This window comes from Amphiura filiformis, chromosome 9 (assembly GCF_039555335.1).
Source record: "Amphiura filiformis chromosome 9, Afil_fr2py, whole genome shotgun sequence".
In the NCBI taxonomy this organism is placed as follows: Eukaryota; Metazoa; Echinodermata; class Ophiuroidea; order Amphilepidida; family Amphiuridae; genus Amphiura; species Amphiura filiformis.
The window spans coordinates 62,350,214-62,422,302 of NC_092636.1; the positions used below are offsets into that span (position 1 = coordinate 62,350,214).

Below are 72,089 nucleotides of genomic sequence, written 5' to 3' on the forward strand. Positions count from 1 at the left end.
ATAGGGGCAACATGAAATTTTGATGGTTATCCCTAATCATATTGTTGAATGGGCTGTTTATAGCACGCGCCACAATATTTACACATTCCCCGTTTGACCTCGGGGTCATTGCAAATGTACGATAATGTTAGTTGGTATATAATTTGTGCGGTAACTGTGTCTCACTATAAACAGCAAGGGTATCGGTATATATACAAGGATTATCGTGTACGGTATACTCAAAATGCGGTATATTCACTATAAACACGCTCATTGAGGAGTTCATCTATGGTAAGGCCATGGAATAATTGGTAGGAAACGGCACTATCTCATTAGCATGAGCTGCACTGTTATTTAAATAGCGTATTGTTATTTAAAGGCCCATTCAGTGATTTGCTCATCCGGACGATCGTAAAAATCATCAAAATTCAGATTTTGGTACCTTTGTAATTGGCATAGATGTGCTAACATAGCCTGCTAGTGGTTCGGTCGAAAGCCGTGTATTTTAGACAAAATAAAGCATTTGCATGATTCTGGACTTTTGATACTGACAGTACAAAAGTCCGACTCGAGATCGAAAGAAGCTCACTCTCCACGTACCAACACGCGTTGCGTATTGTTTCTACTACTTATTACATCAGTAGCTACTATTTTAAACAAAATACACAATTTTAACTGTTTTTCATATTTGAATTGACCGTTAGTTTGCCTCGGTGACCTTTAATTGCTTATTTTGTTTTCTACTACAAAATTGTAGCTTAAAAGCGTCTGTTTTAAATCAATTTAGACTCTACTTCCCCGTGTTAGAAACACTGGACTAGGAAGTTTTTCCAGTCGATTGGTGGCGCACTGTACGAAAATCTCGATTTTCTCAGAGTTGAAGTAGAAAACCTTTCTAAAACTTCTGTTTTTTGACTAATTTGTCGATGTATTCAGGGGAAAAGTGGTTTAATGAAATTCTGTAGACTTATTCTTTATTTCTAAGCAACTCTGACAAATTTCCATTTTTTTTAATGTTCCTGTGAAATCACTGAAAGGGCCTTTAAATTTGGCCTCAGCTCGTATAGATGGCGCTAGTCATGGCATGCAGACGGAGCCTGTTCGAACCAGTGGAAGTGTACAGGCATGTTTAATTGATGCATAAATCACCGTTCTGTATATAGGTATAAGCTGGTATATTTTGTGCACGATTTCTTTATACAACAATGGGGGTGATATTAAATGTATTAACTTTATAAAATGTGACATTTACGTGCCTTTTTATTGTCTGTAGTGCAGAGCTCCGCCGACTGAAGCAGCTTGAAGCTATAGATGGTGCCAGCGTGGCCGTGCCTGGCTGCATGTAGAATTCAATAACCAATAATATTGAATTATATCAGATTCATTTCAAGCAAACACCATTGGTCTGCTTTTGAAAAGAAATGTTAATTCCCAAAGATTATATAATCGAGTATCACAATGTCATTATATTATGTCAAAACAGCCGTAGATCTTAAAATGTTCAAGGACATTGGTTACGTAATTTCCACAACGGCGTTTGGTGATAGACCTATGAATAAGGGATGAAGTGGTCTTCATTTCTGATCGGTCAGATGTGGTGTAAAAGATTTTGACTTGAAATACTACTTGTATTTCATACCTTCTCGAATTTCCATCGCATTATTGACAGCAAGTCCTAATTTCGACATTGCTATTGTAAAAAGTCATTCCTTCTCAAATTAGCAGACTTTCAATAAAAAACATATCTCTGGTGCCTAATGGAAATACCAGTCCGCCATTACGGGTGCAGAGGTCAGTGGTCTCAGCTCTCATAGCGGGCGCACTTTCAAGCTTGGTACTCGCATTGAACAGACAAAGTTCGCATACTGAATGGCGGCTTTATTTGTCAACCGTAATTAACATGATCAAGGGTCGAACATGAATATTCATAACCGATCAATAACTGGACTCATTTTCTACCAAGCAAACCAGCGGGATTTGTCATTGCTTTGCGTGTTTAATAGAACAACCGTGAGTTTAGTGTCACCCCCTTGGTAAGGCTTTGCACCCCCAGCCTCTTGACTTGTAATGAGTACCGCAGAGTAGTTGCGAAGCTCCCCTGGTCGGGTAGTATCCCGGGGGTTCTTGCCTAGTAGCTACTACTAATTTGCATGGACCGTTGGGCGTTTTTGGGTTGGGTAAGGATAAAGACAGATTCCCTTCTAAAAACCTAATGGCAAATACATGTACTGAGTAGACATTCAACGAAGCAGTTACTTTTTATTTATGAATAATTATTACTTCGTTATGCTAATTAAGTTTTAATTTGCATGTTTATTAATTGAGCACCAGTGGTGTTATATAAAATATTACCATAGATAAACTCCTGGATGGGGCAGCTTTAATTAGCATGAGGCTGCATTGATATGTAAATAGCGTATTGTTATTTAAATTTGTGCCCAGACGTATTGAGGGCGACAGTCATGTTATCCAGACGGAGAATGGCTGCATATGCCGGGCATGTCAATTTGCTGAGTGAAGGCTGATAATCACCTTTCTGTATAGGTAATAAGCTAGTATATTTCGTGTACCAGTTGGTTATAACAAAAAATTAGTATCATATTAAATATATTAAATGTATAAACTTTGAAATTTACATGAATTTGAAGAGCAGAGCTTCGAAATGTAGCAAAGTCAGGTGATGTGAAATTCTGCTGCGTGACCACCTCTGCGTGGTAGAATTATATTCATAAAACATTGAATTTAACAGATATCATGGGCAGCCAACCACGATTTATCAGCATTTAAAATATATGTTAATTAACAAAGATAAATAATAAAGAGTACAAATGGCAATTAACTAGTAAACAAGCCTGAAATCTTAAAATGTTGCCACGTGATTTCCCGAACACATGATATGTCAACATGTGACCACTATTCAGATTTACCGTAAATATTTGGAGTATGCTTGCACATCATGCACATACACTGTGCATTTCTTTACTTCCGTATAAAATCATTAATTCATGCTGGGAGCCAAGTAACATTGTCTGCTCAGTGCAGATTGGTATTTTATTTTACTTGAGAGCATAATAGAAATACATAAAGACGAATAAGGCGCCATGATGGAAGGTCAGGTCGGGTATCAAAGGTTATTATAACTGAAATACTACTTGTATTTCCCACCTTGCCTCTGTCACATATTTCCTTCATATTATTGACAGCAAGTCCTAATTTTGACTTTGCTATTGCAAAATGAATTATTCATAACGAGCTATAACGGATCGATAACTGGCCTCACTTTCTAGCTAGTAAACCAGCTGAATTTTTCATAGATTTTGCGTTGCTAATAGAACAACCGTGAATTTAGTGTCACCCCCTTGATATTACTGTTATACGGACTGCAGTAGCCCTCTATAATTTTCTCTTGCCATGTAACATTTGCGTATAAATCGAGCTGTAAATGCATTTGTTCCGTAAGTCTACCAAACTAACTCAGATTCTACATGTATGTTGTGATCCTTTCTATAGTGTTTCTAGAATGTCCTAGTATTCCTTTTGTTCAGCTGGCTGCCCGAGACCGTTATCTTGAGCTATTGTGTTGATAATGGTCTCTGGGCAGCCAGCCACCTCCATTACTCTAGGTAATGGTCTGGACAACGAACCTTGAACAAAAGAAATACAATGGATAATCAGTGAATAGAAAAGGGCTAGACGTATATTGTATGGTAGAGAGGCCACATCGGTCTATCTGCTCTAGTTCAAGTTTTCGTGCATCATGTTGGGTTAAAATTAATCTCATCTTTCTGATTTACCCGGCTGGCACATCTGAAAAGTGACGTGAGCCGAGATATAATATTTGGGTACATAAATGCAGTTTTTGTGATTATTTTTATATTTTTTTACCAAAAATGCCAATGATTATATAAATGCCATTTTTCAACCCAAATATCTCAGCTCCTCAGCCCAAGTCACGTTTCAGAAATGCCAGCCGGGTAAAATGAAATGATCAGAGCGTGTAGATACATTTTAACACCATAAGAAGCTTTGACCAAAAATGTTGGACAAAAACTTCAAAATCACTATGTGGCCTCTCTAAATCTTAAATCATAGGACTTGTTATTGCGGCCTTCTTGCTATAGCCTTATGTATTTACATGTCAAAAGTGAAAAAAATCCCAATAATACGTATTTCATGCTGAAATGGCCTATGGTATTCTGGAAGGCATAAGTCAAAAACTATGGGTCACAGAAATAACTTTTTCAATTCAAAGATCCAGCTCAATACATTGAAATGATAAATAAATTGTCAAATAAATCAATTTTTATTTTTATGATACAATCACAATTACTTTGACAAGTTCGACAACAATGAGTTGTACCATCAACAAGCCATTATTTACCACAACAATGCTGTTTAACAACATGAACAATATGCAGACTAGTGTTCTCATTTGGGAAACAAGGGCCTCACACAGTAATGTTACTGTGCATCCATCCACTCGGCCCTGATTTGGTAAAATGATCTAACTTGAAGTTAAAATTGCTGTTTTGAGTTTGAACACTTGACGTTTTCTTTTTGAATAAAATAAATTATCAAACAGATCTAATATCTTAGAAAATATAAAAATCTCATTATTTGGTGGCATGGTGGTGATTTGAGGATGTCACCAATGGAAAGAGCGCCCTCACATTACCCATGATATGGATTTATCTCAAAATGTCCAAATTTCAAGTTAGATCGTTTTACCAAATTAGGGCCGCACTGTTTGCTGTGTAATGGTGCATCCAACTGAAATTACTACAGAAAGATTCGAGCCAGGTATACCAACTTGGTGTGGGGGAAAAAAAGACAAAGACAAGAAAAAAACAAAGCAGTATGTAAACATACTGCAGTATTTTGACACCAAGTTGGTATACCTGGCTTGAATCTTTCTATTTTTATATATTCCAGGTATCCTCTTGTATCATCCTTTGATCCTTGCTGTGTTTTGTACCTCGTCCGTTGGAGGCATCATTACCTACTTTGAAATTACTACACCTATAGCATCACAACCCATTGCAATATCGCACAGGTAAATCGAAACATGTGTTTGTGGAATTAACATGGTTTGGAAACAAGCTCTTCATATATACCATAAAAGTAAATAAGCTAAAGCTTAACGTCCATTATTTTCTAGATTTCTGATATCCTTGCGGTATTAAGTACTAGCAGAATACTGAAATCGCGAAAAGGGTATTTTGTTTTTTAATTTGCTAATTCCACGAACCATTTGTTTGTTCTTTTAAGTTCCATTATTTAAGGGTACGGGTAACACGTAGCAAGTTTGCAATTCTTCCTCTGCTTGTCCGTCAAAATTGTTGCGTCACATTCACACTTGGCTGTTGGTTCTTTGTACTCAGGGCACTCCTCGCCATCAATACATCGGAGTATCTTAGTCGCCTCCCGTATCCCACTTTCCCAAGCATCACCAACACCACCTCTACCGCCATTTGTAACTTCTCCACCGAAAAATACACGATCTACTCGAGCTTGAAGTTTAGGAAGGTCATCTTGTTGAACTTCGGCTGGTCGGTTCGTATATGCCCCCATGTGCAAGGGATCGCGAAGCCAACTATGTATGAGAAATTCTGAAGCACGAGGAGGAGTGTCCAGTCCATACATTCTTTGTAATAGTTCTTCAATCTCTTGCTTGGTTTCTTCGTCAGATTGGTGTTCTATACGTCGTGCCTCATCTCCCACTATATGGGTTGTTAAAATATGAGTGTCTTCAGGGAAAACACGAAAGTAATCGAAGTTTATAAACGCAGGATAATAATTGTATCGCTCGTCGACATTGAGAATAGTTTCCACATTCTCCCAGAACCTCTCTGGAAAACTCAAATAAATAGCGGTATACGAAATCGATGAGATTTGGTAGATGATATCTTTCTTCCAGGCAGGCAGATCGGGTATAAATTGAACCAAGTTGTTGTGAAAGACACCAATATGGAATGTAACGAAGACATAGTCACTCGTATAAACTGAACCATCTTCACAAGTAACTGTGACAACGTCATCACCGGAGTAATCTATGGTGGTAACACGTTGATTGAGTCTAACATGTCTGTTGAATGTAGTGTCATTTTGATACAGGTATGGGGCCATGAATTCAAACATGGCTGCATAACCTCGAGGATCTATAATATAATTAAGACCGTCGTAGTTTCGGAATGCTGACGATAGAAGAGAAGTGACTGAGATTGATTCTGCTGACTCATAGTCAAAGGATAGCCATTCAATTACTCTTTCCAAAGGAGTCTGAGCTATCCAACCACCTTTTATTAAAGCAGTACGTTGAGACACATCCGGTTTCTCATTGTCTAATATATCTTGGGCAACTTTTGCTGTAGTTTCTAGAGCGGCTGTCAGTTTCTCCCACACCGGACCCGCAACGTCTTCGGGAACTTCAAGTCCAGATGATGAATTGCGATATGCTAGCGAAAAGTCTATTTCGCTGCCGCTAATATTCCACGCATTCAAAAGCTTTTCGTTGAATTCTGGGTGGGTGACGGGAGTCCATTGCGCACCGACGCCAACCGTTATTCCGTCGAATAGAGCATTCTTAACACGCCCACCAACATAGTCGGCTCCTTCTATGACAAGGAAATCAGTGAAACCATTCTCACTTAAAGTACCTGCAGCTTGAATCCCAGCAGTTCCAGCGCCCAAAATTAACACTTTTGCATGTTCACCTTTTACCGTTATAGAAAACATGAAAAGTAGAACCAATGTAAATAGCAACTTTGAGGTAGCCATGTTCGCCAGACGAGTGCAGCTCCAAACCTTCAACAGGTGATCCGACGTTATACGCTATAGTATAATATCTACTACTTTTCTGTGTGTTTGGTTTTTTTTGCTCGATTTCTGCACGGATGATCGGTCAAGAAAAGACTGACCCCATTGACTTTTGTTCAAAAGTACAGTTTTTATTCCAAATTATTCATTTGATTAATTCTACTTTTTGTAGAAGCTTCTTAAAAAATAACACAAGGTCGAAACACAGATATTGTGTTCCAATATCTGAGGTCAAAATTATATAGTGGTCGCAATTTTGGTGACACAATAAATAATGATCAGTGATTTCAACGATCTGACATTGAAAATAAGTTGATGTACGTCTTTACCATTTTCTATATTTTGATTACCTTGTACCTGCATTGTTTGTTCGATTCCATTATGGTCATTCTTCTATAGATTATTACTAGTCGCACACATATTGGTCGCCAACAAATTCAATATACCATAATTGTGACATTTTGTTTTATTCGGCATTTTTTACAATTTATTCCCTCTAATAATAGTAGGCCTGCCACGTTTGTTTTTGTTTGTGTGTTTGTGCGTTTTTGGACATAGTCACTCTTATAAACTGAACCATTTTCGCAAGTAATGGACAACATCATCCTGGAATAATCTATGATGGTAACACGTTGGTTGAGTCTAACTTGTCTGTTGAATGTAGTGTCATTTTGATACAGGTACGGGGACCATGAATTCAAACATGGCTACACAACCTCGAGGATCTGTAATATACTTAAGACCGTCGTAGTTTCGGAATGCTGACGATAGAAGAGAAGTGACTAAGAGTAAGATTGGTTCTGATGACTCAAAGTCAAAGGATAGCCATTCAATTACTCTTTCCAAAGGAGTCTGAGCTATCCAACCCCCTTTTATTAAAGCAGTACGTTCTGACACATCCGGCTTCTCATTATCTAATCTTTAGCAACTTTTAATGCTGTAGTTTGGCTGACAGTTTCTCCCACACCGGACCCACAACATCTTCGGGAACTTCCAAGTCCAGATGATGAATTGCGGTACGCTAACACATGGTGCGCACCTAGTGTGCTACCGGTCTAAAAGGCTGTTGGTCCGGATGGATTGTCACCTAGAGTGCTTAAAGAATGTTGCCATCAAGTAGCATATCCTCTATGTTATATGTTTTTCTAGCTGAGGGTAAACTCCCGAGCCAGTGGTTTGATGCTAACGTGGTCCCTCTTTTTAAAAAATCTGACAAACAGCAGGCCAGTAACTACAGACCTGTTTCACTACTATTTGTGGTAAGGTTATGGAGCGTGCCATTGTATATTATTTTTATCATCTCCAACTGTGTTTATCAAAGGAACACGCCGGCAATCTCAACACTATGCCTTATATGTTGGAAAAATAATTATGAAGCACGAATCACATGGTTTTATTTTAAACAAACTCATATTGACCATAAAAATGAATAAAAACAGTCGGCTCTCAACACGCGGTATTGAAAATTCCCGGGCACCGAAATTGTCTGTGGCAATGACGTCTCAGTAATACAATGAAGGCTGACGACAATGAGCACAAGCAACCATGACGTCATTGCCACAGACATTTTTCGCCTTATTTTCGGCGCGGGAACTTTGAATATCGCGTGTTGAGAGTCAGCTGGTTTTTTTTATTCGTGTTTATGGTCAATATGAGTTTGTTTTAAATAAAACCATGTGATTCGTGCTTCGTAATTATTTTTCTAACATATAAGGCATGATATTGTGATTGCCAGCGTGTTACTTTAAGGGCCGCTCCACAGCTACTCAGCTTATTGAGGTATTTCATGACATTAACTCTGTTCTTGACAACTCTGGGCAAGTCGACATGGTATATTTGGATTTTCCCAAAGCTTTTGACAGTGTTTCTCATAAGCTCCTTGTTCACAAACTCAGTTATTTTGGTTTCCATTCCGATCTAATTTGTTGGTTTGGAGCTTACCTGACAGGCAGACGTCAACGAGTTGTTGTCGATGGTACTAACTCTGACTGGCTGCCTGTGGTTTCCGGTGTCCCGTAGGGATCCATCTTGGTCCCCTCCTCTTTGTGTTATATATCAATGACTTGCCCAGTGTTGCCCAGAATACCAAAGTTTGCTGATGATGCCAAATGTTTTTTGAATATTGACAGTTTCGATGATTGCCAATTGCTCCAGAATGATCTCAATGCGCTTGTTGATTGGAGTAGCACCTGCGAGTTAAATTTTCATCCCTCCTAGTGGTCAAGTTATTTCGGTCACCAGGAAACGGAAACCATTTCATTTTGACTATTTCATAAACAAAATTAAACTTAGTTCTGTTAAATCCATTAAAGATCTTGGAAGATCCCCCCCCCCCCATCTTTTACACAATCCAGATTTTGGGGAACCTTAGTTAGAGCCTTAAATTGTTATTCTAAATAGTTCAGAGGGTTATATATCAAAACGGTGACCAGACTATCTGTGTAAAAAATAGCACCCCTCCCTTTGACTTGCCAAAAATGCTTGCTCCCCCTCCACCTGGCATGCCACAAAATCTTTCCCATCCTATAATTCAACACTCATAATTTTTGCACCACATTCTCAATGGTTGGATTGGAATGACCTGTCTCCTCGATCAATTATCCTCAAACAAACCCAGCCTTCATGTCTACTTTAGCGGAATATTATGCACCAAATAAATTTAACCTCGTCTCCAAAAAGAGAAAAAGAGTACTTTCTTTCTTTTCTCTTAAGAATAACAGACGCGTGATGTCTAAACTATGATGGTAAACTCGTTCAACGGAATGAATTTTTATGTGCCGTTATTTGTTAACTACAAAAGTCGGGTAATTACGTTTTTAAGAACCGCGAAAGCCGGGTAATCGACTATTACATGAAATTAAATTAACGAAAGCCGGGTAATTACGTTTTTACGAACCGCGAAAGCCGGGTAATCGTATTCGCGACATTGTCTGTCTGTTTGTTTGTTTGTTTGTTTTTTGTTTCTTTGTTTGTCTAAAAGTAAAAAGTACACTTAAAAGACATTTCTATTGATAACATTTGGATGCATGAGTAGCAATATCAAGACAAACTACCAAGAAAATTGAAAATGTTAAACATCTACTAATGTTTACTTTACGGTGCGGATTGGGTAATGCTTTACACTCCCTGGGTGACATATGAACATCCCTTGGGTAAAATATCACTCTTTTTTTGGTGATTTTAAATATTTTAACCTATTCTTTGGTAAACATTACCCAAGAAGAATAAGCAAAAATATTTAATATTACATAACAACACCATGCAGGGTAAGGTAAAGTTTTACCCAATCGTTCTAATAGTGCACTTATTTATTTTATTTTTCATTTTATTTGTTTATATCTGCTAAATAATTAGTTAAATTCACAATATCATTTTTAAATATCTAAAGAAAAGCTAAGATAGGTTGGCGTACATAATATTTTATGATCCATCCTTTTACCGGCCAAGTTAGTTGACCGTTTGTATACGCCTCAATGGAGGATCGGTATTCGACGTTCATTTGCCACCCCATGCAAGTTACTTCCTCGGCTGCTCCCTTGCGAAAGTCTAGCCGTCACTGCACTGGTACTAGAACTGTAGCCATTCCCAGCAAACATACACATTATTTTCCAAACGTTATAAACGTGTTATAAACGTGTTTTAGTTTTGATCAAAATGTTTTAATAACAATTAAATGTCTGGTTATATACAGGTCATGGAAATGTGTGTTCATAAATACTTTGGTGGGGGTTGGAAAATAAGAAAAGGGGGATCAAAAAATGTTGGGTCCAAATTGTCGAGTAAAAATGTTAAGTATTCAATCGTGTACTCTCAAGCTTCAAATCAACCAAATTTGCGCACTTTACCTGCAATTTGGATGCAACACTGTTACTCCAATGAGTAATAACTCAAAATGGTCATTTTTAGCTAATAAGTTAATAACATATATTGTTAGGTTCATTTTTAGGTCATTAAGGGGGATCACACAAAAATTTAGACCATAAAAAGGAGGATAAAAAATGATGTCGGAGGTTCCAACTTTTCCACCCCAAAGTATTTATGAACACTCACTAAAACGTTTTATATGAAAAAACACTACAACAACATTTTTAAAATGTTGTTTAAATGTTATTGTAATATATTTAACAAACATTTGTGGAAAATATTTTGTCAATATTTTGTCAAATATCTTGAACATTAACAATAACATTATGTTGGAACGTTTTGTATAGCAAGTTTTCACAAATTGTTTGAATGTTATTAACACGTTATATACCAAGATCAAAACTAAATCCCATCAGTTTGAAAAAAGACACAGTCGTAGTGTCGAAGCTCACGTATTGAAGTAAACAATTTAGTTGCGTGTATCAGTTTAAAACGTTTACCAATACGTTTTATAGCCTTTATATAACCTGGCATTTGAAAGTTTTCTGTAAAACGGTTTTTGTTAGCTGGGTTAATGATCAAAATTCATCAATCCTATAAATGTATTGCGTACATATTAAAGTATAAATATTATTACATAAGACAGATAAAAGCGCATAATCCATAAATAATTTGATACAAAAATATACACACCATTGCAATTGCACTCCCGTCAAAGACAGTGATGACGCCAGGATTTCGCGAAATAAGGGGTGTTTTCAGATGAAGAAACGCGATTCGCGAAACACACAAAAAAGGGGTGTTTTTTCAAACCAAGTGCACGTGTTCGCGAAATTGAAAAAAAGGGTATTTTCATCGAGCAGCCTACGCGTTTCTGCCAAGAAAGGGTATATTAGAAATATCGTTCGCGTTTTAGGGGTATTGACGAAGGGCAAATAATTCGCGAAATTGCTCAAAAAAGGGGTATTTTTCACCGAAAAACTTCGCGAAATGAGATGCAAAAGGGGGTGTTTTTAAAGTTCACCGACAAGCATGAATACCCGCGGATGCCCCACTCCCGTATAGCGCCGCCACTGGTCAAAGACGAACTTCCCCTGCTTCTTAATAATTTTGTCCTTATTTGCTATTTACATTCTCAATTTTTAAGCAAATTCCATCATTTTATCTTTCTATAAAGTTATCACTGGTTATATAATCATAGTAGTATACAATCTTAAAACTGCCTATTTAGAAATGGATAAACTCTATTACGAGGGACACTGTTGCTATTCAAAATGATGAAAATTTAGGAGGTCATTGGAGATTTTTAAAATTAACAAGAAATGTCTTTAAAAAAGACAACGCAGTGATTAAAGGAAACATGATGGATTTGCCTCGGTTCCGGAGCCACTGATTTAAAAGTAACAGGTTTTAAAGCCCATTCGGCGATTTGCTCATTTGGACGATCGTATCGTGAGTCATCAAAATTCAGATTTTGGTACCTTTGCATTGTCATAGATGTGCTAACATAGTAATTCAGCTGAAAGCGGCTATGTATTTAAGACAAAATTTCTTTGTACTTTCGCTGGGATCACTGAAAGCACTTAACTTAAGAGAAGTATAGAATAAATAATCTTTGAATGAAAACATGTCACATCTGAGACGAATAGTTATATTCGTCTCCGTTTAATGATTTTGTCACTGCAGGTTTGTCTTCAATGTTGTTAATGTTGTTAATTAATATTAATTGAAAGGTTTAGTATATTCATATAAAGACAAGTAATTGAAATAACAGGTTGCTGGAATGTTTTGTAACAATGTGTGATATCTGGCTTAGGGCCCAAGCCGCCAAATTTGTAATTGAGATCAAGGCAAAAATATGGTGTAGGGGCATATACAAATCATCAGAACTCTAGAACCAAGCATATTGAAGTATGGCGGTTGCCCGGTAGGGGTCACGCCCATTGTGGCATGTACACCATCCGCAATAAATAAAAACGCGTAAAACAGGTACTTTTTGTGGGTAGGCGCGATACGCGCGTTTCGTGTTTAGGGTGTAATAAACATGAAACATTGGGGGAAAAGGTAGCAAAATTGCAATTGCTAATACGCGGAAATGAAATTTAGGGTATGAAATTTGATACAAGGAATCCCTGTTTAGGGTGTGAAACAGGCGCGTGTTACCTGTTTAGGGTGTCGTTTTTGCCAAGGGTTAAATCCTTGTTTAGGGTGCTTTCAAAAGTTGATTATCGCGGATGGTGTACAGGCGACAATAGGAGTGCCCCCCTCCGGGAAATGAATTGTGAAAATGCTTCCTTTGTTCTGCATGATCAGATTGTGACATATTTAATAGGCCTACGTAACTTCTGGAATTTCACAGACTTTGTATTGGGTTCAAAGGGTTGCTTTTAAAGCAGTACTACACATAACTTAATTTCAATGGAATCACAAGAATGTGGTTTTTAGTTTTCTTTAAAACAGCATTCTTGGAGTTATGATACTTTTTATCTGAGTAACAGGTTTGTAAAATATTTGAAACTATAATACTAACATAATACTAACAGTTCACATAGATGAACGCGCTTTACAAATCATGTGTGCACTGGTAATAGAAATAGGCGATGCACATACTAAGTACAGTAATAGATTTTTGTCAACTGAAAGCATATAGACCCTGTAAAGGTCTATAATTATGCTGAAAGCAGCATACAGAGAACGTACATGTCAAGTCCACTGTGTGAGAGAACATGCACAACTTACAAGGCCATGCGAATGTTTACCTTGGTGATGCTACAAGAAGCAATTAGTGCACTTGAGCTTGGGTTCATAAAAATCTTGATAACAAACTCGCAGTATGCACTGACGTGCTGACCTGGTCAAGTCATTTCGCATGGTAACCTTCTATATTAACCCCACTACTCCTTTAACCCCATCACAAAATGTTACGCCAGCCGTTATTTGCTGGTTTCGATTACATCACAGTGATCACACGTTGTGTATAAAACGAGAAAATAAGTTTACTCCAAACCCGGAACCATGCCGATAACTCGCAATAAACAACCGGAGACAAAGACTTTTTCAATTCACGTGTCATCCATGCTGACCGTTTCACTTTATCTGAACGTTAACTTAATGTCCCGTTAAAGCAAAATATAGTCCCATGACCAACATTTCCTCATCATTCTTCATTATCTTCTTTGAATTGATTGTCAGCTTCAGTAGACCTATACAACAATTGTATACGACAATAAAACAATAAAACAATTTAACATGTCCCACAATTATTATTACTTGACATGCATAATTTATTGCACGTGTCTGCAACTCCATGTGCCTGTCCACGTGACTTTGACCATTTCACGTAAGTTACTGACCTCTATAGCTCCATGTCCCTCCGCATTAAAACCATAACAAGTAGTCCCATGACATAAATTCGTCATAAATACACGGTTATTTTCGAAATTCTACTGTCACTTTCATTGACAACAATGAATACAACAGTAAAATAAAAATGTCAGCGAAAATTTTACTTGACATGCATTATTTCTCAATCTAAAACAAATCTCTTTTCGATGACGTCATATCTCTATCCCTACCTTTATCGTGAATTAAGTTATCCAACTTTAACTATGCCTTGCGCGAAGTAAATTAGCGGGGCTAAACTTTTCGAACAAATACAATACACTAGGACATATTATTACACGTAATACAATATTTGCCATTTGCGACATGCCTGGACATTGTGCAGATTTACAAAAACAAATGCTTCAATAGTTTAAATATATACGCATTATATCATCAAACGCAATCGTGCAACTTCATTTTACTGGAACTCTACTATCACTAAGTACGCCACAGCCTTATCAACGAACTTATGCATATGCAAATGAGCCCAATTCTATACAAAATTGACACCACGCATGCGTCTAGCTCAGTGAAGAGGCCAGAGAAAGTGTGTTTCTAAAAACAGTATATTAAAATGAATGTTTTTTTCCAAATTATCGTACACAAACTCAACACATATACAACAACAATTTTACATAAGTCAATCTTGTTATACATAAAGCTACCAAACACAAAAACAATTTCCACAGTCACAATTATGTGTCAAATAAATATATTTTATCCCCAGCAAATTCCGTATTATATCCGCCTGCGGAAAAAAAAAAGGTGGAGGCGCTTTGGGTGACATGATCTGGGACTCCAACAGTCCCAGATCACGTCACCCAGTGCTCCCCACCCTTTTTCATCTCTAACGACTTCCCAAATTTTCTTCATTTTGAATAAATTCCTATCTATTATAGACGCTTAAAAGTGTCTCTCGTAATACATTCTATTCAAGGCCACATGTCATAGGGGAAGTTGCCCAAAATTGGCAAAATTCTTCCAAAACGCCTGAAATGTTGCAACATTTTATTGTGTTACGTAAAGTTCCCCAAATCTGCGCGAGATTGTCATGGAAATTTTGGACAATTTTGTGAAATCCGCGCCCACTTTATTCAGTTTGCGCGGATGGTGAAGCAATTTTGAGTAATTTTGAAAACTTTTGAGCGTCTTTTCATCAACTTAGCGCAATTTTGAAAAAATGTTAAGCAATTTTGTGAAATTTTGAATAACTTGACGCGATTTTGAAGTTTGTGAAACTTACCGCGATTTCGAGGAGGTTTTAAGCAACTTTGTGAAACTTTGAATAACTTTATACTATTTTGACAATTTTTGACCACTTTGGGCAACTTCCCATGTGACATGGGGGCTTATTCATTCCGGGAGTTCGGAGTATTGGGATATTACATTATTATTATATGCACATTATGTTCGTCACAAATTTTAGCGGGTACTCAATATAATATAGTGAATTCGGAAATAAAATAATATCAAAACTAGATTAATGAAAAATATATGAGAGAATTGTAGGAAGGGACAGCGATCCCATCTCGATCATGGCTGGCAGTAACGTATGCACTTGAAACTGACTTTGCATTGTACGGAGGACTGTAAAGGCCGCTGTGAATACGTACATTGTAGGGGCTACGAGCCGCAGGAGACGTTCTGTAAAAAATAATAATAATAATAATAATAATAATAATAATAATAATAATAATAATAATAATAATAATAATAATAATAATAATAATAATAACACTAATAATAATAATGATAATAATAATAATAATAAACAATAATAATAATAATATTAATAATAATAATAATAATAATAATAATAATAATAATAATAATAATAATAATAATAATAATAATAACACTAATAATAATAATAATAATAACAATAATAATAATAATAATAATAATAATAATAATAATAATAATAACACTAATAAGAATAATAATAATAATAATGGGTGTGCTCCTTATTTATTTCACTCACCTTCTTCAGCAGCCATCTTGTTTTCTGCTGCAGACATCTTCTTGCAAAGTGATTTCATCTGTCTCCTCTCTGATGTAAGAGCTAGTATTATTAATCAAAGAAAAGTACAGGATGAAGGAATATAATAATCGTAAATGTTCTTGATTTTACAGAAAGCAATAGCAATGAAATTTGGAGGGATATTTTTGGAATATCTTTTGCACTGTACATTACGGAAGGGTATTCCTGAAATATGCCCAAATTCTAAAATGCCAGCCATTTTCATCTTATTTAAGAAAAACGAGTAATATTTAAATTTTCTCGTTTTTGTTAGTTTTTAAAATATTAAAATACAGTGGAATCATTCTGATAAAGCATGCTCTTTAAAGTTTGCAAATCATGCACCATTCAGTTTCATGTCCACTCATGTTTACTCATGTCCACCATGTCTACACCTTGTCCACACATCCCCTCCCTTTCCCCTATGAATCAATGTTGAGAGAATAATGGTGATGATGAGCACATTGTGCATTCTAACATTGGACTGGTTCCAACATCTTTTCTGAGATTTGTAGTAAGTCATATACAATATATGCACTAAACATACACTTTTACGCACTTTGTGAAGGCCTCATCTCTTCCCTAAGATGCCCTTCTGTATTCTTATTCAGTTGCTGATGATTTTCTTAACTTTTATCACACTTTTTATTGTAGTAAAGTGATATTTTAAACCAATCCTACGTTGTCCCATATTTGCTTTTAAGATCCCAACTTCGTTTTTTTAAAATAAACAAATTGTACATTTTTAGAGTTGTTAGATTTTGTTAGTAGGTGCACTATACCTGCTTGATATTGTCTTTGCAAATCTATGATTGTTTCCTGCTGGTCTGACGAGTCTTTCCAATCGATACTCGCCGTCACATCATGCGATGATTCACTCAATTCGAAGTTCCCTCCAGTCGCCGACAAGAGGCAAAGGAAAGGTGAAATCAATCCTTCAAAGAAACCTTCAAAATCAAAAGTGGTGATCGTGAATTAGGGTTAAGCTTACTTTTGTTTAGCTTGAGAACGTTCGTGATAAAGTTGGGAATGGTAAAACAGGCAGCAAACTAATCATACATATATTAATGTCAAAGGTCACATGTTATGCATTCTAATAAATAAAGGTTCAATCTAGAACCCTTTCGTCTTTTAGTACCCTTCTGAAATAGTTCAATAAAGCCCCACAAAAGGTTCTGTAAGCTCAAAAGAACCCTTTGTGTACGAGCCCTCATAATGAAGGGAATTAATCATTTTTAGACCAGACCAAAAACGTTCTTAAATATTCTGAGATGGTTCGTTAAAGAACCATAACATGATTGTTTGGGGCTAAAAGAACCTCGAATAGAAACAATTTGTAACGCGGATTACACATAAGTCAAATGGTTTAAAGAACATTTCATGCGCGGATATACATGGGCTTATGTAGGCTATGCCGGGAGGCTATGCTCTCTAATCGGTACATGGTATCTTAATTAAAATATGACCAATCTTTTTAAAAGTTACATAACTGTTATCTCACAGGAAGTGTACAAGGGTAGGTCGGTATATATATTACTGAAAACGTTTGTTAACATATACACTTGTGCGACAGTGAATTACCAAAGGTATAAATATCCTACATATCAATTTCTAAGCGCTCTTTAAACAAAGTCATTGTTCATTGAATTTACAACAGTAGGCCTATGACAAAAGTTTTATTACTTACCACCTTCTTTGGAACGTGAACTAACATGTGTTGACCGCACCTTTCAGGGGCCAAGTTTACCCCACGAAAGAAGTTAGGATACTCGAGTTGAGCCCATTCTCTTGATTAACTTTCACATCTGAACGCGTTCTTTGTTGATTATTTACCTTGCTTATTTCTTGATTTCTCATTTTCTTCTATTTCCTTCTCGAATTCGTTTAAACGTCTCTCTATTTCGTCAGTTGCTCTCTCGAATTGTTTCGTCACTAAAACAAAATAATTATGAAGAACCATCGTCAACATTAATATTATTACAAGATAATAATCCATGTGTTCTCGGTAGAATTTAGGACCGCGACCTCAAGTGAGACCATTTCGAAGTTAGGGCTTAGGCGGGCCTATTCCTGGAAATGTAAGTGTCTTGATGTCCCAACGTCGCATTTTGAACACATTGCAAATTGCGTGCGCAACATCACGGGTCAGTTAGGGACGCACCATTAGATATTATGGGAGAGGGCGTAGGGAGTTTTTTGAAAAAAAACCCCTTCACCCACTAGTGAGACAAAAAACATTGCTGAGACGGAAAAAATTTGCCTCACTGATACGTTAAAACATTCCCTACCCAACTCTATATAAAGGTATACATTCAAATTGAAAAATCAAAACCCTAGCTCCCTAGCCCCCACCCCACCCCTGTATTCAAATTATCTACTGTGTAGCACTGTATTTATTTCCTGCTATCTACTGTTGATATATTTTGTTACAAGCCGTAATGACTCAAGGCCAAAATCACATATTTCCCAAGTTCACACGAATGCACAACAATAGTACACTGTTTGATTAAGTTAAAAGTAAAGTAAAGTATGCGATAAATAAACAATTAATGCACATACAATATAATCTTAATTATCACTGCTTAACCGGCAGTCTTCTTCTTGATGATCATAGAGTTCTGTTGCAATGTTCTTGACGGCTGGTGTATATCCTTGTTCACTTGTCCTGTGAAAATCAATGTTCAACGAAGTCCACTGTACACTTGCATTTATATATATCCTTTGCGTATAAAATCCTCGCACAGAAAGGTGCTGCTTTCTCCAAACACTCAAATCCTTGACAATCTCCAAAAATGATACTTCTTTCAACAATCACTCTTTTTCTCCAGGAAACAGGCTTCTTTCTGCACTGATCCTTTTTATTGACAGATGTATTGTTTTGTAAGCCAGACTCCAGCAAGTCGACAGAAGATCTTTCATCCTTTGGGAAGGAAGAGTACCTTCATACTCAAAATCTCCTTTGTTGCTGTATTAAAATAGCACATTATTGGCTATGCAAACTGGTCAATTTACCTCCTATTGAAGCACAACGACGACCAACACATTATAGAGAGTCTACAATATATTCTGCAAAGAGCAAACTTTCATCTTTTATACTTACAATCTATTAATAGACCATTCTGTCACATTCAGCTTATTTTAGAAATGGGAATTTCCAATTAGCATTAGGCAATGCATTTAGATGAACAATGTGGGAGTTCCCAAGATTAATTTATAAACATTAACCTTTCTCATTACATCACTTCCGGGGGTTTCCCCAACATGCTGTCATATTCACTTTACATTATCGGGGAATCCCCTAATGGTGCAATACGCTGAACTTTCTAGACAGCAGGGGATTTCCCAACAATCCAAAATTAGATATGATTCAATTTGTTTTGATCAACTTGATGAATGAGAAGGGATTCCCCACATGATGTCATCACTCATGAAATATCTCTTAATTTTGTAAACAGAGATAAATAATCAAATTTAAATTACTCAGGGCACATCACACACTGTATTCATTTCTTGCTATCTATTGTAGATAACACTGTATTAATTTCCTCCTATTTACTGTAGATAGCACTAACGTCATTTCCTGCTATCTACTGTTTGTACAGCATCGAACACTAGTACATTGCTATATCTATCGTAGATAGCACTGTATTCATCTCCGGCTTACTACTGTAAATAGCACTGCATTCGTTTCCTGCTATCTACTGTAGGAGTTTATTTGTTCTGTAGGATTTGCGACCTCAGAATTAATCACCAAAAGAAAAAACTATGACAGCAAACCTAAACTACACTAGGGTTCGAATCGAGTCCCTACAAAAACATCAACTCCTGTAGCAGACACATATTTTGACTGAGAAATTGCTCATCTAAGTACTCAAAGCCACATAGAAGGGACAAGGCTAGCTGACAAGTGTAGAAACAAAAGGAGAAATGTAACCTGCAAGAAAATTGTCACAATCTCCACCGTGAATGTGAGAACCAACAGAGAACTAAGATGCAGAGATGAACTAGTGTGCAGCTTAGTGGCGTGACAACAGACATCCTGGGATGCAGGAACATCGCATAATCTACAGAGAACCAGTCACATATGATGACATCCATGCCCACAACTTCGGCTGTCAGAAATAGAGCAGGGGCAGCAACTGGTGGACTTGACATTGTTCTATTATAATAGTTCTAATGCAAAAAGCTCATTAAACTACGGTGGTATAACACACAGACCGAATCCTGACTGCCAACTTTCAGGGTAACCCCGCAACAACAATACGTGGACAATGAAGACAACATTGAAGCACACTAGGACAACTTTTAATAAGAGCCATCGATTCCATTCCAGCTCAAAATGTCCTTGTAATAGTAGGAGACTTCAATGGTAGAATTGGAACAGGAGATGAAAATTTTACCTATCATGGCATAACCAACAGAAATGGAAAGTAGGCCCTATATGTTTTAGATTTGGCAATTGAGAAAAACCTCTTTGAGATACCCTTGCCCTCTATATGTTTGTGATAGTGCTGCCTTGAGAATGGCGATAGATGGCAATGAAGAAGCACTTGGATTCCACCTAGAAAGGATAAAGGGCAGGCGAATTGGGCCAGAAGTGGTAACGAACCTGGACTTTACTGATGACATAAAACAAGCTCAGGGACTGCTTCAAATGGCGAAACATCAGTCGGAAGCGTCGGCTTAAAGATGATTGCCACAAAGACGAGTGTCTTTTAACCAAAATCAGTATGTAAACATCGGCACAATTAATGACACAACGTTAGATGAGGTGAAAGACTTCAAATATCTCGGAACATGAATGGCTAGCACAGAGCATGATGTCAAAACACGTAAGACAGCGGCTTGGGGAGCATATAACAACCTAAGCAAGATCTGGAGATCTGCTCTACTGAAGAAATTAAACATGCGAGTGTTCAGTGCAAGAATAGAGTCTGTGTTAACGTATGTATAGGTCATTATGTGAAGCTTGGACCAAAACTCCAAAACTACAAAGAGTTGGACGGCTGTTACACTCGAATGCTTAGGGCAGTGTGCAGTATCCATTGGTGTTAAATGTTACAGTAGATAGCACTGTGTATTCGTTTTCTGCTATCTACTGTAGATAGCACTGTATTCATCTTCTGTAGGTAGCGCTGTGATCTTTTCCTGCTATCTACTGTTACAGTAGATAGCACTGTGTATTCGTTTTCTGCTATCTACTGTAGATAGCACTGTATTCATTTCCTGTTATCTTCTGTAGGTAGCGCTGTGATCTTTTCCTGCTATCTACTGTTAGATATCACTGTGTATTCGTTTTCTGCTATCTACTGTAGATAGCACTGTATTTATTTCCTGCTAAGTACTGTAATATACTAAAATATTGAGTATACCTTTTTCAACATTGCGTTTTAAATCCTCCTTCTCGTCTCGGAATTTCTTCTCCACTTTAGGCGGCAAGTGTCCTGCATAAAACGTTTATCGGAGAAAAGACAAAGATATTTGTGTATTCTGGGCACACCAAATATGAGTTTAGTTTTAAAGAAATAGCAAGTTAAATGTGTCATCTTTAGAAAAAATCCTTCAATAGCTAAGGGTGACTGTTGCCAAGTCCGGACGATATACATGTCATTTTTTTACTTGGCCTAATCACGGGTTTTATAGTCTACAATAGATTCTGAGGATACGCTCCATATTAAATGTTTAAGTAAACCTTTTGAATAGCATCACACTTGTATTTCTATTTTTGATTTCAATAATTTACTGTGCATATATGATTCGTATATAGCTTACCGGCCTCTATCTTGTTTTCATGTTTTTCGATTAGTTTTGTGAGTTCCCAGACACACTCTTCATGAGACGCTCTACCTGATGGTATCAATACCAAAGAAAATGTTGAAATTCATGATTTAGTTGTTCTAAATGATCAGAATCATGAATTATTTTTAGCCCTTCTCCTCCTCCTGGTTCATGAGCTAGCCCCTTAGAACTTTTTGCAGGGGGCGAAAAAAAAATGGTAGTCCCTCTGTTATTTTTTTCTTTCTAAGTTGGACCTTCTTGAATTTGAACACTTTCCCATTTAAAAGTCGGGGCCTTTTTTCGATATGGTGCATCGCAACTAGCACCCCGGCCCTTGCTACTATACTGGCCTGTCAATATTTTCTTCTTCGTCTACTCCTTTTGCTTCTTCTTTTCTTCCTCCTTCTTCTCCTTGTTTCTTTTTGTTTTCTTCTTCTTAGGCTTCTTCCTCCTCCTCTTCTTCTTCTTCCTCATCCTCTTCTCCCATCCTCCTCCTTCTTCTTCGTTATCGCCTTTCTCCTTCTTCTCCTCTTGCTTCTTTTCCCTGTTCTTCTCCTTCTGTGTGAGAATGAAAGTAATATTATACCTTTCTTAAGCTGCTGACGTAGGTCGTCATTTTGAAGTTTTGCTATTCGGTGACTCATCTGATCTTCTGATATATTTGCAGACATTAGGCCTACTTATCTATATTCTCTATGCAGCTGCTTTGCTGAAAAATATAGGAATTGTAAGAGCTTTGTTAGATTCCTTTGAAGAACCACAAACAGTTCTTCAACAGAACCCGAATATCATTTTTAATGGGGCCTGACTGTGGGATGTATTGAGGGTTTCACTAGAGGAACTCAGTTTTTACTTTTTACTTTTCTTTTTATTTATTGTTTTATTTCTGCCAACTGCAAATGGCAAAGCACGTATTTAGTTCAGGATGGAAATATCTATAATGTGACCCTTTTCTCAGAAATGTCAAATTGTTGACAGACATCCTACGTGACAATATTTGAAAATTGTAGTAGATCTATGATAATAGGCCATGTCGATAGTAGGCCTATTGCAGCTTTACCACTGCATTGTATTCTCATCATTATCAGCGGCTTACCATCGTGTTCGACGAATTATAACTATATATTATAATAAAATTATAAGCGGCCTACCAGTACACTTAATCCTCTTCACATACGGGCTGTGATATAACTTAAAGATGTTAATTTGGCACTCAGATTTGGCAATCACACCATCACCAGTCATTCCAGTGATTGATAAAACTACAAAACTACGACAGGCCTAATGTAAAAAGTGAAAGTGAAAGTGAACGGACTGCCTTCAATGATAGTCAGTCATTTATTTTTTCGTTATGATTATCCCCGGGTGATTATCAGGCCTGTTATCAGGTAGTTTTCGGAATCTACTAATCGACTTGGTAGTTGATTGATTTCCATTCGATTAAAATTTGGTGGTAGTACTACTAGCATTAACAAAAATGATTGGAAAATATACATACCTTTATGAACTTCAACGGGTCCGCAGCACAATTTGGCACATTATTTTACAAGTTCGGCTCATTTTCAACGGAATTTCAAGACTGACACTTTAGTTTAGGCTATCTCACAGTGTAACCAGGATGTAAGTAAACAAGCAAAGCAAATAATTATGATAATTCAACCTTGGCCCGGCAATTCATGACTTCACGTCTGACTTCACAATCGACACAATACAGTACATTGATATGTAGGCTGTGCATCAATAGGTTTCCAAAATGCAAATACATGACATGTACAATGCGGCCCCACTGTACGGAAGTAACTAAGGGCCATGCGGGTGCTTTGTAACGCAGGAAGTGAGTATCTTGTGATCACAAATCCCGCCTTCTTGTGTTCCTGACTTAGCCAGTTTGAAATAAAGAGAAAGTAAAGATATCATAATAAAGAAATAGTTAAGACAACTCAGGATCTCAAGAACTCATGAAATCTGTTCAATTTTACAGCGTTGGAATGGTATTTTGATTGTAAGCCCATCCACGTTAGTTATCTCGAGATCCTATTTTCTTGACTTAAAGTCAGGAACTCGTGAACTCAAGCCACGCTTCAGTTCCTGACTTCCTGACTTCAAGTCAGGAACACAGGATCGCGAGATCCTGACTCATGACTTTAAAGTCAGGAACTCGTGAACTCAAGCCGCGCTTCAGTTCTTGAGTTCCTGACTTCACGACTTTAAAGTCAGGAACTCGTGAACACAAGCCGCGCTTGAGATCCTGACTTCACGACTTTAAAGTCAGGAACTCGTGAACACAAGCCTCGCTTGAGTTCACGACTTCCTGACTTTGAACTCAGGAACACAAGAACTGAAGCGCCGCTTGAGTTCACGACTTCCTGACTTTGAACTGGCTAAGTCAGGAACACAAGAAGTCGGGATTTGTGATCACAAGATCCTGACTTCTTGCCTTACAAAGCGAACTCACGTGGCCCTTAGTTACTTCCGTACCACTGTGATGCGGCCCATACACGTTTAATTTATTGATCAATGGGTCAAAAGTAGCCCCCCCCCCTCCCTACTTGAAATCGAAAAATCGGCAAAAATAAAGTATCTCGAAACTACTCCTTTTTATTCATGAATCAAATCCTTCTAAGTTTCATTCTGGGAATGAAGATCAAATCTTGTGAACATTTCAGTATTTTTACATCAATTCAATAATGCCCATGTGTTTTCTATTGGTAACTTACGTTACTAAGGGTTATTCAACATGTTCGGTTTAAAAACAGAAAAAGCAATTAAATTTAAGACAATTCTTGCTGTCATATTGTAAGATACATGTCACATTTTCAAAATCACTCATTTGTCAATTCTTGATGCTTGTATTTAATATGCAAAATTCAAACAAACAAAGGGGAATCGATTGCCTCAAAAAAGAGCAAACAGAATTGAAAATTTAGATGAAACTTGCGTTACAATTAGGATTTCATTGGGCCTATTTTCTGTAGCTTTCTGTAATGTCCCTTTCCAAAGTACTTATAATGCATGGTGGCGCGCATAAGAAAACAATACACGGTTAATCGGGCTTGGTTTTAGTAAATTTTAATAGGGTGTTAAAATTAATGGTAACGTATGTTTCACGTAGGTTACCTTTTAACTTCAAAATGCCTGACAAGTATGTTGGAAATGCGTTAACGAAATATTGATCAAGTTGATCCTGTAGGTCTACTCCTGCGGCTATAATTTGCTTAACAGTTTATAGTCACTTTTTGTTTTAATCCTGCACTTTATGGTAACGTATGTTACATTTCTTAAAATACGGTCTGAACCTGATTTCTTTCTCAAATACATACATCATGTGGATCTGAAAACATTACTATCATATAACTTGCATGATAAACCGTATATTTAATTAAAGGAAGGTGACCTGAACCACCTGATATATTTGGAAAATCAAATTCTTTAAAACTTATGTATAACATAAACTGTTGTCCCTTTCAAGCATTCATGCAAAAAGATCATGTAAATGTTAATTATTAGTATAATTGCGACTAATTCTTCATGGAATTACTGACATTAAATACAGCGTAAAACTGGTAGTCTACAGTGTTTTTATTAATGATAATCATCATGATCATGTAATAAATTGATATCAAATGAAAGATCCTATATTGTTCTCATTAACATACTGGAATTAGGAGTGTAAATTAGGAGTGTATTTCCGAAGATATCATCAAAAAACTGCTGAATTAGTCATTAGTCAAAAATGTGGTATACCACATTTGAGACTAATTCGACAGTTTTTTGACGATTTCTTCGGAAATATACCGATTTGGAACGCCTAATTTTAATATGTTAATATGAGCTTTCACCTGATACCAAAATCTGCATTTTAATATAGGGTAAAATTGGGGATGAGGCTGCCAATCAGGTCACCCACCTTTAAGGACACTTTGGTTCAGTGCTTGCAACCACTAAGGTACGGTTAACATATCGGATGACTGAGAATATACACAAATATATCGGGTAACGTAGGTTTCACGAAACCTTGCGACATATTTCGATGCTATTTATAAAAAAAACGCAAAGTAGGCCATGGCATTTCAATTTTTTGCTGCTTTGTACCAGTAATAGATTGTTACTTCAAACACGAGCCAACTCTGTTTCTGTAGAGATACTACACAACACTCCTTAAGTTGGAGCCAAACGTATAGGGTATGTGCGCATGCGGTTTGCTTCGTAGTCTTTACGTAGGTGTTGGAGTAGGCCTACTGCTGCTTTGAAGCTAGCTGGATCTTGGATTTGAGTTATTGAGTATGGTAAATTGTTCCAATCTATTACAGTTCTTGGTAGATATGAGTATTTATGACAGTTTTTGTTGCTGGGTATTATTTGGCAAGCTTCAGTGGGTATGCCGCGATTGACGTAGGTTTGGCTTGAGTAAGTTTTCCACCGGCAGAGCCAGGAGGCCCTGCCTAGCCTTGTGAAGGATGACCAGTCTGTTCGCTGTTCTCCTGCATGGAGAGTATCCCATTCCAGTTCTTTTATGAGTTTTGTGATAAGTGTTGGTTGTGAATCTTGCTGTCCTTTTTTTTTTGTGATCTTTTCTAATTTATTTATGTATTCTTTTTGGTGGGGATCCCATACTGAGTTTGAGTACCCCAGTAAGGGTCTGACGAGCGCCATCTGCCAATCGTTTTGCCACTTCACAAGTAGTACATGTAGGTCATCCTGAAGAAGTGTGTGGTCAATGTCATTAACAATTTGGCGGTAGACGACGCAGTCGTCTGCGAAGAGCTGACTTCAGAGTTGAGATTGTTAGGTAGATCATTTATATAAACCAAAAATAATAATGGACAAAGCACCGTGCCCTGAGGGACGCCAGAAAGAAACAACCTCTGTCCAAGTCGAGTGTTCTCCACCGACAACAACCCTCTGTTCACGGTGCTTCATACTGCAGTTACTGTCCGTTTTCCTATACACAATACACAGTGCTCTTTCCCATTGACGAGTGACCTCTACAAATAGCCCTACGTTAACAGTATGGGGATATGACTAGTTAACGTCGCTGTGTGAAAAATAACCGGCCAATATTAAAAGTACTCTTTTAAAGTTCTAGAAAATATAGTTTTTTAACATGTCCTAAATTTTTAGCTAATTTAGATGTTTGGAAATATTCGTACTTTGGTGTTTTAGTTAATGTTATAGGTAATAGTACATTGCCTAGTTAACGTCGCTGTGTGAAAAATAACCGGCCAATATTAAAAGTACTCTTCTAAAATTCTAGACAATATAGTTTTGTAACATGTCCTAAATTTTTAGCTAATTTAGGTGTTTGGAGAGGGTCGTACTTTTGTGTTTTAGGAAGGATATGTAAACGACAGATAACACCAAAAATATGAAGAAATTATTTCCAAACCGTGTTAAGTCAACAATCATTATGTTGCTCATTTTCAAGAATGCTGGTTTACAAAAAGCACGCCATTGTCTCATTTCGTGAACAATGGTACACATACCATTGTTTCCTTTCGTTTCCTTTATAATCGGTTACCCAACTGAAGCTTTAATACAAACTTTATTGCGATATCGCACATGAAAACAGTCACATGTGCACAGCCAGAGAAGATCCGATTTAATCAGTTGAGCTGTTTCAATGAGTGTTATCTTGGTTTAATAGCTTTTAATGGGGTTAAGTCCTGCAAAGGTCGAGATGAATTCTACTGTAGACATGACTGCATCATGTAAGGAAATTTGAAATCCATGCGAGTAAATTATTACGAATGCCATAATTGTGGAGTTTTGAAAAGAAGCCGGTTTTGGGGGACGAATAAAGGCTTTGCTGAAATCCATGATAACCATATCTAGGAATCTAAAGATGAAGCCAGGTCATTAACGGTGAGTAAAAGTTGGGACTCTCATGAGTGATTTGGTCTAAAGCCATGTTGTCTGTCTGTTAATATGGAATGTTTGTCAAAATTTTGCATAATTTGGGAATGAATGATGTTCCAACCTGAGACGAAAATACCAAATAGTCTGAAATATACATTTTGTTGTGCGCTTGTCAGTAAAATTAATGCTCGACCCCCTCTAAATTCAGGGTAATGCAAGAGTCCGGGCAAGAGAAATGTGGTCTGGTAGCTTCTGGTCATTACCAGGGCATACGCGTACAAATAACATAATCGCATCATCAACCCTGGCATCACACCGAATAGCGCCATCTACAGGTGTATCAAAATAAAGTATACAGTTTGAAAAATGAAAAACTAATGGGGTATTTGGTCAAAATCAGTGGCGTAGATTTCTTTTTGACATGGGGGGGGGGGGGATTTGAAGTATAGTGAAAGCAGCACCTTTTGGCGACAAAATAAGTTTATGGTACAAATTTTGCTATTTTGAAGCTAAACTGATGAAATATTGTGCAAAAGTGGAATAAATGCGCTAAAATTTGCACTTTCGGGGCTAAAGTCGGCAAATATGAGGTTAATTTGGTCAGAAACCCATATTCAGGCATATGGAGCCTAGACTATGCCATAGTCATGATAGTCGAATTTTGATTTAAAAAAATATGTTATTATTAATCATGATGAACGCATTCCGTTGAACTCAAAATTATACTGATGATTATTAGAATTAAAGTGTTCAATAGTAAAATGGTCACTATAAGAGGTAATATAATTAGATGATTAGTGACAATAAAAGTTATATTGAATGTAACATATCTTGCATAATTATAATTGCTCACTTAATATTGAGCAATTCTGATTTTGGAATCTACCAGTTTATTGATCGCGAAGCTAACAAACAGAGGGAGTAGGGTGACTGAAAATATCAGATGTGAAAATCTATCAATTGCACACAAATTAATACAAATCAGCGTTTTATACTTAAATGTAATAGCCAGAGTATGCAAAATGGGCAAGTGGACTACGGAGAAGTCTATATGGTGCCGGATGATTGTATGGACCACCCCCCTGACAAAATATTGGGGGGGGGGGCTATCCCCATTTGCATTTTTCTCCAAAATTATAGCACATTGGTGACAAGTAAGATATGTATATTATAGGGGCAAGGACTACAACTTAACTACTGTACTGAAAATTCAGCAACTCAAAGCAAGTAGTTATTGATTTATTGAACAAATATTGGTTTTCCCTCATTTTTGTCTGTAACTCCACAAATTTTCCAGTGCAGTAGTTGTAGTCCTTGCCCCTATAATATAGCCTACATATCTTGTACTTGTCCCCAATGCGCTATAATTTTTGAGAAAAATCCAAAAATAGGCACAAAATTGGGCAGGGGTGTATAATTCTCTCGACCAGTGGCGCAGATTTCTTTTTGACATGGGGGGGTGGAGTTGGAAACAAATTCTTGTAGTATAGTCAATCCAGCACCTTTTGGCGACAGAATAAGTTTATGGTACAATTGCGCGCGAAGTGTGCGAAAATTTTTGCTATTTTGAAGCTAAACTGATGAAATATTGTGTAAACGTAGAATAAATGCGCGCGAAGAGCGCGAAAATTAGCACTTTTGGGGCTAAAATGGGCAAATATGAGGTTAGTTTGGTCAGAAACCCATTATCATTGGGGGGGGGATGATTGTATGGACCACCCCCTGGCAAAATATTGGGGAGATAACCCCCCCGATCTACGCCTATGCTCGAAGCGCGCAAAAATTGTCACTTCAGGACTAAATGACCAAATATGAGGTTAAGTTGGTCAGAAACCCACATACAGGCGTCAACATTTGGGAGGGGGACGATTGTATGGACCACCTCCTCTGGCAAAATATTGCCCCCCCCCCCCGATCTACGCATATACTTTCCTGTTTCTTGGATGTCTTCACAGAATAAACCTATACCTTCATCTTGAACATACTCGTACAATGCTTTTTTTCAATGCTATTTTTCTCTGGATGTCCTCATAATGGTTATTCTTCTCTTCTACTCCCGTATAGAGGTGTTAATCCATTCCGAAAAGTGGGGAAGGAGGGAGGGGGGGGGGTTGTGCGACGCAATGGGCATCAGGGTTTGTCTGAGCGGGAATGTGCCCCTCAAGCTCAACTCAGAAGCGAGAAACTTTTGGCAAAATGAAAGCCTAATTGAAGTCATTTGGTAGACCATTTTGGCAATACAAATTGCGTACAATTGTAGTTTGGTGAATTTTCACTATTATTGTATCATACAATATTGATTTAAACATAAAGTGTCTGGTATCCAGAACATAAGCGAAAAGTTAAAGAGCGACTTAATTATCCATACACAGGGGTGTTGGAAAATTTTGCAAAATGAAGGGACAATTGAACCATTTGGTGAACGGTCTTGACACTATGTGTAAAATTATAGTTCGAACAAATTAGAAAATGTCTGAAATGAAGGCCCAATTTATGCTATTCGTGGATATTTTTCACGAGTGTCCAAAAACAAGCCAAAACGGTCAGTTGTTTATGCAAGGATTGCTGTTGTCCACATATCCTACCCCGGGATCCTACTCTGGCCTTTGACGTCGCCCTTGTTGTACTCCTGCTAGCACTACCAGCAAGGAAGGAAAACACCAAGATAGGTAGACTTTCCTGTCTCTGGATGTCCTCACAAAATAAACCAACATCATGTCGAACATAGACACACAAGGTTATTCTTCAATAAGTGACCGGGCAAGGAAAACATTAGGCCTAAGGTAGACTTTCCTGTCTCGGACATGCTGAACTCCTCACAAAATAGACCAACTTTATCTAGAACATAGTCACACGTTGTTATACTACTCCTCTGTATCTGTAAGTAAATAAACCCCATTTGTCTCTCCTCCCCACCCCAAAAAAAGACCAATTGCTCCCAATACCCTTGTTGTTGAAAAAGTCCTCCTTTACAATATTTGCAACATCTATCCCCGAAAGACATCATCTATAGGACACAGTGTCGACTTCCTATTCGATAAATATAAATTTAATACTCCGTTGGTGAGCGACGGGCGACTGGTATTTCACCGAACGCAAGAAAAGGAGTTCTATCTGATTGGCTAGCAATCGATCGCTTAGGTCGCTTAGTAGTCAACTATAAACTCAAAACTGAGCATCGTATTCAATTCGATTGAAATCGATATTCTATTATTGCCGTAGATAAAGAGAGTGATAGTGTGTCAATAATGTACATTGTATTGCAGCTGGATTTTACATGCATTCTTTTATATAAATTTTTTCTCAAAGAGTTGAATATGATCAAAATTTTTACTCAGGATTTCAAATTTTTTACCCGCAAATTGCAGTTAAACATATCCACAGCAAAATACCGGTCCTCACTAATTAGTGTATTTAATTTCCAGTTAGTGTATTTAAGATAAAACCTGACAACAAATAAAATTTTCTTGCAATAGAAATATCATATGGGATACTGATATGGTAGGCCGCAACCGCCACAACGTGGAGCTGGATATACGTGTAGCTGACTTTTTGCTCCGTGGAGCCAAATTGACCAATCATGATCATGTTAGAGTTTTTCATTACTCGGAGGTAAGTACGACTTACTCATTACGTGAAGCGAATTTATTCATTAAGAATTTGCCAGACGAGCGTCACGTAGTTGCAAGATATCCTCGGTCACGAAAGTTATGATTCAAAAAGTAGTTTATGAAAAGTACGAACTGACTTATTATTAAGATAGACATGCACTCATAAGAAACTCATACAGTATTGTACATAACTATATAGCTAGGCAGAGTGGTGGTAAACTATGCACACAGTTCTGCGATCTGCAGTGTATCGCCGGGAGCTAATTTGTATAACTTGCGCGGTGTCCCTGCGGAATTCGACCTTCAGCAAACTGCAAACCAGTTCGGATTTACTTTATATACTAGTAAGCTCTAGTAGTAGGCCATACATACTGTAGTTACTGTCCGTTTTCCTATACACAATACTCAGTGCGCTCACCATTGACGCGTGACCTCTACAAATAGTGTATGTTAGAAGTATAGGCCATTGCCTAGTTGACGTCACTACTGTGTAAAAAATAACCGGCCAATATTTAAAGTATTCTCTGAAATTCTAGAAAATATAGTTTTGTAACATGTCCTAAATTTTTAGCTAATTTAGGTGTTTGGAAATATTGGTACTTTTGTACCAAAAAATATGAAGAAATTATTTCTAAACCGTGTTAAGTCATTAAGATTCTCATTTTCAAGAACGCTGGTTAACAATAAGCAGACTATTGTCTCATTTCGTAAACAAAAGCCCACAGTAGTGTTACCTTGCGTTCGCTTTATAATCGTTCACCCAACTGAAACTATAATACCAGCTCATTGCTCATTGCACAGGTAAAACAGACACAAGTGCAGTATGTATTTAACCAGAGAAGATCTGATGTAACATAGTTGAGCCGTTTTCATTGAGTGTTATCTTGGTTTAATAGCTTTTAATAGGGTTTAAGTCCTTCAAAGGTCGTGGTGAGTTCTACTGTAGACATGACTGCATCATGATTATTTTTAAGTCAACAACATTCAACAATATGATCACCGTGATAGTATGAGAGTATCAGTACCGTGGGTGTCAGTGATCCTGGCCTGACACAGTAGACAAACAAACAAACAAACAAACACGCCACACACATGACAAATGCATGCAAGGTAACATTGACTATACACTAATCAAACAATTGTATTGATCCTGTACAACTGGTCGTGGTTTATTTACAATCGATTCATTTAAAATCCCCATAGTAAACATTCATTTTGGCAAGAGTTTTCTCTCTCTGGAACGAGGATGCATCCACTGGCTCCGCGTAATGAAAAGATCTAACATGATTGGTCAATTTAGCTCCGCGAAGCGAAAAGTAAGCTACGCGTAGCAGCTCCACGTTGTGGCGGTTACGGCCAGCCATATATTGATCATGCGAAAATCGTAAAACATAGAATAGAAACAGTGTGGCAGGCGCTCAAAATCTCAAATTGTATGCTTAGCCTGAGTTGCACGGCCTATCTCGAATAAAATCACCATGCGTAGTTGTTGAAAAACGTGAGGATTCATCGTACTATCACGGCAATTTTTAACACGAAGATATAGGGATGATGACGGTGTGTAGGATCTTCCATGGAAAGGATCCATTTTTAAACATCTGCCCCGAAAAAAACATTTTTAGGATCTTCCCCGGAGGACCCCGTTTTTATACCACCAGAAGACCCCTATTTTTCACATAATTTTGCCCCAAGACCCCATGTTGAAAGTTGCGACCGCATATAGGTTCCACAGGCCGGCCCAGGCGATATTACGAGGGTCATTCAAAAAGTTCTACAACATCAATCATCACATAATTTGTTATCTTACGTGCCATGATATTTAAATTACACATGGTTATACTCTTGCATTTTGGTTACAAAATAAAAGTTATTTGATTAAAATGTGATTTTTGGTTGTTTTAACATCTTAAAAGATGTGTTGGGTAAAGGGAATACAGATTTGGTACGTCGGAAACGGTCTGAAAAAAAAGCCTAATTTTGATTTGAAAGGTTAATTGCCAATATCGACGCGGAAATCATTACAGATTTATTTCTGAAAATGATTTTTTTTGAAATATTATATATTTAATGCTTGCAAATAGTTCAGTTTTATTGGGTATCATGTCTTTTGCACAACAAAATCGATACTTGTTCAGAATAGCCTTCGTATTGACCCTTTTTCCATAGGTTGTTGACTTCGATTGGGTGAGCACTTGTTGGTTCCAAAAAAATTATTCATATTAATTGGTTCGTAAGTTAAAATCAAATAAGTCTTATGCATAGTTTGTGTATTTTGTAAGTATATATAAAGTTATCACTGTTCATCTTATTTCTGCACCAAGATGCACATTGCTTAAAATAGGACGTGATTACGAATTGTCCTTAAACGTGGCCTACTAAGTCGAAATTTGGCACATTTCACTATAACATCTGTCAAGAGTTCGATGTTTTCTTCTCATATAAAACATGTTTCATTTTGTTTTGAAGCCTCAAGGCATGTCAGGGAGATCAATTAGGACCAAAATATTTATCCCGAGTAAGCAGTTGGACCACCACATCTTGAAAACAATTTTATGGACATTATCCAAAGCTATATATGATGCTTACTAAACTTTTGGCTTCAATCTTTAACCGTTTCCGAAGTACCAAATCTGTATTTGCTTTAACCAACATATCTTAACAACCATAAATCACATTGTCATCAAATAACTTTTATTTTGTAGCCTAGATATAAGAGTATACGCATGGGTAATTTCAATTATTTATCATGGCACGTAATAGCAGAGATATGATTATGGAGGTAGAACATTTTGAATGACCCTTATATAGCCTAATCTCTTTTTTTTGGGAAGTACTACCGGTATGTTCTGCTTGTTCAGTACTTAGGCACAATCCCGCATCTTATAAGGTGTTTTCCTTCATCAAGAGCCCAAGAAAGTATGTTCAAAATTATTTCGGAAGATGTTTGGTTTGGTGTGGTGTGGTGTGTGTGTGGGGGGGGGGGGCACTCAAGTGGTGCAGCCGCAAATTTCAACATAGGGACTACGGTACTAGTATAGGTCGAGAGCAAGTAATTGGGGTCGTTCGAGGGCATGTTTTAAAATATAAAAAATTGGGATTTTTTGGGGGATCCTAAAAATGGTCTCTGGGGCATTATAGGCCTATGTTTAAAACTAGCTAAAACTTATGACACTACAGTCAAGGTTGAAAATTTATCCACTGAAAATTCAAGATTTCTTTAGTAAAATCCATGGTAAAATCTTAACAATAGGAATTGTTGAAAGAGGCAGTCTTTGAATACTTTACAAAAAAAAGAGTCTTGGGGAAATAAGAACAATAATGGGGCATGGGGGTGGGGGAAAGCAAACAAGAACAAAAATTGTTCAAGAAGAGAGGGAGTGAAGACAACATCTATTTTTTTCATGATAATGATTATAGAGGGCAGCAAGCATTTCAAGTGCAAAATAAAACAATTACTGGAGAAAACATTGCACAAACATTTGACGTGAGCTAAGATGGCTGCCCAGTGAGTGATTTCTGCATGCACAGTGCAAACCATTCACTTGCAAAAAATCGAGGCTACGGGAGTTCGATAAACTAATTTCCTTCCTTGTGGAATTATAAATCGGAGTAGGCTTGCAATGGCCGCTGAGAGTTCAGGCACAGAGATCAAGACCCCGGCGCAAAAGACGGATATATTTGCTGCTAACATGCCGGCGTCCGCGAGCTGCTCGGTGAAAATGAAGTTCGGTGTTTTGATTGGATTGATCGAAGTAGGTGAAATATCTAATCGAGATGTCGTGGATACAGTGTTGAATTTGGTGAGTAAAGAGTCTACTATATGACTCTATTTGTCACAGAGTATAATGTGGGTCTTGCTTTGGATTTACCTTTAAACGCAAGATTTCCTTTTCAGTGACGTGTTCTTGCATCAATTGATCATTCATTTGTGTGGGCGTGACTGTTGTGTATTGACCTTGTATTTGACCCAAGATCGCCCCTTCATGTGTTCCGGGTTAAAAACAATACTGTGTATATAAAATTAATTTATAGTACTTATTGATACAGCTCCCCCTCTTTTGCTGACTTTGCCAGTAAAACATTTTTTTCGCTGAGCAAAAAATATATTTGAATTGAATAAGCTTACTGAATGAATGATAAACAGTTCAGAAAAATGAATGTGATGCACCAGATTCATATTCATGTCCATTGTCATTGATGTTTACACAGTGAGTGACACACATTGACATTGTGTCTGGGGGGGGGGGCACTGCCATTACAAGGTGGACACCATGCTCGTGTACAAAAACGCGTAAAAAGGGTAGTTTTTCACGGACGGGCGATGTACGCGCGTACAGTGCAAAGGGTGCCAGAATTGCCAAAATCGGGGAAAAAGGGTGTAGCTTGGATGCGTGTAAAGGGTATATATTTTACTATTCATGAAAATAAAACATTTGAGACATAATCGGGTCGTAATCAATCGTAGCTAATTATGTTTTGTGCCGGTGAGCCGGTTCGGTGACAATCCCGAGTCCGACTTCTGTTTACATTCTATGATTCTATTTTTAACCCAGCGACTCCGGGAGAGTTGTCGCAATTGAGCAATAGCGGGACCCCTGATAAATTAGTGATAATCCCCATACAGGAGAAGGTACTACGCACACTCTCTCTACATATTTCTGCGATATTGACCTGGGAATTTAGGCTAACATACGGTGGTTCTCCACGACATAAACAGGAATTCATCCAGCAAACGATGCAAAATGGTAGCCTTCACTGCGACGTGAGTGTGATGGCTTACTTGAAAAGGGTATGATTTCAGACTTGATTTGAAAATACTTGTTTAGGGTGGGGAAAACATGACAAAATACTTGTTTAGGGTATTCTGAGATCGAAGGATAATTACTTGTTTAGGGTCCATTTTGAAAGTCCATACATGAGCATGGTGTCCACCTTGTAATGGCAGTGCCCCCGGCATTGTGTATGTACAGTTTAATAATACACTGTAAGTACGTACGCTAGACATGGATACATTCCACCTGTTTATACCATTACTTTACAGTAATATCTAGACTGAAAGTGTGATAATCCGATATGGGTTTTCAAAATTCAAGATCCCATCCCATTCTCGTGCACTGGAATGAAATGTCGCACTCGCTACATACCTGTACAGGGTCAGTGTATTTGGCCTGTTTACCTTCCAATCCTCACATGTCTGTAGCCCCAGTCTGTAGCATATATCCAGTGATGCAAAATTTTGGCTTTTTTTGGTTTCTCATCGTCATACATGTAATGAAACTTTTTTGTTGAAAAATCACTCATGTTCGATTTTTTCAGGTTCAAATTATTGTTAAATTATTCAAATTATGCTTAAATACAAAATGTATAATTGAGAATAAACATTGACTTTGTTGTATATTTTACACCCTGCTATGACTGGTACACTCAGCCAGCAGTACACAGGGTTCGATTTACTTTGAAAAATATGCGTAACAATTTTTTAGCGAAAACTTTATTTAGGTGATGTTCTTATAATATTAGCATATAATGTTTACATTGTAAAAAATTGCTATAACCTGAATTTTGTGTAGCAGGTTGTCCAAAATGGGGAGCATTTTGCTCCACGACACAAGTTACATCGAACCCTGGCCAGTAGGCCTATAGTGTTTCTGCATGCAGGTCGTATCAACAGAATCCATGCGTGCATAGCCGACCCCCATTCATGTACACCCCCACACACACCCGGGACACACACACAGCGGCCATGCGAAAGATGGATTTTTAATGTCACAAAAAACAGAACGGCAAAATTTGCAACAAATCCGCTTCACAACCTTCAGCGCATTCAACGCTACGATATATGCCAATGACACATACTGAGATAGAATTGACATTCATAATTCATAATGTACACAAACAAATTAAATATTTGCAATTAAAACTCATGTTTTTGAACGATTCTGAACTTGATCAAATCTCACCAGTCTTCCAAGATTTTCCTGAGAATGCCGGTATAAAATATTTTATAAAATCCCTTTCCCTTTAGGCTTGACGGGGTTTGAAACCACTTCAAGCATGGAAATCGTTCATTCTCATCGTGTATTCAAATCATTTTAGAAGCTACAAATGTATGCATTTTGGTTGGTAATCAAACAAGACAACCATTTATTAACTTTTGTTTTTTAGACCATCAACAAGTACTTATGACCTCAGCCGTATTATAAAGTATGTTCTCTGAATTGATTGATTCTATACCCAACCCCAAATTTCAAGGGTCCTCACCAATTTTCAAGGGTCCGACCCTGGACTCTTTCCTTTGAAAATTCAAGAGAAAGAATTAGCTACGGGGATCACAGTATGTAGATTGTAGAAAATTGAAAACCCGGGTTGAAAACTTGATGGGAAACTAAAATAGAGAGATGCACATATTATGTGTACCAGATTTTCCAGTGGAACAACAAAACTAGGATTTTCTGCTCTTTGCTTGGTTCAATTTTTATGGGTAACACGGACCCGTACCGTAGGAAATTTGCGGGTCCGCGCCTACTTTCACGGGTATTTGACGCAAGGACGCGCCTTATTTCGAACGCTGTGTAAAACAGTGACCAGTGGTGCAGAAAAATTTTGAATTAGACCGGAAAAATTTAGATTCCAGTGGCTACTGAATCCCACTTTATCGCAGCGTCATACCGCAGTAAATTTTCTTCCATACGACAACATGTGATCAAAACTTGCACTCGGGTGGCCATCATCCGCAGCTTAAATTCTGGGATGTACCTGTACTATTGTTAATTGACACATAATTAATTTACTGCTACACATGCTCATCTACCCAAACATGCCCGCAAAGGGAGTGGCGGGTGGGAAAGAAAATATTTCAGTTGTTGTCATGTCCGATTCCCAACCAACAGTGAATTAATCACCAACGAAACATTCTCCAAACCCGCAAAATGCAACAATGCCCATTGGTTCCCGGATCAAGCACCAACACGCTGTCATCATCAGGCCTTGTCTTTTGAAAATTACTGGCGAGTGACAAATCACTCTCCTAAAAACTTGTCAGGTGAGCTATAGGCGAGTGATTTTAATCACTTGTATTATTATTACACCAAATGTAGGCGAGTGATATAAAAAGCTCTCCTCAGCTTCATTTTAGGCGAGTGTTGACGAGTGAGCGCTCACACTCGCCTCAAAAGACAAGGCCTGCATCATGGTCATAACAATGACCTCTGACCAGTAAACAACAAATGGAATCGGCCATTTCTCAGTCAGGGCAAATTGAGTTTAACTTGTTGCACATTTTTAAACTTTATTTCTGTTCTATAGTTACATACACAATTTTTGTTTTATACAAATGTATAATTTGGATGAGTCAACTGTAACTTTTAGAGTAAAGGTTGCCTATTTTGCACACGACCATGTGTCATAAGTTGGGACCCTATTTTCAACTCTTACGATGTAATCCATAGTTGAATCGATGATCCATGAATTTTATATGCTTGGGCCCGCTCACTCCACACTAGAGGTGGAGCGAGTGGAAACATAGCGGCTGTGTATAGACTGATGTATCGTAAACGATTCAGGATGTCAGCGTACTATATGTTGTGCCCATTTGTGCCCATTTGTCAAATGCTTTTACTCCTCATGTTCACAATACACAATCCAATGGCGAAGATCATATTTTTCGTAAGATGGTTGCAGCTTAGTGATTCAGTAAAATAATGATGTTGCAAATGTTTCAGATGAAGAAGAACATGGACAATGATGGTGCAGTTAGTGATAAATGAACCAGGAAGTGACTATGAAATTTGCGATAGCGACAATGTTCAGTCTTCCGAATTTGATAAGTTCTACAATGTTGTAAGCTTTGGTCACAAAAGGGTGGGGGACTAGGGTTCAATTCCTGATAAAAAGGGTATCTGGCTAAAAGCATGGGGAAAATAAACAGGGTGGGGGGTTTGACCCCCTGACAAACAGTGGGCCTAATAGACGACACCTGAAATCATGCAATTGTCCAATATGTCTAAGAAATAGGCCACCCACTGAATAAGAATGAGTATTATTGTAACCATGTGATATAGTAGGTCTACATCCGGGGGTACTCAAGTTTGGTTTTGGTAGGGACGTGCGCTGAGAATTTGAAAGTGGACCCATAAATATACCAATTTTTCCAAGAAATTTGGACCCATTGGTGATGATATACCAAAAGTCAAAATTTTCGGCCGAATTTAACCCAAATTGTCTTAGTTTTTACAAATTATCCCAAAATCTTGGGAAAATTTTGTACAATTTTGGCTAGATTAAGGAAAAATTGGGCTATTTTATGAAAAAAAATTGAGAAAATTTTGAAAAAAGGACCCATTCATATTTACCAAAATAGGCTTTGAAGGGGTCATTGATATACCAAAAGGCTGTGTGTATCCATATGGGACCCAAGTAACCAATCTCACTCATCATGCTCATCTAGCTATCTGTTGGTGACTTGATGTTGTAACAGTACCTATTTTCAAATTCAAATTTCAAATCTTATGCCTAAATAAAGTTCTCAGTTAGTATAATGTCATGTTATGTTAAATAATAATAATATTAATAATAATATTTATTTACTTGCAAAATACAAAAACGTAACAAAATACACAGTACACACTACATTTCTTACATGTACACATGATAAAAGCAAGTAATTCAGGATTAGTGAATGGGCTTAAAGTCCAAACACAGAAGCGCCCACTCATCCTGCACATGAATGCATAGTTAAGTACATAAAATAGTGAACTGAAAGGCTACTTTAAAATAAAAGCATTGTGAAATCTTAGAACAATATATACAAAAAAAATCAGGCATTTGAAAATACATTCAAAGCATGTTCAAGTAAAAAGATTTACATTCATACTTAAATACAACAAGGATATTAACATGATGCAATTCAGAGGAAATTCAATTCCAAAGACGTGGAATGGAAACAAACATAGAATTAAAGAAAGATGAAGTTTTGTCATCACTGCCTATAATATAAGAACTACAGAATTTAGGAGATTTAAATCTAGTCATGTGCATGGTGGAAAACTTTGAAAGGTTCAAAGGAAGTTTGTTATAAACTGACCATTAGAAAATATTTTCAATGTCCTGCTGAAGAATCTTATGGTCTAAAACACAATAGATAGGATGGACAATTGAATTATCATCGGCGAATTATAAAAGAGGGGAAGAAACCACATCATGTAAGTCACTAACAAACAAAAGAAATAAAATCAGACCAAGAACAGAGCCTTGAGGAACACCCTGTTTCAGTTGTTTGGTGTTTACTGTATACAGTATGAGTTTGCTCATAATTTTAATATTTTATATTACTTTTGATGTTATACAATGTAGAAGAGATCAGAAAATGTGTTTGCCAAAAATTAGAATGCATAACCTGAAATTAGTCTTGTACAAGTTTTTGGTCATGTTTGATAAATAAATGCACAAGGCACCTTGTGTGCTCTGTGAAAAGATAAAAAAAAGAGAGTTTTTGGTTTTGATCGTCTCGGAATAACATTTAATTCTAATTAACTATAGATGTTTATGTCTACATTAGTACACTGATGAGGTGGTTTGCTTGTGATCAGTGCAGACCATAAGAGAAACCAAGAAATCTGCCTACATTGTACAAATGAATATAATGCCCATTGAGAGAATCGCCTTTGACATTGTTTCCATCCACCACACTTGTCATCGGTTCTTGTACCTTGACATTTATCATCAAGTGATGAAAGCTTGTTGGGAAGTGAGTGTCAAGGTGGAGCCAATGAGATGCAAACCACCATAGGTTGGTTGGTTGGTTGGCTTGTTTCATGTATCCAGAGATTCTATTTTGAAAATCAAGTATGGATTTTTAGACAAGATTGTGTGAATTTGCAATAGATGAGGAAGGACCCAAAACTGAAATATTGCAAAATTGTAAAAGTACTCCCTCCATATGGAAATGTGAGTGCTTGGGGCTTTTCATCTTCTGTGAGTCATTTTCTATTGGTAAATAGTACTTGTGGTACATGTTTTGATTCAAACTGCACATATCATAGTTTTTTAAATAAAGAATAGAAACTCATCTAAAATACAAATTTGTAGCTTTTTTCTTTTGTATAAAATAATAATTTTTCGCTGTATTGAATTTCAACAAAATTGTGATACATTAAAAAAAAAAAATTTGAAAAACAAAATTGAATACATTTCTTGAGTAAATATCTGCAGACCATTTTGTCCATATGCCACAATGCCAGATAAACATGATGTAAGAAACAAAACCTTAAATGATTATAATTAATGTAAATATTCATGGACATGGCTATTGATCAATAAAAACTATAATTACAATATTTGCAGTCATGCCAATAGCATTATTATCCCAAACTTGATTTTTGTTGACACTGCATTTCGAGCATGAGATATTTTTAAATAAATTATGAATAAAGCAAACAGTGGATAAATGACAGGACTATGTACATGTAATGACCGTAAGTACTTAAAATGGAGATTTGTCTGTGTGTAGGTGAATGAGCTTGTCTCTAGTGCCATAGTCATGGTATGCATGTTATACATGTACATGTCATGAAATTCACATACTCAATTGAATTACCATCAATTTCTAGTTCCATAGGCATACATGTAAAAATATTAAGCATCTTTTAGTGTGATGGATAAAATATAATCTCAAGATGAAAGTTGGATTGTTCCATAAAATGGGAATCTTTCAGTATGTGATTATATAACAAATTGCATGTATTTAAAAAAAAGTTTATAACTGATCAGATTTTAAAATTTGATTTGTTCAGATTTGACGAGTTTTGAAACCCCCAAAACTGAGGACAATCAGATTTGCCATGATGATGATGAATTGATGATTATGATGATGATGATGATGATGATGATGATGATGATGATGATGATGATGACAACGACAACGGCAGCAGCCATGATCAATATTAATAAATCCAAAGGTTCACCTAAGTTTGTTAAACCTTACAAGAGGTTTGATTGAACCCAGACTAATCTGAGCTGATTTGGTTACCATTATTGTTGTGATTCCATTAGCAATATTACGCTTGCGGGCCAAGAATGCAAGATGAGTCATTACTGACAAGTAGCACTCATTATAAATTCTGCTGCTGGGTGGAATAATTAATTAGCAAATTTGATGATTGGTAGAAAGCCCAAACAGTGAAATAGCCTGTGTTACTAATCCAGTTGTGTAATTTCCTATGATCAATATAGCTCAATAAGGATGTTGGATGTATGCTATTACATGTATTATATGAAAATGGATGAAATGTTACAATAAAGAAACATTTATTTTTCAACATTTCCTTAAAATGATCAATTTGTTGTAATTTGTAAACCAATTTCATAAAAATTATCAATTTGATTTAAATTTGTAAAGTGTAAACCAATGTTCAGGTTTCATTCCCACTGAATGCCAGTTTCCTGTGTGGAAAATAAAGGTTAATTTACCAATGGTTACTGTGTACAATGTGTAGTGATGTGAATTTGCAGTGTGAAACCAATTCTCTTTCAGACCCGTCAACGTGCATATTGTAATAAGGAATGGTACTTGTGTGTCCATGTTTGCTCTTGTGAGCAAAATGAGATATCTTCGAATTCTAATGGACTCTTTGTAAACAAATGGGGATTGAGGTGGCTGGAGAGTTGATTCTGGCTGTAAAGGTTTATCATGGATTGATTAGGTATGTGCTTCAGATGCCTAATGGACTGATGGTACATATTGTACAAATGTAATCATGTCTTTGACCAGTGAGATAAACATGTCTATGATCTGTAACATTTGGCTTGCCACGGACAAATCTCAAATTATGTGGACAGTGCAATTTTAAAAGGATGGCTGAATACCAAAACAAAAACAAAAAGATGAGAAGCAAAAAAAAAAGCACAAAAAACAAAACAAAAAAACAACAAAAACAAAAACAAACAAATACTAGACAAACAAGAAGTGCAAACAAGATTGCAAACATTATCATGGCCTTGACCTAGGATACAATGAATGCATAATAAAAATGGCCTCATGAAATTTATGCAAGGTGATGAATAAAATATTTGAATTTATTAAAAAAAAAAATGTATTGATCAGATGGTAGAGTAGGATTAAAGGTCCATGACCTGATCGACAGCCTCATCCCCCATTCTTCTTCATCAAAATGAGATTTTGGTATCAGAATAAAAAGCTCACATTTTTCTCATTTTCCCAGTGAAATTTAACGCCCAAAATAAATTTCATTTAAATGGTGTGAACAAAAACGTCATGAATTGTGGTAACCACACCAGAATCCTATGGGGCATTATCATACAAGTTTGTGCTTCTCATATCAAAACCGCTGGAGCAATACAACTCAAAATTTGGAAACATACATGTACATGTATTGTTTAATGCGAGTGCCTCAATCTAAGATACATTGTAGGAAATAGAACATGAAAAAGTGGATCATGCCTCTCTTTGGTAAATTTCACTTGTTTCCTAACAACATTGAATATTGTAAAACTAGAGCGATAACCGCACCATAGCTGAACCATGTGGCTTCGGCAGTATATTGTGGTAGGCCTATACCTACAATTGAAGCATTTTGAAAACTTGACCTTTGACCCCTTTATTGCCCTTAATGACCTTAAATGAATCTTAAAATGTTTAGCATGTCATAAGGATCATTGCATAAATTTCAGCTCAATTGGAGCATTTTGAAAAACTTGACCTTTGACCCCTTTATGACCCCTTAATGACCTTAAATGAATTTTAAATATTTGCAACATGTTTAGAATGTCATAAGGATCATTGCATTTAAATTTCAGCTCAATTGGAGCATTTTGAAAAACTTGACCTTTGACCCCTTTAGGACCCCTTAATGACCTTAAATAAATTTAAAAATGTTTTAAACATGTTTAGAATGTCATAAGGATCATTGCATTTAAATTTAAGCTCAATCGGAGCATTTTTGGTTGAAATGACCTTTTTTGACCCCTGTGACCCCTGGATGACCTCTGATGTTTGGAAATATTTTTATTATATTCTTTATGTTTTTCTCTTTCATTTGACACCACTCATGGGGCCATACCTTCGTGGCATTTAGAGATATGTCCATTTCAGACCAAATGGTTAGTTAGGGACCTAGGGACCTAGTAACCTAGGGACCTAGGGACATACGCAGTTATAGGCTGATCCATTTCATGGTTCAGCAAAAATATTATATTAAAAAGGAATGAACTCAATGAAGTTGGGAAGTCAGTAGCTTTAATTTGTACATAATTACATGTATACTGAATGTAAAAGTTAATTAAAATATTTGATGCTTTTCAGTATGAAGCAGTGATAACAACTGAGTGTTGGATCTTCACTTCATGTATGTGCAGTAGAGTCCCTTTAAAAATGATTTTCTATTATGTTCCAATGTGTCACCAGAATGGGATTATTTTGTTGTTATTGTCTACATTGTAGAATTCATAGAACTCCACGTTACGCGGCCAAAATAGCCAGGGCTTTCTTTTGCTTTACTATGCGATTTTAGCTTAAAATGGACAGAAACCCTTCCCGGCCATTATTACTAATATTATTTCAACATTTTGGGTAAAGAATAATAAAATTGAAATTGTACATTATGGCTTTAATGTAGCTTAAATGGGGGTAGAGACTGAAGAAGAAATCCATTGTCTGTGATGCAAAGTCTAGCTTATTTTATATTACTGGAAGGAATCTCAAATGTTTGTTACAACCATAGCACGTTTTGGAATTGAACGCCTTAATTACATGCCATCTGATCTATTATCGGCTCATTATGGCATCGTGTACGCACTAATTCACTGCCTGTCTCTGTGAGTGCTGCTATCAAAGATATGCCATGTGCAGTTTCATACTTTCAAATGTTACACTTAGCATGGAAATATGCACAGATTCACATGTGACAAGACTGAGAGTATCCACCATTGTTATGCTGCAAATTGCAAATCTTGTCAAATTTACTTTATCAATTTATGATTAATCAAATGATATACATTTGGAATTGCATGGTTAGACTTTGGTAAGCAATGGGATTCAATGAGATGGATTGTCAAATACATGTACAATCAAATGCTACTTAGGTAAACAAGATGTGACGGCTTCGTCTATGTCCGGAGATGGGCTTTGACTTGATACTTCTAGTTTGGTAAAGTTTCCTTATAAAAAGAAGTGTATAAAATGCATGATGGTGTTGGACAAATATTTGTGGAGATCATTGCTGGTCATTGGATTAGAATCCCTCCCCCTTAAATCAGGAAGTGAAATGAGTCTACCAAATTGTAATGTTTAAAACTGAAAGGGGGGGGGGGTCGGTACTTACTGTTTCTAGACTCACTTTAACTTGGTAGAAGAATATATGCTTAGTATTGTTTCACATGGTTGTTGGTGTGTTATTATTGTTATTATTGTTATTGCTACTGAATCTACTGCAATTGTTTATGATTTTCCAAAGATGTGGTAATAAGATCAGTGCAGTGAAAAAAGTATGCCGCTGTCCTATAATACAGTGAACCTAACCCGGTTTCTTTAAATTAATGTAAGAGATATATATCCAGTTGTTTATGTATGCTAGGTTAATCAATGCAACTTGTTAGTCCATCCCAGGACATATTACTGCTGATGATGAATACAGTAATTAGGAATGCACGACACTTCAGATGTTATCCAATATGGAATGCCATTTAATTGAGTGTGATAATTGGCAAGGTTTGGTGGTTCTCATTTTTCTTAAGGGACCTTCAATTAAAGGCGGACATTTCCACTCAAGCTTCTATCTAGACTAATATCAAGTCTCTTTACTGATTTTAAAATAAGATTTTAGGACCTATGAAGCATTATGGCAGTTGATAATTTACATGTTGGGCGAACCTCATCATAAAAATAGCCAACAAAATATATTTGCTTCAAAAACAACATTGCATTTCCGTAAAACAATTATTGGCTCTATAACTTCCCTGTTAATGTGTTATGAATTACCATTGAAGTATTATCTGTACTAAGTATTTGTATTTAATATGCAAGGAAATAAATTTACAATTTGTTTAAGTTGTAGATAATATTCATGGGTTGTTCTTTGTTGGATGGGTTTGTATAATAATTACTACAATATGCTATAAACCACATGTCACCCATTTTAATTGCATTCCCAGTATACAATGTAGTAATGTATTTTGTCTGGAACTACCCAACCAATTCAGTGACTGTTCAATTAATCAATTGCTTAGTTTGTAATTCATAGTAAGCATTTATTATGAATGAACTCTACAGACTCTAGATGTATATCAAACACCTTGGCTGATCATGTTGTCACTCTGATGTTAAAAGCTTCAAAGTGTTGTTTTGTGTGAATTGATCACTTGTATGAATCATTACAATAAAATTTTTGACCAGCTAGTCAAGGTCAGAAGTGTTAATCATTGATAAAGAATTTCCCATGTGCATATTGCATTTGAATCAGTCTCAATCAGAGGCTTCTTTCTGATTCTCGCAATGGGCAATGAATTAAATTGGGAAGGAACACAGCATGAATTGCCTATAATTCAACATGTTTTCTAGTTTTTGTTTGTTGAGTTGTTTAGTAGTTGAATCTGACTGATAATTGACTGGTAACCTATTTACTGCCGTCTACTGAACAAAGCATGAAGTGCATAGCTAAGAAACTAATAGCAGCACATCCTATCACTTGTATGGTAAAAGTCAGTAGAACATTGTTGAGCATCAGTGGCTGTCCACCTCCCATTCACTGCTATCTACTGAAGACGGTGTGAAGTTCCTTCAAGATTACATTGTGGAATATTAACACTGCTGATGCTCATGCTTTTTTAGGAGTTGTTCAATGTTGAACCCTAGTGGCAGTCAATGCTGTCTTCTGAAGATTGCATGATGCTACATTAAGAGTGCAATGTTTGAACACCAGTGACAGTTGTTGCCATCTACTGAAGATATCATGATGCTTCTTCAGGAGTGCAATGTAATGGCTACTGCTATCTATTGAAGATAATATGAAGACAAGTGCATTGTTGAACACTTCTGACAAACAGGACTGTCTACTGAAGATAGCATGATACTCAAGAGCACATTGTTGAGCACTAATAGCTCCACAACCCAATCACTGCTATATACTAAAGATAGAACTAAGCTAAGTCAAAATTATAGCATTGTTGAGCATTAATAGCTGCACACCTAATCACTGCTATGTACTGAAGATAGCATGTAGCTACTTCAGAAGTACATTGCTGACAGACCGACAGTTATTACAAAAGTTTGCAGTTGTTATTGCCATAAATGTACAGTGTATGTGAACCAGCATACTTAAACTTTCCCCCGTGGGTGTTTATATTGTTAAACATTTGTGTGTGACCAGGCAACATTTAAAGTTACCAAAATAGACCTACTTTCCTTGCATTTCACATTCTCCACACTACCTCTACCAGGATACTCAGTAAATCTGCCAAAAGGCAATATCTGACTGAGATGCTTTGATTTAGCACATGTGTGCATCTGACTAAGATGCTTTGATTTAGCACATGTGTGCATAATCTTAAAACATGTTTGCCTCTTACTAGACAGTGCATAGCATTTTGTGACCTGCTATGACAAAACAGTATTTTTGACATTTCATGATTTTGTAAGTACTAAAAATTAAATAAATAGCATCAACTGATGATATTATTATGTAGCATAGAAGTACTTCAAGATTACTTTGATGAATGTAATCCAGGTCATTGCTATCTACTGAAGATAGCATGAAGGTGCCTTGAAAGTGCATTGTTGAACACACACTGCTGTATAAGGCCTCGTATCCATAGGCTGTTCCCTTGTGGCGTGTGCCCTTGTTCCGTGTTTACTTTTTCCCATGGGACCTGCCACACAGACAACGAACCTTTGTTTTGCTTAGTGACCGTATCCATAGGTTGTCTGTGTGGCAGGTTACATGGGAAACTTAAACACGGAACAAGGGCACACGCCACAAGGGAACAGCCTATGGATACGAGGCCTAATGAAGAGAACATGAATCTATTTCAAGATTGCATTGTTGAATGGTTACACATACCGTCACTGCTGTCTACCGAAGATAGGATGAAGATACTTCAACAGTGCATTGTTGAAATCTTGTGGCAGTGGCTGCTATCTACTGAAAATAGCATGCATCTATTTCAAGATTTGCATTGTGAAATTGAATTATTACATGCCTACATGTAATTATGTACAGCTGTCTACTGAAGATAGCATGAACTTAAAGCTACTTCGAGAGTATATTGTTTAAAAATAGTGGCAGTCACTGCTATCTGTAGATGATGACATTGAATTTAATATTTACATGCCCTGTCACCGCTATCTACTGAAGATAGCATAACTCTACTTCAGGATTGCAATGTTAAACATTAGTTGCAGTTATGAAATGAGAAATTTCGCGGGAGTGTAGGCGGATCATCGCATTACTGAAGAAGTCAACCGACCTGGTTGACGAAACTGTCTAACCGTGAGTAGAATATTGGATTTGTCTACATAATTAACGAACTTCATGACTTTATACAATCCTGATGAATCCATTCCAAGATTAGTTGCAGTTGTTGCTATCTACTGAAGATAGCATGATGCTACTTCAAGATTGCTTGTTCAACACTAATGGCAGTCTCTGCTGTATACTGAAGATAGCATGATGCTACTTCAAGATTGCATTGTTCAACACTAATGGCAGTCACTGCTGTCTACTGAAGATAGCATGATGTTACTTCAAGATTGCATTGTTCAACACTTACAGTATGGCAGTCACTGCTGTCTACTGAAGCTAGCACAGTGCTACTTCAAGATAAGATTGCATTGTTCAACACAAATGGCAGTCACTGCCATCTGAAGATAGCAAGATGCTACTTCAAGATTGCATTCAACACTAATGACAGTCATTGCTGTCTACTGAAGATAGCATGATGTTACTTCAAGATTGCATTGTTCAACACTAATGTCAGTCACTGCTGTCTACTGAAGATAGCATGATGTTACTTCAAGATTGCATTGTTCAACACTAATGTCAGTCACTGCTGTCTACTGAAGATAGCATGATGTTACTTCAAGATTGCATTGTTCAACACTAATGTCAGTCACTGCTGTCTACTGAAGATAGCATGATGCTATTTCAAGATTGCATTGTTCAACACTAATGACAGCCACTGCTGTCTACTGAAGATAGCATGATGCTATTTCAAGATTGCATTGTTCAACACTAATGGCAGTCACTGCTGTCGACTGAAGATAGCATGATGCTACTTCAAGATTGCATTGTTCAACACTAATGACAGCCACTGCTGTCTACTGAAGATAGCATGATGCTATTTCAAGATTGCATTATTCAACACTAATGGCAGTCACTGCTGTCTACTGAAGATAGCATGATGTTACTTCAAGATTGCATTGTTCAACACTAATGTCAGTCACTGCTGTCTACTGAAGATATCATGATGCTACTTCAAGATTGCATTGTTCAACACTAATGTCAGTCACTGCTGTCTACTGAAGATAGCATGGTGCTACTTCAAGATTGCATTGTTCAACACTAATGACAGTCACTGCTGTCTACTGAAGATAGCATGATGCTATTTCAAGATTGCATTGTTCAACACTAATGACAGTCACTGCTGTCTACTGAAGATAGCATGATGCTACTTCAAGATTGCATTGTTCAACACTAATGTCAGTCACTGCTGTCTACTGAAGATAGCATGGTGCTACTTCAAGATTGCATTGTTCAACACTAATGTCAATCACTGCTGTCTACTGAAGATAGCATGGTGCTACTTCAAGATTGCATTGTTCAACACTAATGTCAGTCACTGCTGTCTACTGAAGATAGCATGATGCTACTTCAAGATTGCATTGTTCAACACTAATGACAGTCACTGCTGTCTACTGAAGATAGCATGATGCTATTTCAAGATTGCATTATTCAACACTAATGGCAGTCACTGCTGTCTACTGAAGATAGCATGATGTTACTTCAAGATTGCATTGTTCAACACTAATGTCAGTCACTGCTGTCTACTGAAGATATCATGATGCTACTTCAAGATTGCATTGTTCAACACTAATGTCAGTCACTGCTGTCTACTGAAGATAGCATGGTGCTACTTCAAGATTGCATTGTTCAACACTAATGACAGTCACTGCTGTCTACTGAAGATAGCATGATGCTACTTCAAGATTGCATTGTTCAACACTAATGGCAGTCACTGCTGTCTACTGAAGATAGCATGATGCTACTTCAAGATTGCATTGTTCAACACTTGCATTGTTCAACACTAATGACAGTCACTGCTGTCTACTGAAGATAGTATGATGCTACTTCAAGATTGCATTGTTCAACACTAATGGCAGTCACTGCTGTCTACTGAAGATAGCATAATGCTACTTCAAGATTGCATTGTTCAACACTTGCATTGTTCAACACTAATGGCAGTCATTGCTGTCTACTGAAGATAGCATAGCACTTCTTCAAGAGTGCAGTGTTCAACACTTATGGCAGTCACTGCTGTCTACTGAAGCTAGCACAGTGCTACTTCAAGATAAGATTGCATTGTTCAACACAAATGGCAGTCACTGCCATCTGAAGATAGCATGAATATATCTTAAGTTAAATCATTAAATTTAATGGTTACATAGCATGAAGCTACTTCAAGATTGCAATGTTTAACCCTTGTGAAAAACAGCTATCTACTGAAGATATCAAGTCCTCTTATGGTGTCCTATACAGTATGGTGCAGGATGTACATTATGTTTTAGGTAAAATGTGCAATATGTATAATAACTACATGTGAGAGTGAAACATATAGGAAACAAATGAAATGCTCAAGGTATATATTGTAATTTGAGCATGATGTAAAATTCATAAAGCTAAAGTAGGATTAACATGTGGCATGTGTTGATAATAAGTTGGTTCAATATTCAGATCATCTTATCTGATTTTGAAAACGGTTTTTAGTAACCACCTGTGTATTCAGATTAAAACACTTGATTTTGTTTCTGCTCCAACAGTAATCCCTAGAACACAAGTCAATCCACATGCTTGAATTGGTTTTATGAACCGTAAGTCCACTGGGATTATCTCATTTAGAGAGCGTGTAACGTCTTGTCCTGACAGGGCAGTAATGGTGGGTATTCGCCACTCATTATAGCAATGCTATATAATGGCTGTGTAGGTTATGGGGTGCAGAGGATTTTGTCAGGTAGAAAGTTCAATTTGTTCAAGTAGGTGTGAGGGAATAGCATTTAAAAAAGTGCAAGAAACACATGACTAGGTTTAGCATACAACTACCCATCAAACCCAAAATGTTTTGTAACATTTTCAGAAGGGTGTACAGAGGTTGCTAGAAAATGTTTAAAATATGCAGAGTTGTATAAAGATTATAAAACGTTTTAATAACATTTAAAAAATATTTTTATTGCCACAAAACATTGTAACGTAGTGTTCTTTAAGTATTGATAAAAGATTTATTTCTAACATTTGCAAGAAATATTTTACAATGGCATTTATTTATTGACAACATTTATTTTTTTGTTATTGAATGTTCTAAAACAATGTCTGTATTGAACTCGGCATTTAAAATCATTTCAAGATTTTATAACTTTTTGAAAAATTGTTTAAAACATTTAAAAAAAATAGTATTTTGTGTCTACTGGGTATTAACACAATTTTGTAGCATTGTACAATGATGAGGCCCTAGCTCACCTTTGGTGGGAATGAACAAAGTATAGACTCATTGATCAAATATTTGAAGAAATCATGGGGCAAAAGACATGCAAGATTTAATGTGAGAGGAACGGTGAGAGTAAGGTTCATGCACTGACTGTGAAGATTGCTTGCCACTGATAGATGGACTGCAAATACTAGAGGGTACACCGCATTGCATACATTGACTGTATGTAAATAGCTTGGCCACCTTGCTTCCTATCTATCCCCTGTCTGTCATTGCATTGCTGTTATTTACTCTCATGCATAGGCTCCTGTGGTTAGCCCTTCTCTTGCAGCAAAGTCAATTTTGACAGAAGTGTCAGGTTAAGCTAGAACAGGTTTACTTAATGAGAAAGTGGTCAGAGGTTCAAGTATGTCAGATGGAATTTTGAGTGGAGGTGAATTTTGAGATATATAGGGTTTTGTTTTTATATTTGTATGGGGTTCTCAGTTTCTGAAAGCTCTAAATGTCCTCTTTAGAAACATATGTAAAACTCATTTTGGACCAGGGTCGACATGTGACTCATTCTCCTTCATCATGTCATATATTACAATGTTAATGACAGTTTTGATGCTGACACCATGGTTCTTACAAGATGTAGTACATTTTCATGACAGTAATGACTACATAAAAATGGATAAAAATAGTATTATGAATTCAAACAGTGTTTACTATGTAGGAATTCCTAGAATAATTAAAACACAATGAACGGAGACATGAAGTGGATGCGGTAATGCTCATTATTTGAACTTTCCAGTCACTCAGAAACATGAAGGCTGCATTACCTGAGGAATATGTCGACATTATGAATATGGTGTGTATTATAGCTGCAGGCAGTTTGAATGGTCGTTCCTTAGCGTGATTGGTTTTACTTTAATAGTCAACCCATTACAACATTGCATATTATATTGGCAGGCCTTCATGTATTTACATGGACATATATGAGAGGAACCATTCAGATGGTTCAGCATACATAGAACAGGAAGGAATGGACATGTGTTTAAAATAGCTTTACATGCACACATATATGAGGGTCTTTGTGTCTGTCTTGTCTTACATATGGCGTATGTCTTTATAAGTATCTCTTTTTAATGGTTGTGTATGACTGCATGTATAATGTACACTTTCATCATTTCCTACTTGAGTGTTTGCATATGTTCAGTAATGTTGTTACTGAAGAACCAATCCACAGTCGATTGGAATCTACCGATCACCTATAATTTTACACTTTGGATGAAAAGTACACAAATGACACCCTACTTTTGTTCTTCAAACCAATCTTGAAATTTTGTCAGCTCATTAAAAAAATACTTGCATATTAATTTAAATAACATGACAAAGAAGATAATAGATAACGTGTGCATGAATTTGTTTACATACACAGTACCAGTTCTTTGCCAATCTATGCATGCTATGCAAATGAAAAAAGATGTGCCACAAAAAAATGTGTAAACCTAATCACTGATATTTATTGTCTTCTCGCCATTTTACGACTGATGAATTATTCCCCAGTGCTATCGCCTTAATCTTCATTGCACTTCCCATAAATATTCACTTATATCTGTACTTGGAACATATGTATCACTTACTGTGGAATGCTTTGGATAATCAGTTGATTCATGAAAAGGACAAGAAATTCTGACAGGGAAAATTAATTTTCTGTCTGGAAAAAAATATCAATAGTCTTACAGGAATTTGCCACACAAAATGGAAAATAAATTGAGTTTTAATCAATGCTTTAGAAGAGGTTCCGTTGTGTAATCATACAGTGTAATATATGTAACCGATCTTAGTGTCTTCTAATTGCAATTCTGCAAGGTGTGTTAGTACATTGTACAAAGCGTTAACATATCATTGGCACACTGTGGGAAGAATGACTGGCAGCTTACAGACTTAGAATATTGTGAAAGCCACAAGTACCTCGGGGGGCTCCAGGGTGTTAATATCAGCATCCAAATCAGCTTTCTACAAGGCAATGAGACGAGCATTATGGAAATGAAAAATGTCCCGTTTGATTGCTGGAGATGTAAAATACGGAGGAGTTACGTTGCTGTAGCTGATTCAAGGATAATTTCATATCATGTCAGGAGGAAAAAAAGTTTGTTTGAAAAGTAGATCGCTGTTGGGGAATTCAAATATTATCTCCCCGCTAGTGATTGAAATCGGTTTGTTAGGTGACTAGCATTGGATCAGGGGGTTAAGTACATGTTCAAGGCAACATATTATAAATTGTTATATCAATATACGTATGCACACATCCAACTATTGAAGACATGTTAAAATTTGTATTTGCTTCATTTGTAGCACATACATGCATTTTGTAGAATGTACATGAGCTATGCTTGAAGGATTTGAGATGTAAGTTTGATTGTGATTCTTTCATTAGCAAGGAAGTGCAATGATGTGTATTTTTTGGGTACTAGCAAAAAATTATAATTGTAAAAAAAAAAATTATAACATACCAACACAGATCTTCTTTGCACAAAGAATGATATGGACATCAAAGATGATGATCACCATGATCATTACAAAGTTGATGGTTTGATTTGATTTGCTTTGATTTGATTCATTACATAATACATATAAAAATATTTCATACAGACTTTTTAAATAAAAAAAAAAAAATGAATGAGAATGATACAGACCTGGTGTTGCAAGTTTGTGTTCTGTATTGTTCTCTCTTGAAGTAGCATCATGCTATTGTTCTTAATTATGTTTTATTTGACAAGTATAGGAATTTAAAATAACATAGGTCTTTAAAGCCATTAAAGTATGATTTCCATCAAATTTTGAATTTTTTAATTCTTTACCCAAATTCTAGTAAAATTTTCTTGCATTAATGACAAATCTCACCATTATAATTAATATCAGCAACACTTCCCGCATGTATAAATATTTATTGAATGCCAGAATTATTCAAAGTGATTAATGACGAAGTGAATTAATGTGCAAATTCTTGAAAATAAAATATTCATAAAAAATTATGTTATTTGTAGCGCCAGCTTTATTAGCTGAATAGAATGCTATATATAAAATCAAATTGACTTGGTCATTCTTTCACATTTCCCTTCCACTTTCCCTAATGTATGTCTTGACCATTCTTACAGACTGCATACCATTACTACTAGACTATACAGCGCAATTAGTTATACAGCAACAACAAAACTAAAATGATGATCAAACCTCCTTTGTGCTTATATGAGCCATTTGAAGCTTAGTGAAATGCGGAGCTGCATAGCCCTCATCCCAGTCCATTTTAGCCAGAGTTCAATGTCTGCAGGGGTACACTATTCATCTGATATGAGATTAAGCAATGGCAATGGACAAGGTTTATGCTTTGGACAAAATAAAAGCCCGAAAGCAAGTGGTTAAGACTAGCCATTGCATTGAGTGGACAGTGCTGTAGGGATGAAGTATTGGTACATTATGCATGTGTGGATGCATTCAGTTTGTTATTCAGGAAATATCTCTGGTCAAAATCTATATTGAATATTAGTTGGACTGATGGTGTACAATATTGGCAAAAGTAGAACTAGCGATATGAAAGTGAATCATTTTATATAATGAAAGGAGCTATTTGTGGTGAATTTACCCTGATTTAAACCATGGAAGTACAAGATATTTCCATGCCTAAACTAAGAAGTTATGCAGTAATAGGTAAAGGGAATTCACATACCGTAAAAACTCGATAGTTAGCATATATGTGGTTACTATCGAGCGCTTTTAAAACATGCAAACATGAAGAGCCTCATCCACAAATGTTTTAAGGGTTTTGAGCAAATCATCGATACACATAGTTATAGTTGCAAGTAAACCTGCAAATGTGTGTCTCAACCCCTGATTTAAACCATGGAAGTACAAGATATTTCCATGCCTAAACTAAGAAGTTATGCAGTAATAGGTAAAGGGAATTCACATACCGTAAAAACTCGATAGTTAGCACATGTGGTTACTATCGAGCGCTTTTAAAACATGCAAACATGAAGAGCCTCATCCACAAAAGTTTAAAGGGTTTTGAGCAAATCATCGATACACATAGTTATAGTTGCAAGTAAACCTGCAAATGTGTGTCTCAACCCCATTAGCTCAGTTGGTAAAGTGCCAGACTTTGGTACAATTTCACGTTTTCAAAAGCACTCGATAAGCACAAATGCTAAATATGAAGTTTTTACGGTAGTATTAAAGCTTCTCATTAGTTAAATACTTTACTGTCAAAGCGATTGCATATCTCATAAAAACAGAAATGTTGTATTGTTATGTTTTAAAATATTATATGCAATCAGGGATAAGCGCTAGTACAGGGTGACCTCGCAAACCTCGCTCAACCAGATGACCTCTACTTTTTTTTGCAAAAGTAGAGCCTGGTTGAAACTCACCTAGGTTTAGCCTTGTTCATGACATATTTTCAGCCCTCGAATTAACCCACGGCACCGACGGCATATTGCCGTGGGTGCCCACCCCCATTGCCGCAATGCCCTCAAAATATGTCCTTTACCGACGGCAGTCACTTGCCGTGCCCCTAAATGAAGTTGCCGTGGGTGCTCTAGCCGGCCAGCCCTACCCCTTCATTATAAAATCATTTTAAAACAAGTACTGGTTAAATCCCCGCAAAATTGTGGAAAATTAAATCGAAAATCTTGAACACGATCGCTATTTTGAGCATCGTAACCCAGCTATCAATCACAGTATACACAATAGTTTGTTGTGAATTAATATTCATTACCCCTATGTAAGCTTACATTCAGCCAATCACATCGGCTTTTATACATTATCTGGTTGCTAGAAATCTGACATTCTGACTTCATTGTCTCGATTGGTCAGAGAAATACCTCCAACATACTATCGACCAATCAGAAACGCTGATCAGACTCCTCGACCTCGTGTCGTGAACAAAATCTGAGCGCTGGGCAAATCAATTGTTCTCTCGATTATCAAACATTGACTTCCCATTGCAAACCGATGGCGATACTCTTCCGGTCTAGTCATATCTTGTACATGTGACTGTGAGACCATCTATATGTTTTGCACAAAATAGTTTTTTATCCCGGCAAATTTTATCAATATTATTACCAAAGTTACAGCTGTTTCATCGCTGTTTCGAGTCGAATTTTACTTTGGTGTCGAATTCAGCTGACGGTAATGCATCTATTCGCTTTTGAAAAATTGCCTTGGTGCCCTTCTCAAATTTTCAACAGTTGCCTTGATGCCCTTTTGAAATATTACAAATTGCCGTGCTGCCTTGCCTTTTCAGTGAAAATCCACGGCAATTATCAACTTGCCCTAAAAAAGTTGCCGTGCCCCTTCAGATCCTTAATTCGAGGGCTGCATATTTTATAAGCAGAAAAATGACACCAAAAACAGAAGGCACTAATTAGTTAAAGTAGGGTGAGCAAACAGAGTTTCAAGTCATGTAAGTTGCATGTTTATTGTTACATCAGTACAAAACACTAGTAAATTGGTCTAAACAGCAGCTTGTGGCAGTACAAGTAGCTGTGATGACTACAAGCAATGAATCACAAAGTGATATTCATTGTTTTATATACAGACAAGAGCATTAGTAACCAGTTTGATACACACGCTAACAATCCGGCAAGCCTGTCCAACATGTGCTTCATGCCAGTTCAGAATATTCCCATAGGTCTGGTAAAATACACCATACCAGCTTGTCAGAGAGGCTAAATATTACTCGCACACGAGATATAGACATGCATTGATTCGTTAATTCCGCGGATTAGTTCATCCTATGAATGGTATTTTGTACTTTTGAATTTTAATCATATAGGCCAGTCAGCTTGGGCTAAATGTCCCTTGTGGCCTCTGGGCACCTATGTCTATATGGCAGAATCAATGAAATAAGTAAACACTCAACTCGTATACACTGTGCCCACTTAACCTGTTCGCTGTATTATTATTCGCATATTAGATGTTATTACGCTACTTGCGGAGAGAAATTTAATTAATCAGGACTGATGATATGGGCAAAACCATGAATAGATGAAGCCAGATTTAATTTGATGAAATAAGGTATATTTTATGCTAGGTAGGCATGCTTATAATGTAAAGAAAATAATGCATGGTGAGTGTAGATCTGGCTTGCCCTAGTTTGCACACCACTAGCAAGGAGAGCTTGTTTTAAATCCTTATTTTATCTGCTTAAGCTATTTTCTTTTATAGCTTTGTTGAAAACAAATTTAGTCTGTATTTGGCAAATTGAAGTGACATACAATTTCTGTGATCAGATCAATTGATTGAATTACGTTGTTCAATTTGTGATTTTAAATCAGATTTATGCACCATTTACTAATCCGTTTGAAAACGCTAAGACATAAAAAATCAAATTGTGTGTCCCAGTGTTGCTTTTTTGCGAAATGAGAAATGTGTAAATATTTCTGGCATCAACTGAAATCAATTTTTGGTTTTGCATATTATGCATGCCAAATTAAAGACCGATGCAATATTTTTTTCACATAATACGGTAATCGCAACATGTCAGGCGTGATATTCCAGGTGAATTGCTGAGATCTGACTCAAATAAGTTAGCCATATTGTTTGTGCAGTTAGGTATGGTGTGTTTATACCAGGAAATTGATGTTCCAAAGATATTGGTTCCATGTTACAATGAAATATAATTTGACATCTTTTGTTGACAAAAAGGTCTGTCTACACATGCTTGAGGGGCCAGGACATCAATTGGCATTTGATTAATTCAAAATACTAGTACTGATATGAGAATTTTTGTTACCTCACTTGTGTTAAAGGAATTATAAACAATCTTTTTATTATTATTTTCAAAATAAATTGAATTTCTATAAAATTAGTATATTTCTGAAGTTCAATATGTCTAATAAATTGTAGCTTATCTATAAAGAGCACAGTTTTCTCTTTAAATAATCATTTATGTTCCTCCTCTTCTGTTCTATTATAATCTAAATATATGTAGTCCATAATGGCAGTGTTTAAGGGAGAGAGAAAATCTCAGCCTACCCTATTTGTCACGCAAACACAATGGTTTCTATGCACTTGCCCTACATGTAATCAGTACTCGTTTTAAAAGTAAATTTTGAACTTAAAAATAATGAGAACCGTTTGGAAGAAAACTGCCCACGCTTTCTCTTTCTTTCTACATCTGATAATGCTAAACAATAATGTTGTAGCAATCACATATGCATGATGCATCAGATGCTGAATGCATGCATGGGAAAGAAATAACTGTGAATGTATATGAAGTCATGACAAAAGCTGCAAGAGACTTGAACAGACTGGTGAGAATAGATTTAGGTGACGAGGAGTGAAACTGCATAATTGAATGTTAAATTGTTGATGTAACACAAAGTGGTTAATGCAGGATAGATTTGTATAATAAATTGCGAGCAGTCAGTGATGTCACATCTATTATGTTAACAATTTTAGCAACAAAGCTTCAAGTGTGCTCTAATTACGCACAGTGTCTGAAAATACAGCCCTAAATCTTTTAAATTAAATAGTTTTGTTTTACCAGTTGAAATAGCTCAACCATAACTATAATTACAACATTTTGAAGACAAAAACTTCCATTTTTGGCCCCACATATATGTGGGGCTTATGTTATTATCCAGATGGTTGTTTGTTTGTTTGTTTCTCTCTTTCTTTCTTTGTTTCTTTGTTTGCTTGTATGTTTGGCTGTCCGGCGGAAGCAAATTCATTAATCCACTGTGCAGCTCCAACGCAATGGCTGATCAACTGCATTCCCTGCAGTCTGAGTTCACATGTTGTTCATATTGAATATGTTGAAACCCAACGTCGCAAATGTGAAATGTGTATAGATCTGACATCAGAATTAATTATAACCAGTATCATTTTTAGGATTAATTCAAACAGGAAACCAGTGGAAGATCTTCTTGCTATATCTATGCAAGTGAATTGTTGTTGCCCATTATAAACATAGTAGGTTTAAATGCAAATAGTATGGCTATATGGAAGCAATATATGATTGACTAAATATAGCGTGTAATCCGGCATTCATGTGCAATCAATTTGCCATTACTAGCAAACTTGTCATAATGATTTTGCAGCTCTCCTGTGTGTGTGTGTGCATACATACATGTTTCTGTAGGGTTTATATACAAATATCTAGGAAGTGCTCAATTTTGATATAACATGTAAAGTGATTGTTTCATTATAAATTTATTGCTTTAGCTTTTTTGTGAGATTACGAGGTGATAGGGTTGTCTAAGGTATTTCAGTATGTAAAAGGTTTTTAGGGCAATGGTCCATCAATTGTGCAGTATTGATGATGTTGGAATTGAAATTGCTAATACTTGCTCTGGGTCAACCGGATGTCTTGCCAATGGAATGTTGGCCTTTTTATCCCTTCCCATCTCTTATCCGGATCATACAATAATGTACATGTAATTGAGGTTAGCACATATGTGTGGGAGGGTGTGTGTGTGTGTGAGGGGGGGGGGGTTAATTGTCAATTCAAAAAGTGAATACCAATATTATGTGCTGAAATAACTACCTACATCTTTGATTACTGTGAGACAGAGGGAGGCAAAAGTCCCTGGAAACCAACAAACCGTTAATGTTGACTATGCCTACCTTTTAGGTAGTAAAAAAGCAATTTGGGCAGATGGTATCTGACCAGAATTTAGTGGCGTAGTAGAATACTAGAAAAGTTACATGTAAGAGGAATTAAATTGGTAAATGATGTATGGTAGATAAAATGATGTCTTTGTTAATTAATAAGGTTAAATTGGTCATAACATTGTGATTGATCTGTGAGACCATGGCAACAAAATATGTGTGTTTGTGAGTCTAACAGTCAGGACTGTGCACACTGCCCAATTATTAGAATTATAATATTTAATTCCTGGTAGCATCTGCTTTCATTTATGAAATGGCAATATTGATCTGTCCCAAAATTGGAAAACCAATCAAGTTCACTGTAACCAGAGAAGTTTCTTCTCATCTTCTATGGCTAGCCATTGTGAAGACTGTTAAGCTGAGTAAACTGATCAAGTTGATGAGTTTAAAGATTATACACATTTTCTCTCTTCAAGTTCCTTCATGCAATAATCAAGGTAGATGGATTACTTTTAATCCTACTCGTTTCTTTGTACCTTTATTTTCATATCTAATCATCCAAGACAAAGTTCTTACTCCAAGATTTGACAGACTGGAAAAATGTAATGCAATACGCTCATTATTTATGGTGATATAGCCAACACTAACACCGTACACCCAAAGATGTGGGCAAATGTGCATCAGAATTAGTGGATTGTGAAAAACGATAGCGCTATGTTGTCTAATGCGCCTGGAAGCACACAGCGGCAAATTTCAATTGCAGGTATATTAGAGATGGGGAGAGAGGAAGAAGAGTTGGGTTAAAAGAGAAAATAGTGTGAACTGGATGTTCACTTAAATATCAGGGGAATAGCCAGACAAGTGGGGCATAAAAGCATTCTAGTTGACCCCTCTGTCTGACCCTCTTCTGGGCATGGACTGTGGGGACATCTTAAATAGACAACCACTTGTCCATCTAAACTTTGAAGATTAAAATGATGTCAGTGATCTAGCTTGTTATTTGTGTTTGGCACAGGGCGATTTGAAGTAAATTGTGCTTCCAAAGAAAATGTTTAAAATATGCACCACACAAGCAAAATCCTCATTAATAAGCTAACAATTGGTATTGCACATAATTAAGCTAAAAATTATTATTGTACATTATTAAATGTTTGTCTTGTTTTTAAACCCTCATTGTGACGAAACCAGGATAATAGATCATGAATTCCAGCAGATAAACTGATGTTCTAGTTTCCAATAGGCTGGCCAAACAGGCTTGACCATGTTGACAGTGAAAGGGTTAGTAAGATGCAATATGGTAGGTTGTCTAAGATATATGTTGTATATACCTGGTTGTACCACCACCTCCAAGCTAGTAATTAGAAAATGGTTTAGCCATCGGTGACAGGTTCATATAGACCAACAAGGGCAGACAGATGGACACACAGGCAAGCCAAATCTGCAATCCATCCATCCACCACTTGCCAGGGTTATTTGTATCTTCTTGGTCAGTGTGTAGAGCTAAAGTGATTTGAACAGTTCTTTTTTCATACATATTAATATATTTTTGGACTTGTACCATCTTGCAAAATAATAATTAAAAAAAATTATAATAATGTGAGAAAGCAAATAAACGTAAATAAATAAGAAATGAAATAAAAAATGATGAATTTGCATTTAAGGTGGTATTATGAGAACATTTCTGGAAATCAGGAAATGCTCTGCGCTGGTTTTTTTAAAACCGATTAATTGAGTAGGGCAAAGTACACTGATCAATATATTCCTTTTTGAAGCAAATCGGACATACAGTTTTCATAACACATCAATTTATATCTGAATAAAAAGGTCATTTGAGGTCAACAGAGGTCAAAGGTCATTTGAAGTCAACTTCTAAAATAGCATTATGTAAGACTTGGTAACAATTTGGTCTCGTATGAACAGTTCAAATCCTATTTCAACCAAACTTAGTTCATAGCTGCGTTATGGGCATGTGCCTGTATCTTTTGCATGATCAAACCCTTGCACATAACACTATATTAAAATGTAGAAATAATAATGCTTTCAACTAGGCTTATACAGTTTGTCAGAATGATCTGAATTGGATGTTTTGTATCCTGTGTAAAAGCAGATTTGAACAAAAACATCTCTTCAAACAGAGGGTGTTCTCAACAATGTAACTTGATCATATCTTATTATAAAACTAGCAAGTTTGTTTTACTTATCTCTGACACTTAGGCCTATATACTGTCAAGTTTCTTTGACAAATTTATCTGCATGAAGTGTACTATGGTCTTATTTAGTCTCTTGCCTTGTAAGTTTAACATAGTGTACTCCATATCACTAGTATTTACTATATTTATAAATGTAGCATTAACATAAGGTCATGTTTTTTGAGGTGGGACCCAATTGTGTCACATCTTGCAATTTGTCAAAAATCAACTCCTTTTTTGTATTTCTGATTATATTTCAAAAAGTTTTCACCCAAACTAGTAAAAGTATACATTTTTAGAAAGCATATATTGTCATGATTGCAGATCTGTAAAGTTTGAGTGGATATACAGGGTGTACCAAAAATTATACAGGGTGATTCCATTGAAAAATACCGAAAAAATTAAATTTCTTTACCACTCCAATATTTCTACATAGTATATTAAATTGGAAAATGAACTTCATATTTGAAATGAACACAGTTAGTCCTTTCATTAAATATATAGTTTGCACTATATTTGTTAAGCCCATTGTGTTATACAGGGTGTGAAAAAAGTTGTAGTTTAAATTTTTTAATTTATGTAAAATTTCCCTAGGTGCCATTAAATTTGGAAAATATATTAAAAATAGTTCAAAGAATTGCTATAATATCAAATTTAAATATCCAATTCCTATATAGGGTGTTCCAAAAATCAATATACAGTGAATAATTAGTAACAAAGGTACATGTACATGTAGGCATATACATGCACAATTAACCTACATCAATAAATTATTTAACAATAACCAGAGATCAATATGTCATCAGATTAAATCCTTTGACTGTAATAATCTCCTTTGAGAAGATTTATTTTATATTTCAAAGATAAAACAATATTGAAATTTATTTCATATGCATGCATGCGTGCAAAATTTAAAGCCATTGTATTGCATGAACCACATTCCACTGCATTAATTAAAAGCTTGTTAAATCCCTAATTACTAAGTTTAAAAAGATTAACTAGGCAATTATAGTTATAGAAAGTTAAAAAATAAGATTAACATTATGCAAATGCATTTTTACTTCTACTAGGCAACAAAGTGCATAAATCTTATTAATGAACACCAACTTCCCATTGGAATTACACAGAGCTCCTCCGCTTCCGGCTCCTCCACTTCCGGCACCACCCCTGACTAATTAACTTAATTAAGCTGTTGTAATTAATTAATGCATTTGTTTAATTGTATTTGTTATTAATTCATTAGATTAATAATTTATCTTCAAAATAAGACCAAAACCATTTCTTCATGATGAATTTTAGCAAAAATATAGGAATAAGTAGACAAAATGATTTAGCAAAATGTGACAGCACCACCTTTTTTAGGGTCCCAGTATAAAAAACATGACCATAAGTGTCATCAATCCATAGATGTTCTCGCCAACAAAGTAACGTGATCATCTTGCTGACGATGAGAGCCTTTAGTGGCATTTTATAAACTAGACACTTTTTTAGTTACTTACTGCATGTCAGGTCTTGTATCTGAGCGACCTGTTGTTCATTATTAATCACAGTGCTGTGTTTGTGTAGCCTATAGTTGGCATGTGTGTCTATGGTACAGACAAGGCTGCTGTCTTCAGTAGATAGCTAGTTTTCATAGCATTGAGCAAACAGTGGGTGAAGCACGGAAGTGTTGCCCATTGCAACTTGACCTGAACTAAGGACGTGCTGATTTGAATGGTTTTATGTTTGTTTGATGGTTGGTTTTTTATTTGGATTGGTCAATCTTAATTGCATTATTAGAAGGAGATAATGTTGTAGACAGGTTAACCTTCTTAATAGTCCAGTGAGACTGTCTATGAATTAAATAAGCAATTGAAACATTTTTAAAGCTTTATGATATTTTACCAGGGGACTCTATTATTTTGAGACTTTTGTACATTTTGAACAAGAATGCTGCTTTCAAGAAAGAAATAAGATCAAAATGAAAGAAAATGTTGTAGAAATAGTAATAATTATGATAAAATTTTATTGGTTACATTTCAATCTGTGACTGGGAATAATTGCTTCCAGAATGATGAGAAATCAATCAAATCAAAGAAACAAATTATACAAGTTCATACAGCACCCCTTCCACACCACATGTATCATCCATCATCTGTTGTATCTTTCCTCTCTGAAAATCCTAATTTAAAACAAAGATAGGTGAATATATCTAATATTGTAAATTATAATGATTATATTCCAATTTCTAGAAGGATACCCCATAAGTATGCGGGTTCTGAAATTTTTAGTCAATGGAATACTTGAAATTCTTGGGGGGAAATAATAGTTGGATGGAAAAAAGTTAAGTAAGCATGTGAGGAAGGTGTTAAATAGGTGTGGTCCGATTTTTCATGTCAGGTTTTCTATCTTAGATTGAAGCCTACCATTAAAACAATGTTTCCAAATTTTGAGTTGTGTTGCCCCAGCGATTTTGATATGAGAAGGAAACATGTGTATAACAATACCCCATAGAATAGCACAAATCACTCAATTTTACTGGGATAATGTAAAAAATAAGAGCTTCCTTCAGATACCAAAATCTCAATTTTGATGAAGAAAAATGGAGGATGAGGCTGTCGATCGGGTCAAGGACCTTTAAGGTACGGTAATATAAATGGTTCTGATCCTGTTATCAGAAATATGTTGATGTTAAAATAACAATTTCCTTGAATAACTTTAGTAAACATAGCCATACGTGGAATTCTGGATATATCGTACTGGAAATATTATATTTCCTCTGCAAATCAATCAACTCATGGAAAATATCACTTTTGCTGTTCAGAATGGTTTCTGGTTATCTACAATGCATTCAAGATGCCTTTCAGCTGCATTTTATCCTCTTAACTTTTCCAATATGGATACATATGTGTTTATGAAAATGTGTGAAATGGAATAAAAGTGTACACTCATGTCTCTATATTTTGGTAGCATTTAGTGCAGTCTTTCTGGAGCAATGTACCTGTAGCACATGCTGTATTTGCAAATTAATTATTTTTTGCAACTTTTTAGAGTTTGTGACAATGTACAATAGGCTTAATGCTCATGGTGCTTTATGCAGAATGCTAACAAATGTTTAGTGATGTAATCCAGGGAATAGTGATGGAAAGATAAAGGAGAAATTATCTGAATGACATACTCTTTAAAGCTGGAATGTTTTTTCCTGAAAGTGCTTCCTGTTCGATGTGACATGCTGTACAACTCAGGCTTTCATGGAAAGTGTTACAAATATAGTCTCTATGAAAATAGAAGACAGACCAAAAATCCAATAACAAAAGTATATGTAACATACATGCATATAGCTTTTTTTTAAAAAAAAAAAAAAAAAAAGGATTTCACATATGGTTGTTTGGTTTTCCTAAGACAAACTTCTTTATTTTAGCTTCAGTGCTACACAGGTAAATCCCAGTAATACCAGTGCTTTACTTAAATCACTTTTTTTTTTTTTGTGTGCTTTTGTTTTATCAGAGGGAAACTGCTTTAGGATGAGAGATTCTCATAGCAATATCATCAGTGGGTATGGGCTTTATACACCGATACAGTTTATTTGGTTTATACACAAGGACAAATTTGATTTGAATCTCAAAGGATGTCATTTTAAATAAAAAATTCCTACATCGTGGGAAATTGATGTCAAATAGAACAAAACTATTTGATCACCCAGTAGGCAAGATTATCAAAGGATATTTATAGTAACAATATATTAGATGCATCTTTACAACTAGAAATAAGATGGTAAAAAAATAAATACATTGTAATGAATTTTCACCTTAATTTTGTCAAATTTCCACCATGGGTTTCCAACCATTTGGAAGTAGTTTAGTTTATCAGCTTAGTTGACTTACATCATTACTCTGTTGCTATGACATCGGTTTGATCTGTCGCTATGGTAATTTTGTTATCATTGACTTTTGGTAATACGGTGCATATTCAAGGAGTGCAAATTGATGTTTTTGTGTGTGAAGGGGTGTGTTTGGTGAGAGGGGTAGGGGTGTGTGTGTAATCTGTGTATCACTGTGAATTGTTAAAATAGTGATGTTGAAAGCCATTAATTTTGCATTTCATGCAGAGTACTGGTCATATCTGCACTTTTTAGCAATACCGCCATGTCCAGTATTGTGTTATTTGAAATTGTTGAAATTCAAAGTTACTTACTTTCCAATTTTGTGGTTTTAATTTGAATATGAGCACAGGGCTAAAGTCAAACATGCAGTTAAAGGACACGTTCAGTGATGTGCAGTTAAGACGCTCAGTCTCTCAGATACAAGGCAATAATATTAAACTCTATAGTTGTGGTGTTTAAGTTCAGTGAATGATTTTGGATTTCAGTGGCTGAAACTCATGTGGACACATCTTGAGGTATAGGGTGTGGGCTTTTCACATCATGAGTGGTCAACATCTTATTCATGCTCATCTGAACATTGGTTACATTGTACTACAATGTATGTATGTGGAAACGTACCTTACATCTTTTGAAACCAATAACATTTAGTAGATAAGCAATAGCCACCCACGTCATTACACAAAATGTTGAGTGTCCTAAGCAATACACTGTATACTGTGTATAGAATTCACAGCGAAATTGTGCCTTAAGGGCATTAAAGTGAAACCATTTGAAATTAATTTTTTGAACTCGGAAATATCAAATGCTGAGGGTCAGTTAGGGTTACTAGTATTATCTTGTTACATAAATGTCAACGTAATTTGCCTGATATTGATGGATGGACAAGACAATTCAAACTGGTAGTAAAAATGTGTGCGCTTATTTCTATCAGGCAAAAATAAGGTATGTCTGAAAACTGCCATGCGCATTTGTCTCAGAAAATTTATCTCTCAACATTATGCCTTATGATAGAAAATTAATTATCAAGCACGAATCACATGGTTTTATTTGAAACAAACTCATATTGACCATAAAAACGAATTAATACAGCCGTCTCTCAACACGCGATATTCAACATTCCCGGGCCCGAACTTGTCCATTGCAATGACGTCCCAGTAATACAATGAAGGCTGCAATTGAGCACAAGTAACCATGATGTCATTGCACTAGACAATTTCGGCGCTGGAATTTTGAATATTGCGAGTTGAGAGCCGGCATTTTGTTCATTTTTATGGTCAATATGAGTTTGTTTTTTAAATAAAACCACATGATTCGTGTTGATAATTAGGCATAATGTTGTGATTGCCGGAGACAACCTTTAATAAAAATACGGAAATATTCACTTTGGTAGGAAATCATGTGATCATCAGCCATTGTGAAAAAGTACTGCATCTCATCAATCTGGTGGTTGGGGAATCATCCTGACTGCATTAAATTTATGCTTGATGTTTTTGAAATCTCATGAATTTTCTCAAATGTCTTAAGACTCAGTGGAGTACTGTATGTATTTGCAAGATAACCTTTTCTCCTGCTCTGCAGACAGTACCATAAAGTTGTAATTTTGTCTCTTGCATTTTAAAACTGAATATATGAATTTGGCATTTAAAGAGGAATTTCAATATGGCACGTGCAGGTAAATACTCAAGGTCAACAACACTTGTCTAAGACATGTCAGACGAAATAAAAAAAACATAGAAGTGACTTGAGAGTGATCTTGAATTCAATGGGTGTACCATCATATTAGTCATGATCAGTTGACAGCTTATCTTACTTGTATTTGTCAAATTTAGTCATAGTCTTGATTACTAGTGTATTAGTGTTATTTGGGATTTTCGACAAATGACCCATGACTGGGTGATGGGGGTGGGGGTATATATTTTGTACTTATAAGTTATAATAATATTTGGCTATATTTACACTTATTGTTTTACTTCGAAGTTTTAAATAAAATATCTCACAGTGTTGGAACCATCTGAACCCAATTTGTTTGACAGCACCAGGTAAAGAGATGTGCAGGAAATTTTTCGCAGGGCAGAGGAAGGGGTAGAACAAGCAATTTTTGGCAAGGCTGTGGGGTAGGGGCATTAATTTTATCATGGCAGCCTGAGCAGGTGGAAAAGGGTAGGGCAAGCAAATGTTGGCAGGTGATGGGGAGAGGGAAAGTACCATTCTGTTGAATTTGTTTTCTTTGGTGAGGGGGCCTTATAATTATTCAAGAAAATTAGATAAGAAAAATGATTTATAAGTGTTTATCACGGATAAGTTCTGCAGATAGATTGCGTGGGAAATTGTTGTAACTGGTAATGTACATAGAATTGTGTGTTCGAATTCTGCAGGCGTCAAATAACATTATAATGACTTGGCTTGTCGTGTGTACAACTTAGGATACATAGCCCAGTATTACAAATGCTCTTCTGAGCAAAGAATTAGAGCAAAGCCCTGTGAGGAATGTACTTACAAGTAAAAGGATGTTGGCGATGCTTGTAGAAATATCATTTAAATTGTAAGTTTGTGATGAGAATTTGGTGTGGGATTTCATAATATTTGAAGCTCCATGTTTGTTATTAGTGTTGAGATATAGAAGAATACATGTAGGTTTCAATAATATTATAGAATGAGAATGTGCATGTTGTGGTCAAAGATGGCCCAGTGGCAGCACCGGGAGGTGGAGCATGGAGGAACCATCCAATCTTGGGCTTTATACTCCTCACCCCACTTACCCCAGTCAAATAATTTTTTTAATGTTCACTTGAAGGCGAAATAGGTAAAATTTAAGGCAAAATTTCAGATATTTTGCTGGAACAGAAACATGTCAAGGAGATTCTAAAGAATATGTTACCACTTTGTGCAACATATGCCCTACTGTTTTGCTTTGTTTGGTATGATGTTAGCATGCCAATTTGGGGCACATTTCAATGATATATTGTTCAAACCAAAACAGTTGATGTGCTGAAATGTTGTATGGAATGTAGGAGTGATATTGTAAAAAAACCTATGATGTACTTGAATCACATTCCCCAAACTTTGACTTAATATGGATCAGTCTTTCTGACGATGACTTCAAAATTTAAGGTTATTCAACATGAATGTGCAAGTTTGGTATTATGTGTAAGGACAACATTTACCACATAGAAGGATGTTGCCTTGTCAGTTGACTAGGCCCTATATGGCAATATTCTTTATGCTGATACTGAAATAAACATGAATGAGGGGAAAAAGATTTGAAATTCTAAACAGGAAATAGTGCAGTCTAGCTATACTTATAATCAAGCCTTCGAGAAATGAAATTGGAGTGGATTTGTTGCTGGGAGTAAGTATTGCATATTATGCTGGTGGTTTCCTAGTGTGGGTAACATACTAGCAAGTCAGAATAGTTTAAGCAAACTTAAGCTTCATTTTTTGGGTGAAAAGGTCAAGTATCATATGTTGCTTGTCAGCAGGTATAGTTGTATTCAAGTGCGATTAAAGGCAACATGAATTCTCTTAGATCCCAGTTGATCATATTAGAATTGCCTCAAATAGGGAACAGAATTAACATTATCGGCTATCTCTTCTGGTCTAAAAATAATAACCACTTGCTGCACCAAACTCACAAGGCCTCAGTGCAATGTAGCATGAACAGATATATTCAATTTAGATAGCTTGAATTTTCCTAGTTGGTTGCTCAGCAAAATCAGATCAAATGCAAAAATCCAACATGTAGTTTAAAGTGACTTTCAGAGATGTGTCAAGGACAAAATCAAATTGGTAATATTGGTTGAAGTCGCTTGGATATGGTTGATTAATCAGGAAAATATCCTTACCCCCCGCTTAAACCACTTTTTTTTAATAGAAATATTGACAAAATGAGAAGAAAACTGAAAGGTTATGACTGTCTTTGAGATTTTTGCCCCTATTGGATTTCCAGTGTTTCTTATACCCTGGCAAAACAAATTGACATGGAAACAAATATTTAGTTTATTCACGTACACTAGTAAAAAAATATTATAGTACAAAAATATAGTGTAGTTTAGGATTGACAGAATGTCCCTTTAAAGGGAGATGCAATGATTTTTGCCATACATGTAATAATAGACCCAGACGTTTTTCACAATTTTTCAGGTTTGTATTGATTACCTTATATATTTTCTCACCCCAGCAGTTAAGATGGAAACAAAGTTTGTACAAAACAGATCTTAGAACTACTCTGTTTCCTGTTGCCTTCAACATTATAATCAGTGCAAGCATTCAGAGACTGTGCTTATAAACATGATACATGAGCAGACAGCATTATGTTAGGCCAATGGATAACTGCAGAAGGAATTACTTGAGATGAAAAACATTCTCTTATATATAATCAAATTAGCTTATTTGCATGCTCATTGGTCAATTCATGGAGTAGTATGTGAACCTATTTTGTACACAATATCTGTGCATGCATGTTCCTTCAACTCTAATCACTGCATCTTGAAAATGTACCTTTATATTCTTAAAAGTTGCAAACCTATATGTTTTCTGGGAACATCTTACATGCCCCCATTAATTACCTTCTTTGCTTATCTAAATTATTCTTTATCTTAAACATGACCTGGGTGGATTAAATGTGACACAATCAGATCCCAATTAGACTAGGCTAAGTAAAAAATAAAACATGTTTCATGTCCGGGTTTTCAAAAAAAAGGAGGAAGAGGGGGGCTTTTTATTTTCTATTTTTTATCGCAAAATTGGTGTAAATACCCATACTTAGAGCTGTTTTAGCGTACAATCCGTACATACAATAATGCCTGGAAAAAGGAGGAGGCCTTTTTTATTTGTTGTTCTGAGAGTTACACCCTCTAATGATCACAAAACCTTCCTAAAATGTTTCTTGTATCTTAACAAGGCTATAGAAAGCATCCCAACTTCCTAGACATATTTTTTGAAAAGTTATAACTGAATTTCAAAAAATAAAAATTTATTTGAGAAAACTCAAAAAAGGAAGCGGGAGGGGACGTGAAACATGTTTATTTTTTTATTTGGCCCTAGAGTTAGCAATAATAAAATTGAAATGAAGGCAAAGATAGGCAGCAAAAATACAATAAAGACATAACTAAATGAACATTTAAAAAGTTCATAACTTTACAACCAAGTATGCCAGGGACGGGGATTTCAACATCAGTTATATGGATAGGTTTACTAAGCAAGTGATAGAAATGGTAATAACTTAATTTTTAAAATTTCCAACTTCGGTCAGAGTGGATCAAACATAAACATGTAAGTTTTAAAACAGCCAAAGTCAAGTTCTTGTTTTCATCCATGTCTGAAATGCTGAATGCTGTTATATATCATATATACACGCTGGCCAGATTCATAACTATGATGTACCAGCATGGAACATTGCAACATAATACCCGACTATCATGTGACAT

General features: G+C 36.2%; 3 protein-coding genes across 3 annotated transcripts in view; 1 reads left to right on the forward strand and 2 right to left on the reverse strand.

The window, feature by feature from the left end:
* Nucleotides 1–4,364: 4,364 nt before the first annotated feature.
* On the reverse strand, nucleotides 4,365–8,395 carry LOC140161294 (uncharacterized). Its single transcript, XM_072184768.1, has one exon. The coding sequence runs from the start codon at nucleotides 6,754–6,756 to the stop codon at nucleotides 5,257–5,259; it is 1,500 nt and encodes a 499-aa protein (XP_072040869.1). The 5' UTR covers nucleotides 6,757–8,395; the 3' UTR covers nucleotides 4,365–5,256.
* A 6,408-nt stretch (nucleotides 8,396–14,803) lies between these two features.
* LOC140161295 (uncharacterized) lies at nucleotides 14,804–23,537 on the reverse strand. Its single transcript, XM_072184769.1, has 8 exons — nucleotides 23,340–23,537; nucleotides 22,428–22,550; nucleotides 21,836–21,910; nucleotides 21,436–21,507; nucleotides 17,897–17,995; nucleotides 16,846–17,010; nucleotides 16,025–16,105; nucleotides 14,804–15,687 (listed from the first exon to the last, which is right to left on the reverse strand). Exons 2-8 carry the CDS (start codon nucleotides 22,510–22,512, stop codon nucleotides 15,524–15,526), a joined length of 741 nt encoding a protein of 246 aa, XP_072040870.1. The 5' UTR covers nucleotides 22,513–22,550; nucleotides 23,340–23,537; the 3' UTR covers nucleotides 14,804–15,523.
* Nucleotides 23,538–34,802: 11,265 nt separating this feature from the next.
* Nucleotides 34,803–72,089, forward strand: part of LOC140160214 (neurobeachin-like) — a 411,951-nt gene continuing 374,664 nt past the window's right edge. The window contains 1 exon segment of the mRNA XM_072183491.1: nucleotides 34,803–35,108. Coding sequence (XP_072039592.1) covers nucleotides 34,929–35,108 — 180 coding nt within the window. The 5' untranslated portion in view covers nucleotides 34,803–34,928.

Excerpts from the sequence above, each read along its gene's own strand:
- LOC140161294 (XM_072184768.1), bottom strand. The coding sequence starts at position 6,756 with ATGGCTACCTCAAAGTTGCTATTTACATTGGTTCTACTTTTCATGTTT.
- LOC140161295 (XM_072184769.1), bottom strand. The coding sequence starts at position 22,512 with ATGTCTGCAAATATATCAGAAGATCAGATGAGTCACCGAATAGCAAAA. Across the intron at positions 21,508-21,835 it reads TGAAAACAAGATAGAGGCCG|GACACTTGCCGCCTAAAGTG; the intron begins GTAAGCTATATA and ends CGTTTTATGCAG. Across the intron at positions 17,996-21,435 it reads AAAACGCAATGTTGAAAAAG|TGACGAAACAATTCGAGAGA; the intron begins GTATACTCAATA and ends ATTTTGTTTTAG.